Source organism: Alligator mississippiensis, chromosome 2, assembly GCF_030867095.1.
Source record: "Alligator mississippiensis isolate rAllMis1 chromosome 2, rAllMis1, whole genome shotgun sequence".
NCBI lineage: Eukaryota > Metazoa > Chordata > Crocodylia > Alligatoridae > Alligator > Alligator mississippiensis.
Genome location: NC_081825.1, coordinates 249,200,512 through 249,272,600, shown reverse-complemented (window position 1 = coordinate 249,272,600; position 72,089 = coordinate 249,200,512).

The window sequence follows — 72,089 nt, the reverse complement described above, 5'->3', positions numbered from 1 at the left end:
ACACTTGGAAGCAAATGAAATATTTCTTAACTTTTAATACATCACAGGCACTCTACATTATGCCCATTTTCAGACAGATATGTCCAATCCAGCATGAAATACTGTCACCATCATCATCATCATGTGTTAATAAAAAGGCAAGGAATACATTTCTTCAAATATTTGCTGATGTGAGTTGTCTCACTGGAATCAGTAGAACTACTTATGCAAGTAGAGGTTTCTAGGGGTAAGCCTTTCATTGCCTCTAAAAAATACAGACATTAACAGATCATGGCTTCCTCTGAAAGCCAGTTTATAAATCTCTGAATCTATTAGTTGCTTTGCTGAATCATCTTTTTATTTGATTATACTGTATTTGAAGATGATGAAAACCTCAAGTAAAAAGCAGGAAACCTCAATCTGATTATATGTTCATAATAATTGAAAGGTTAGAATATTTTGATTACTCATTTTTTTTAACAATGTTTTCTTCTCTTTTGGATCCTAAAGTGATGAAATAATTAATTGATTACATTTTGTGTCCTTCCAGTAAATAATGCAGTGTAAATACTACTAACATCTTAGTATTATATTCATTTTAATGATTTCAAGGCCTGTTTCAAGAGGTCTAAGCCATGAGGTTTTTGGAAAGTAAGATATATGCTCCTTATGCTGTTTCCTTTCCCTGCTTGGTCCATGGCAAAACAGGCTTTGAATGCTTAGTGTGCTAGTGTTGAGTTGTTGTTCTCATTGTATGATGTATATTATACCTAGAATGACCTCTGCATTGTCAAGGTTTCACAAACCTTGGATTTAAGCTACCTGTCTCTCAAAAGTATCTGAAACAATAACTTTTTTATGTTGCAACAAACATTACATTTAATGAGTACAGTGCACATGTAATGATACACTGAATCAGTATGAAGCCTCAAATAATGATTTCTGTTGGCACTATAAAAGGAATGTAATTTTTCTTGTTGAAATACCATTTTTCAGTTACTGCATGACTGATGTGGTAATTATCCCCTACACCTGGGATTTAAATTCAATCCTACAAGCCCATTTTCTGTTTGCAAGCTGTCAGACTGATGCATAGGCTTTGTTCTTATCTGGCAGTAGGCAAGGAATCAGTAATTCAGAAACAACAAAGCCACTGATGGGTCATCATGTAATCTGCACTGAAAATTGCAATCTGTAATGAGATTGGAAACACAGATGAGGTGACTAAAATTGATTACCTACCATATCTGAAATTTTCAATTTTATTGCACAAATATGATCAAACTAGTCCATAAGTTTGGGGATTAGTTGAGAGAAAATGAAGATTACTTTTAAATTAGGTGAAAGGGAGATAAGTTATTTAAATGTAAATTATTTGTTTTACAGCAATATGATTCATCTCTAAGGTGATTCACATGTTCACATTATTTTATTTTCCATTTCAGCATATGGTACATCTTGTTGCTTAGTTAGAAATGCCATAAGCCCCTTCATTGCCTAAAGACAAAAATAAGATTAGTAATGAAAGGGAGAGAAATACTGAAGTTGCTTACTAAATTTTATACTATGGAATGTAGTAATGGGATTGAGAGGCACAATCCTCTTCTAAGCAAAGGAACTAAAATGAATTTCATTTACTTTGGAAAACAAATATTTACTGGTACTATATGCTGCATTAGCTCCCAGACAGCTGTTCGCAGGTGGCCAGCTTCTGATCTCAAACATACCCTGTTGCTCTCATCTTCAATATTTTATTCCATTGAGGAAAAGGTGCTTCTGTGTAAAGAGAAGACAATAAAAACTTTTATCTACCACATATCAGAGCAAACATTGTCCAAAAATGGCCAAAGATCTAAAATTTTAAGAAATTTCCAACAATTCCTATTTCTGAGTTTGGTGGGCTTCATATCCAGGACCCTGAAATCATACTTAGTGCCATGATCTTAGTACTGTGTATGGATTAGGAGCAAACTGAGGATTCTAGTTCCAGGCTGGATGCAGCATAAAATATCATCAGATAAACTATTCTCCTGGTATTTCTGCTTAGAAATGGGAATGGGAGGTTAAATGTTTTCTTGTGATATATCCCTGCTACTTGTGACAAATTGTTTTGGGATCAATTGATCTCAGGATGACTTTGGAAATCAGTTAAAGGGTGGTGAAAATGAAACCAATATGCACAGATGTTCTTTTATATCGGCTGAACTTTCTATCTCAGTTTAGGACATCAGTAAGATGTTTTTCTTTTGCATCTAGAAGCTGCAAATTAGAATCTTAGATTGAAACAAAAAACAACAAAACCAGGGAAAATACAGTTTAGTTCACAGAATCTCAAGGAAACCTCTGTATTTATAGGGGAGGCAGTATAATTAAAGTACTGAGATGTTTCCTGAAGCAGAAGACTTGGGAAAGTAAATAAAGTAATGGAAGTAAAGGTATTGACCTGTTCTCATTTGTAATTGCTTCCTAAATATTCATATATTTGTATATATATTTATATTTGTATAAAAGTTCATATTTAGTCAACTACTCATAAAAATATATTTATTGTATTGATCCCAGCTCTGAGGTTGTTGGCAGAACTGCTTTCATTGACCCTGAACAAAACCTCATAAATATTTACCATTTGTGCCACAAATATAGTTTATTTCAAGTTCAAGATTATTGACAAGGATCAGGACTTTTTATGTGACTAATTTTGTTTTCACCTGAGCATTTTAGACTCCCTAGATGGTCAGTGAAGCAACATGCATCATTGTTTGCACTCCATCATAATCTGTGATGAGCATATTCAACACAAGAGGTCAACACCATTCAATAACTAAAGGGTATCGTTGAAGGATATGACACAAAAAAGTTAATGAGAAAAAAATGATGCTAATCTAGCTAATTTAGGGATAAGATAGATCTTCATTACCTAATGATCCTCCATAATGATTGTATGATCCCTGTTAACTGAAAAGTTCTTTTATCCTGATCCATCTATTATAAATCAAATAGCAGCAGTTGGTATAAGACCTTTGTCATTTTGTAGAGACAGGCTAATGATGCCTGTTCAAGCTAGTATTTATGTGGCTTCACTGATATACTGAGGACTGAACTAGAAAACTTCCACAACTAAAAGAACGAACTGCTACATCTTGAAATAAAAATCTAAGGGTCAAAAGCTAAAGGCAGTAAAAACTTGTATAGTCTATAGATTCACATAATTGTTACCATAACTACTCACCAGTGAATTGTGTATTCAGGAAGCACAGATACTTTCAAAGTGATATCAGAACATAGTTTCTTTAACAAAGGATCAGGATCAGGAAGGATGACTGTTCAAGGATGGTAGTTTAAGGATGACATTTCACCAAAAAGTGACCATGGCATAACATGTAATGACACTACTTTAAGACCTCCTTCATACCCCAATCTGATAATGGTTCCAATAGCATCCTACTTATTTTCTCAGACTGGCAATATCTGGAAATTAATAAGCAGAATTGACCTCTTTTTTTTTTTTGCAAAGTAAATTACTCAAAACATTCCTGCCATAAGGATTTCCTTAGATCAGTGGTCTCAACCTTTTTAAACTGTAGGCCTGCCTTGTTAAATTCAAGGCACCCCTGAAAAAATTCCATCTCTTAGCTTCCACTTGTTTTTCTGTTGTCAAAAAATAATTGATTGACTATGGGTTCCTATTTGAAATCTCTGAGTTTATCTTGTGAATCTTAGGTTTGCACACTGAACATTCCTAATGTTATACTGCTGTGATGACACTCCATGACAACCTTAAAAGGATTTCATGGCACACTCCTCTAAGCTACTAGCTATTGAAGTTTATTAGGAGTAACTGAACCTTGATAGGTAGAGGTGCACTGATATATTGGTTGTGTATCGGATTGGAACTGATAAAAGGAAAATTAACATTATCAGCTATCGGCTTTTTTTGGCCTATCATGTTCTCCAATAATTTAATTATGCTGGGGCCCACAGATACCTGGGCTCCCTCCTGTGAGCCAGGGTGACCCTGGATATGCTCCCATTCCCTCACCAGCAGGCTGGGCTGGGATGAAGTGGAGCAGCTTCTGCGATGTCCTAGGTACTGGTGCAGCACAGCTCAGACTGCGGGCTAAGGCCGGGGCAGATGCTGTAAACGGTGCTGAATGCCAGAGGTGTGACTAGGGTATGGAGGGGTGGGTGGAACTGAGCTGCCTAGCCCAGGCCAGCCTGGCCCAGGATGACTCAACCCGTGGTACCAGCAGGGTCCTTCCCCTGGTGGGAGTGGGAGTGGGAGTGGGAGGGGGGAAGAGGGGGAGAGAAGGGGAGTGACGCTTTAATTAGAGAAGCTCCAAGAGCCACTATAATTAAAGTACCACTGTGTCTCCTGTATCAGTGCCCCCATGCTTAGAAATGGTGGTAGGGATGCTTGAACCAAAGCTCATTCAAGGAGCTTTATTACTAAACATCAGTCATTGGATGAATATCGACCAATATAGCTGGTTAATAATCAGCTATTGGTATCAACTAAGAAAATCTTTATTGGTACATCCCTATTGATAGCACCTTTTGACAGAGCATTTATCAAAAAAGTATTTCCAAAGCTATTTTCTACAAAATCTTACCCCAAACTGTACACAGAATTAAAGAAAAACAACTGACTTTGGCCTATTGGTGAAGTGCAATCAAACTCATGTATTAATACAGGTATGGAGATAAGAAAACAAGCTGAGGATGGCATGACAATTACAAATACTACACATGGAGCTCAGGCAAAAGTGAAGCTCCCCGCTATAACTCAGAATGCTTTGCAGGAAGTGTTCTAAGTTACAACAATCCCCCAGACAAAACAAAAGTTCACTGTTGATTCTAGAGGGGAGGGGAATCTAGCTGCTGGCTTCAAGCCTCCATCCTGTTTCCCCTAGCAATGGCCCCTTCCTCCATCCCAGCCCTCACTGTTTTTAGAATGAGAGGGGGAATGGGAGCAGAAGGAATTTGTTCTAGGGGTTCCCCAGCTGGCACTGAAGGGTGGCGCTGAAAAAAACCCCAGACCAACCTCTCTCAGCTCCATTTCTCCCCTCCTATTCTGAAAACAGTGACTGGCTGGGAGGTATCATTCACATCCAGGGCCTCCTTCATTTTTGTTACTAAACTACACATATATCTGAAAGAAACTGCTTCAATGCAACTATTAAACCCACTTCTGGCCTCTGTGTTTTGATCTATGCCATCCATGTCCATGAAGATCCTTTTGAATTTAGTCTTTTTCTCTCTCTCTGGAATTATTTCTCAGTTTTAATCCTATACTCTTTGTCAACACTGAAAATAGGTTAAAAAAGTAGGATACTTACTTCCCTCTTCCCTGATGATGGGATTTAAGGAGAAAAAATATTGTGTAGCAAATGTTTGTTTTTAAACATAATCGTTAGCCCCAGAAGATACTGTAGGCTCTTAAGTAGTATTCAAAATAAGTACGGGGGCATATCCATCCATTCTAGAAAAGAAATATATGCCAAAAGTGGATAGAGAGATTGACAAACTAGAGAAAAACAGTTTTGCAGTCAGTCAAAGCAGGGGCACAGAGGAACAAAACAGCTGTTCAGTATCCATATTTACTATTGTGTAGAACATTCTCTGGTCCACACCAGCTGCTTAGCTCATCCTTTTTACAGAGAAACACTTAATGATAGTGAAACAGTTTTATATTTCAGGTTCCTTTGACAACTTTCATTTCATTGTCTAATTTGTAATTCCTTTCTGTTCTGAGTTAGTGGACGCCCAGAATTAGAAACGTTATGTTTACCAATATTGAAGCTGGGTCTCCCCATTTCAGATACCTCTTGTATTATATGCAGGGAATTTATCTTGTGATAAAAGACTGACTTGGCTTAAGAACCCAACTCCAGGAGAATATTTGTGTCTGTAAATTCTGAGCACACAAAGTACATCTTTGCATACACCTATCTTCAACCTAGAGTGACATGCCTAGAGTTAGAAAGTGTGTTTACATAAGTGATGATCACGGGGAACCACAGTTTTATCCTTTGAGAATTACCTATGTAGTTACTCATTATGGGGAAATACCTGACAGTAATAACTGTTCGATATTCAGTTGTAACATTGTGCAATCTCTCAGAGAAGCATAAGATCCATAAGTCAACTTGAAGGAGCAATATGAGGTTAAGATGTGTATACTCCCCCTGTAAAATTCAGCAGTATATGTAACAAAGACCATGCCAGAGGAACTACTTTTATCTTAGTGTATTACCACAGGTAGCTGAACATGTGACAGATTCTAACAGTCATATGTAAGCAATTGGCGCTGTTTGATGGAAAACCTTTGTATTTAGATGGATACATTTTTATCTTAACCCAATATAACACAAAATGTTAGGTGGTCCAGTCAGAAATGGGAACAGTTGGTTTCACAGCTCCAGACTTTTAAGCCCCTGAAATATCCATTAGATTTCTCTATCTCCATTTCAAAATAATAAAATATTCTTTTACTATTCAGTTTTGAGTTACAAACTAAATCCAATAAAAACAAGGAGTAATAGTAAACACAAAAATACAGTTAAAATACAGTATGGAATTCCACTTAGATGTGAAACAAAGAAACTGAGAGGAGTCCCATTAACATATTAGTTGTTATGCTATTTCAGAATTTTAATGTTTTTGATTAATTCATTACCATTCATGCTATAGGAGTTATAAAAAGGAGAATCTAAATGAATGTATTAATTAACATGTGTTTATCCTTATCTTGTAGTTCTGTATGCTTAGAATCATTCCATTCAATATTTTTGCATACCTTCAGCTAAAGAGTTCATAAATAAAGAAGAAAAGTCAATGTCAAAAAGGAGGAGAAATTAGATCCACTAATACTTAATGTAACAAATTAAAGAGTTGATCTATGAAGACAAAATATTTTATATATACTGGAAATCAATTGACAGAACAATGTAAATGGGAAGTCAGAATGAATAAAATATGCTTATGTAGTAAAACTAGGGGCTAGTACATGCCATGAATGGATAACTTAAATATATAAACACATACAGCAGCAACACAGAAAATTTATGTTGTAAAATTCAATGTGTATGTTATTCTCAGATTCACAGTGGATTACTCAAATGATGTCAGAATTTATTTGGGGTGTTGTAAATTTTGGATGTCTGGCCTTGGGACTTTGGGCTTGATTTTTAGAGGTGCTGCATACTTTAAGTTCCTATTCAACTTCATTTCCTTTTTCTGTATTTCTGTTGCTTAAAAACTAAAAGTGATAATATGGGTTGCACTGGCTAGACTAAATAGATATTAATGACATTTATATTTGCATCTTTTTGGGTCTATAAATAGAATCCATGTGCAATATTCCTACATTCCTGCTTCCTTTAAGAGTTCCTGGATTCTATGTAATTATTTTCAGGACTGCTTTTTCTTTCACCACAGAAACACAGCCAGCCAATTAGGTTGTTTTATCTCATGGCATTCAGTACCATTTGTCCCTTGCCCATTGCTTTCATTACCCATTCACAAATTCACTTTGCTTGCCAAAATTCTTAGCACATCTTCTGGTACGGTCAAACAATTCAAACTCTTCTACCCATCTGCTGTTTGCAGCTCTTATAATTGCCACTTAAACCTAAAGACTGAATGCAAGCAGATTTGAATGCATTGATTAAGAAAGTGATTCCACAATTCAATGTACAGTTATATAGCAACAGGAAATGTGAGTCACAAAATATTCATTATAATCTTGGACATTTTTTATCAAAATAGTTTCCTTGTTGTTGCAAAATCTAAATACCTCTAAGTAGTCTTAGAGTGTAAACTTACTCGTAAGCTTATATGCTAAAGCAGTGGTTTACAAACTATTGTCTATGGAACCCTGGGGTTCTACAACAGGTCATCAGCAGGGATGCTAGTTTTCTCTGATAAAAAAAATGCCCAATTTTTTAATTAAAAATAACTCAAAATCTACATATTTCCATGATTAAAATTGGGGATTTTCTAATCAGAGAAATCCCGGATCCCTGGTCATCTGGAGTTCTAGAAAGAGATTGGGGATAATGACATAATGAGCTAGGAGGCAGTGTGCTGCTATTGCTGGGCCAGGTTGCCTGATTTTGCATCAGCTCAGTGAGTCTTGGCATCAGGGGCAGGGATTCTGTGACAAAAGAAGTGATATGAAAGGGTTTTATAGATTTAATAGATTTCATAGACATTAGGGCTGGAAGGGACCTCGTAAGATCATCAGGTCCAGGCCCCTGCCCAAAGGGCAGGAAGTCAACTAGGGTCAAAGGATCCCAGCAAAATAAAAATCCAAATGTTTCTTAAAGGTGTCCAGAGAAGGTGCTTGCACCACCTCTGGGGGGAGTCTATTCCAGGCCTTGGGGGCTCAGACAGTAAAGACGTTTTTCCTTATGTCCGACCTAAAATGGTCTTGCAGAGTTTATGACCATTGGACCTTGTCATCCCTTGGGGTTCTCTGGTGAACAGACATTTCCCCCAGATCCTGATGTACATCCCTTATGTACTTATAGACTGCCAACAAGTCACCCCTGAGCCTGCACTTCCCCAGGCTGAAGAGTCCCATAGCTCACAGCCTGTCTTCATAAGGCCTGTTCTCTTGCCCTCTGATCAGGTGTGTGGCTCTCCTCTGGATTCTTGCAAACTTCTCAACATCCTTCCTGAATTGTGGAGCCCAGAATTTGATGCAGTACTGCAACTATGGCCTCACCAAGGCCGAGTACAGTGGGAGGATGACATCCTGGGCCTTGCTTGACATGCATCAGTAGATGCAAGCCAGAGTTATGTTCATTTTGCCAGCTGCGGTATTGCATTGGTGGCTTATGATTATCTTGTGGTCAATCATGACCCCCAAGTCTCTTTCGGTCATGGTGCTAGCAAGGGTAGCATTGCCAGCCTATAAGTGTGATTTGGGTTTTTTTTCCTGAGGTGGAGCACCTTGCATGTGTCCATTTTGAATGCCATCAGGTTTTCAACCGCTATCCTTGCAAGCCTATCAAGGTTGGCCTGGATCACCAGCCTATCCTCAAGTGTGGATACTCTTCCCCAAAGTTTGGTATTGTCAGCAAACGTGGCCAGTCTGCTCCTGACACCAGAGTCCAGATCATTTATAAAGACATTAAAGACATTAAAGAATACAGGTCCAAGAACGGAGCCCTGGGGTATACCGCTGGTCACTGAGTGCCATGTTGATTCGGTCCTATCAACTACCACTGTTTGGGTCAGGCTCAGAGCCAGTTCCCCAGCCATTGAACTGTAGTCAAGGCTGCAGTTGCCCAATTTTTCCATGAGAACATCATGGAATACCAGGTCAAAGCCTTTTTTAAAGTCCAAATATATTATGTCAACCTCTTCCCTTTTGTCCAGGTGATACACCTGATAATAGAAGGAAATGAGATTGATCAGGCAAGACCTACCCACAACAAACCCATGCTGGCTATCCTTCAGAATGTTGCCTTCTGTTAGCTTGTCAAGAAAAGTTTGATCATTTTTCCAAGATCTTCCAAGGGATTCACAAGATCTGCACCAATGGTGGGCATATATTTATCCTCAATCTTATCATCCAGGGTTCTGTGACTTTAGGAAGTTTGAAAACCAGTGTCCTAAATTCCCATATCTACTTGAATATAAAATCAGGTTTTCCCCCTAATCTGCCTGGGAAAAACAGCTGCTCACCTTATATTTACATACAATTAGAGTGGGAAGCATGCAGCTGCTTCAGTTCTGATTCTGTCCCCAACCTCAGATTGGGCCCAGAGTCAGACCCAAGGCAGTGTCCTACGGTTCCTCACCCTGAACTTTCCTTCTGCAGTTTCCCATGCTCTTCCACCTTCCCTCTCCTTTACTGTCAGGTGCAGCTGAGATGCAGCTTGGATTGGGGTCTCAGGCACAGAACACATGGAAACTCCTTCCCTTGCTTGGGTAATCATCAGGGCTGACACTTCTGCATTGCTTGCCTGGCCAATCTGCAGCACTAACACTGCTTCATGGTCATGTAAGGGCTGAGTTTCCACATGCTGTACTCCAGGACAGAGCAGCCCAAGAAGCATCTGACAGTAGGTGGGGGGAGGGGAAGAGGCAGACACAGGAGAGAGCAGTGGGGTGGAGAGGCAGAGATTGGAGGGAAGTTTGTGGGGAAGAGGCAGAGAATGAGGAGAATGTGGGGGAGGGGCGGAGGCTGTAGGGAGCTGGGGTAGAGGTGCAGGTGGCAGGGGGCAGGAAGGCAGTAAGTGGAAGAATGGGCAGGGAAGAGGGCAAGGGGATGACTTGACACCCCTCCAACCACTGCTTTCCCTGCTGTAGCTATGTTTATGTATATGGGGTAAGGGGGGTGTGTTCATGACAATCATCCAATGTTTAGATTTTATACTTAGGAAATCACAACAAATTTATATTTTTTCCATATATAGAATCTAATTATTGGATGTCATAATCAGAACCACCTTATAGTCAAGTAAATATGGTAATACGCAATTACCTGATAGTAGAGGGGAAGGGTAATAATAACAAAGGCAGATAAAACATGTCCACGCTATGACCTAAAGAGCCTAGCAAAGGTGGGTAGCATCCTGTGAAATGAAGTGAGCTGAGTTGAGGTTAAATACCAGAAATTATAAAGTTATATTCCTAGCAAAAAAAATACAAACACAGATGCAAAATGTGGGAATGTATGCAACAACAGCAAAAACTTATAGATGACAATGAAAAGAAGACAATAGGAGCAATCCCACTGCAAAATAAACAAGTCCTCTTCCAGGATATTATGTGTGAAATATATAAAATGTATAGAGTTAAGAATGTTTCGGCTCAATGCCCTAGTATAATTATACTTCGAACAGCAGTGCAGAGTTCTAGCATTCTGGCTAGTATACTATATGGTATATTAAGCCAAAAATACCAAAAAATAATTCAAGGTTTGAAAGATGAGTCTTATATCACTGAACAGAAAGGAGCTAAACTTTATATACTATATAGAGAGTATGCCTCCACTTTCTAGAATACTTTATGACTTTCAAAGGGGATAAGCTTAGACTAGAGGTGGTAGCAGAAAGCTTCATAGCAGTACGAGAAAAATGGGCAATGGAATATGTTACCAATTGAAGTGATGGAGGCACCATTACAATTATATGTATTTAACATTAAATAAGGTAGTTAATATAAGGTTGTAGGCACTGCAGTGCTACTGCAGCTGCAGTTGTAGCTCAGCTATAAAATGAGTGACGTTAGTTACCATGTTGCTCATCAAAAATTCTCAATACTTTCCATATCTGTGCACATGGAGAAAAATCAGAAGCATGAGTTTCATTTATCCTCACTACCTTGATGTTTCTTTCCTTGAATTCAGCAGACTTCATAACCAGTTTATTAAACCAAACTTGATTTTTGGGACCATTTATATTTTGTTTGTATTCATTTGGTCCTAAGTAAAATATCTATGTCAAATGATCTATTCTATCACATCAGTTAGGTATGAACTGATGTGATAGATGTTGTTAGGGTGACAATATTTGGATGTTGGCAAGCACTGGACTTGCAGCTGAATACAAGGCTTTAACCTGTGACCTAGTAAAGCTGCTGACCACAAGGCAGAATGATATCTAAGCCAGCCATTTGCTTATGCTAAGTAACCATTTTAACTGTGTTAATCATTTTTCTGAAAAAGCAGCAAGTGAGTCTGTGTGAGTCTGCATGCTGTGAATGAGGTGAAGCTTTAGGAATGTGGAAGATGGTATAGCCTGGGACAGAAAAACAGACTGGAATGTGAAAGATAACACATAATTGGTAACAGAATCCAAGATGAAAATAAGCAAAATGGTGCATGGTGATTGGTGAAGAAGCCTCCAGAAGCTTCCAGGTTTTGGTCAAAGTCCACCAATTGACCAAAGTAAAGTCAAGGTCTTAGACATGCACTTTTAGCAGAAAGGCATGTAAATAAATGAAATGCATAGGCAATTCCATGCTAATGAAACAAACAGTGAACAGAGGAGGAGCTTGAGATAGGAGGAGATATGGGTGGAACCAAAGGAGGAGTGAGGGTGGAGTGAAAGTTAATGAGTATAAACCAAAGTGTATAAATGTGGAAAAAAACTATTGTTCACTGCAGGTCGCCTGGTTCATGGGCTGTGTGTCTGTGAGGGACCCATGTCTGAATCTGTCTCCATTCTGAATAAAGCTGTTGTGAGCAATGTGTGCTGGTGTTTTCTCCTTGCTTGCTTTAGCTAATGAGTAATAGGATCCACGGGCAATTGGATTGTTGTCTCCCTAGGCACTGGGCACCGCATGGAGTCAGGGTCTAACAGATGTTATTATTTTCCACAAGCCTAGGAGACATGATTGGTTGGAAGTTTGAAATGTATTGATAACCAATGATTTTGTTTTTCAGAATTAGCACATTAGCCATGCATCCTCCATTCAGTAATTGCCCTTGGTAAGACTGCTTATGATATTGTGCTAGTCTTGAGAGCAACAACTTAAAGTATTAGGAAGGGCCACTTAGCACCTTTGGGACTAACTCATTCAGAGCTACATAATTTTTCATAGGCGACAGCCTACTTTGTCAGATGTTATGAATGGACTTGAAGAAGGAAGAGGTTATAAATAGAATAGAATTTTATTTTATGTTTTCATTTTTGAGATTGCAATGATATCTTGTCTTAGTTGTTTCATGACTGAGTTTTCTGGCACCTTCAAATTTCTTGAATATCCCTTCCTTTTGATATTCCTTTTGGAATTTAGATGAATGATTTAGTGCCCACCCCACCAGCCCAACCTCTTATTCTACAAGTTTTGTTTCATACCTTCTCCTTCATAACGTTCACATTTTTTTCTTTAGGGAGTGAATGGAAATGACAAGTTTGACTTTTATCCCTGTCATTTCATAGACTATTTGGGCACCAGCAGATATTAATTTTCAGGTCTCACTGATGTCATAGTTTATATTTGGAGTAAATCTTGAATAGTGTTTGTTATGGTCTGTTTTAACTTAACATAATCTGCCATTACTAACTAGAAATATGATGTCCTCTTATCAACTTTTAGCTTTTCTTTGGTCTTTTAAAAAAATCTCTTGCAGTCTTGAGGAACTCTACTCCTTTTCAAAGACAACACTGCAAGCATTTCTTTTGAGATTTGAGCCTGCTGACATTTGCACTGGGCTTTGTGCTCTACTGAGACATAATTTAAGATCCACTTTTTTTGTTACCATAGTCAGTCTTCAACACAGAAATTATGTTTTGGCATATCTATACTTCATTTCTAATTTCCTCAGTTTATTTTTTGAGTAAAACTTAAGTTCCATCCAGTTCAAGACCCTGCTATGCACACCACCAGTTATTAAATATTTTTACAGCCTTTGCTCTAGAGGCCTTGCATGTAAAATCATTGGTTGTCCCTTCATCTCCTTATATATTTTCATGACGGGTACTTAAGTCATAAGCAGAATATGCACAGTCTTCAGATACATTGCTATCTCAAAAATTGTGTGCTTATGCACTAATGACACATATATCCATTCAGGCATTTCTCAATGAAGAAATAACATTTTGTCTAGAATTTTTTAATTGAAAGGGTCTAATAACTTTTAGGAAAAATGAAATATAGAGACCATTAGGAGGAAGGACAGCATTGTCACCTCCCAGATAGTAATTAGCTATATAGAGACTAGTTTAAATAATAAAATGTATCAGAATGAATACAACAAGATAATCTACAGGGTACTGATGTACTTTGGAGAGCTCAGCCACTAGTCAGTGGGCTGTATCTGGCCAACAGTCCCATGTCATCCAGTCTCTGGGGCTCCCCACAGGTCTGGAAATTTGGTTTCAGAAGAGTGGTGGCACCAATCTCCTACTGCCAAATTTCCAGATCAATGGGGAGCCCCTGGCCTTGCACACTGGATTGGACAGGAGCAGGGGCAGGGGCGTCACCTGGTCCTAGGGCCCAATCCTAGTGTGGGGAGCTAAGAGAGGGCAGCACAAGGCCCTTGGGGAACCAGTCTTGGCTGAAGAGGGTTGGCTGAAGCGGGCAGTGTCTGCTCAACTCATCTGGCCTTCAGGGCCAAGAGGGTGAGCACCAATGATGTACAGTAATCAAGCACTTTTCTGTATCACAAACTTAAACAGTAGGCTCAAATCTTTTTATGTTGCATGCTGAAGAAATGTTTTCTATAAAGGGGCTGTGTTCCAGTTCTGACCCTAGAGATGAAAGAATCTGAACTGTAATAGATATGTCACTGACATGTTGTTCAAAAGTGTAGTCCTATGGTTTTGACACAAGTAAAGCAATTATTTCTCTTTTTTCCTCCCCTTTCAGTCCATGGAAATTCTCTCATATGACCTTGTACCAAGCTTACAACACCAAGTATTCTATAATCATTTTTGGCTGTACCTAAATCCAGTCTAGAGTCATGCCTCTCTAATAGAAATGCAGAAACCCAAGTAAGTCTCAGACCTTATATTAATATACAACATTTTAAAAAAACTGAAGACATTCTATGAAGCCTTTAAAAATGAATTCATAAAAAGAATAATTTGACATGACATGGAAAAAAGTAAATTAGTTTGAACATCTTGAGTCATGACCATAATAATTGCTAATAAATAGAGATAAAACACAAATCTCAGACTTCCAGATGTCTTATCTGTAGTACTTTTAATTCTTTTGCATTTGCTTCTTAAGAAGACTTTGCATAGGGTCCCTTCCAACCCTAACATCTATGAATCTATGCATGCATATTCTTACCCATCACTGCTTGTGGGTTGGTAAGGGCAGGATGAATGAATTTGACACACACTCCCCATTCCTTAACTGGATACCTAGACAAAGTCTCTCTCCTCATTTTCTGCCCCTTGAAGTTATTTCTTCATCAACCAGTTGTTTTTTTTTTGTCCCTAGTCCAAGCCTCAACCAGTTTATCAGAAATGTAGTGAAAAGAACCATAGAAATGAACAATGATCTGCTAGTGAATTGTTGCCCCCAAAGCACTAATGTACTGTATATTATGTATTGTATATTATCTCCTCTGGTTTTCTCCAGTATCCTCTGCTGCTATGCTTCAGCTTTGGCACTATCATAATTTTACCTAAAATATTTTGGCTGTCTCCAGGAAGAATTTCTATAATTCATTTCTATTCTGGATTCCTGCCCTACCTTTTTCATGGAGTGGAAACCTTTGAAGGCAGTGAAACCATTATTGTTCTTGTACCTAGCAAAAAAAAAAAAAAATAGTGAGAGGAATCTGAATTCTGCTAAGTCATAGAGCAACACTATGAGGGTTCTTTGCCCCCACAAGGGAGGGAATGTGCACTTGAATAACTTTAAGCAATTACAGTCAAGGAGTTGATTATAGCTGGAAAAATAAGAACGTTTTTTATGTGGTGTTGAAAGCAAAAACAAGAAAGACAGAATCAAAATTTGGTGGGGATTAAACCAAAAATGAGAGGCAGAGGCCATTTTAGGTCATTTTGATTGCATCTACAAGTTGCTGTACCTCAATGATGCTACAGCGCCATGCTTTAGCACTTCCTTCTGGAAGTACTAAAGCATGGCGCAGCATGGGCAGTTACTGTGCTGTGTGAGTGGTGCACAGTTAGATTTCACCATTACATTGCCATAGTGATGCACTATACCAGGGGAGCACGCTGCTATGGTGATGTAGCTGGTAGAGTGACATGTAGATGCACCCTTCAATGACCAAAGGGGATGCCTTGTTTCACACACACACACACACACACACACACACATACATACATACATACATACATATAATACATATGTATATATAAGTATGTATATGTGTATATTTGGTTTTGGGCTATTCAATGCATTTTTTAAAGTTTTTCTTGTTTTTAAGTAAGGAAAATTTCATAGATTCATAGATGTTAGGATCAGAAGGGACCTCAATAGATCATCGAGTCCGACCCCCTGCATAAGCAGGAAAGAGTGCTGGGTCTAGATGACCCCAGCTAGATGCTCATCTAACCTCCTCTTGAAGACCCCCAGGGTAGGGGAGAGCACCACCTCCCTTGGGAGCCCGTTCCAGACCTTGGCCACTCGAACTGTGAAGAAGTTCTTCCTAATGTCCAATCTAAATCTGCTCTCTGCTAGCTTGTGGCCAATATTTCTTGTAACCCCCGGGGGCGCCTTGGTGAATAAATACTCACCAATTCCCTTCTGTGCTCCCGTGATGAACTTATAGGTGGCCACAAGGTCGCCTCTCAACCTTCTCTTGCTGAGGCTGAAAAGGTCCAGTTTCTCTAGTCTCTCCTCGTAGGGCTTGGACTGCAGGCCCTTAACCATACGAGTGACCCTTCTCTGGACCCTCTCCAGGTTATCTGCATCCCTCTTGAATTGCGGCGCCCAGAATTGCACTCAGTACTCCAACTGCGGTCTGACCAGCGCCCGATAGAGGGGAAGTATCACCTCCTTGGACCTATTTGTCATGCATCTGCTGATGCACGATAAAGTGCCATTGGCTTTTTTGATGGCTTTGTCACACTGCCGACTCATGTTCATCTTGGAGTCCATTAGGACTCCAAGATCCCTTTCCACTTCTGTGCCACCCAGCAGGTCATTCCCTAGGCTGTAGGTGTGCTGGACATTTTTCCTCCCTAGGTGCAGCACTTTGCATTTCTCCTTGTTGAACTGCATCCTGTTGTTTTCTGCCCACTTGTCCAACCTGTCCAGATCTGCTTGCAGCTGTTCCCTGCCCTCCGGTGTGTCTACATCTCCCCATAGCTTTGTGTCATCTGCAAACTTGGACAGAGTACATTTGACTCCCTCGTCCAAGTCACTGATGAAGACATTAAAGAATATCGGTCCAAGGACCAAACCCTGCGGGACCCCACTGCCCACACCGTTCCAGGTCGAAACCGACCCATCCACCACGACTCTCTGGGTGCGACCCTCCAGCCAATTCGCCACCCACCGAACTGTGTAGCCATCCACGTCACAGCCTCTTAACTTGTTCACCAGTATGGGGTGGGATACCGTATCGAAGGCCTTCCTGAAGTCTAAGTATACGACATCCACCCCTCCTCCTGTGTCCAGGCGTTTCGTAACCTGGTCATAAAAAGAAACTAGATTGGTCAGGCATGATCTGCCTGCCACGAACCCGTGCTGATTTCCCCTCAGCATAATTTGTCCTGCCGGGCTCTCACAAATGTGAGCCTTGATAATTTTTTCAAAGACTTTGCCAAGGATGGAGGTGAGACTGACTGGCCTATAGTTGCCTGGGTCCTCCTTCCTCCCCTTTTTGAAAATGGGGACCACGTTGGCCCTTTTCCAGTCCTCCGGGACTTGGTCTGTGCGCCACGAGCGTTCAAATATTCCTGCCGTGGCTCTGCAATGATGTCGGCCAGTGCCTTCAGCACCCTCGGATGGAGCTCATCCGGGCCTGCCGACTTAAAGGCATCCAGTTCTTCCAAGTGACTCTGCACCGTCTCAGGGTCTACGCATGGAAGTCTGGCACCTTGCTGCTGCCTTTCTACAATGCCAATGAGAGACTTGTCGTACCCCTCACTTAGAAACACTGAGGCAAAGAACTCGTTGAGGAGTTCAGCCTTGTCCCCCCTGTCTGTCACCAATTGTTTCTGCCCATTTAGCAGGGGTCCTATTCCTCCCTGGGCCTTTCTTTTACTCCCTATATATCTAAAAAACAATTTCTTGTTGTCTTTTACTTGGGTTGCCATCCTCAGCTCCATGGTAGCTTTGGCCTGTCTAACTGCCTCCCTGCAGGCACGAGCAGAGGAGGTATATTCATCTTTGGTGATCTCTCCCTGTTTCCACTTTTTATGTGCTCCCCTTTTGTCCCTTAGGCTGCCCTGGATTTCTCTGGTAAAATTTAAAAATTTTAATTTTTTAAAGAAAATATTGAGATGAAATATTTCAGCATTTCCAGAATGAAGCATTTAAATTAAAAATCATTTGAAAGAAATTATCTGATATTTAACTTTTTCCCCCATTTTTGACATCACATTTGATCCAAACTTCTGAAGAATTTAGGTCCCCTTGAAATTTTACTTTTCAGCAGATTTACTACTCGTCAAGAAATCTTTGTTCTGCCCAATGGATCAAATGACTGGGGTTATGCTGACACGCACCAAAGATTCTAGATTCTATGCATAAATAAGAGTCAACACAGATGACTTAATCTGGTGGCTGTGATGTCAAGCGTGTATTTGTTCTATAGCTGTTGAATGGAAGGAGAGGGTTCTATACTCCCTGATCCACACCCTTCTCTGCGTAAACCCCATATTAAAGTTTTATAAGTAGTGCAGAATTTGTCTTTTAATACTGTAAGTCCACCATGTACATTAATTCACTTGCATTTAAATATGAATCTAATACAATGGCTTTTGAAATATAACGCACTTCTGATTTATATTAGGCAAACCAACATTTTTTTTGAAATTTCCATAATTTCAAACATAATCATATGCGTTTTGACATAAAGTAGTATAACAATGGGCCAGAATTTGTCACCATCGCTCAAGCTGAGCACTCCCTTTTTTCAGAATTCCCATTGATTTCAACTTGGTTTCAAGTAAAGAATGTCAAGCAGCTTGTCTCTTCCAAAACATGTGACAGTTCTTCATTTTTGTTTATAATTTTATTCAAGTATTTGCTTTTGTTACAAAGCAATAAGTCTTAATTCTAAACAGCTCTATTTTGAGGTCTAGTTGGATATGATTTGTCAGGGTATGACTGTGGTTTGAAGGATAGGAGACAGCACTTGTCAATATTACTTTCTGAAGCACTGCAGAGGAAGGAAAAAAGGTGGAGTTCATGAAGTACCTTTTAGCTATTTAGTTTATAGACATAAAGCAGCACTTTGCAATCTAATAACACATAATAGAATTAGGTAAAGGGGTTGATTTTTTTGTCATTCACTAAATGCCATGGTATAATTTTACCTTTCATTATTACAACAGAAAGCAGTATTTTGGAGTTCATTAGTGATTAATCAAGCCCTCCATTTCACAGAAAAGATCTTTGGTGTATAACAAAGGAGCTAAGAAGAAATTGGCAGTTTTCCTACCCTTAAAATACCTTTAAAACTTGTGGTGAAATTTATTTAAAAATGTGTACTTCATGTAATTTGTCACAAAGTGTTAGCTGTGAAGACAATAAGACATACCCCTTTTCCCAGCAAGCTTCATTTCACTATCAAAGAATAACAATGCCTGCAAGGTATGAACAGAACATTCTTACCATTTTTCAAGTCTGTCACACTCTTTTATGTTTTGTTCATAATGGCAACTGTCTTGCTTGATGTATCGTACTGATGTTCTCACCTGCTTGTTGTCATTCAGGTGCTAAATGAGAGGAATGAATATGTATAATTCCTTCAAAAGTACATTATAATGACCCAGTCTGGCATATTTTATTATACATCCCACTAGACCCTGATTATTTTGTGAAGTTGGCATTCAAGTTACACTAGTTAGTTTTTGATAGCTCTTGCCAACTTCCTCAATGTGTATGATTAATATGTATAATAATGGAGAAAACTCCAAAGCATAGCCTTGATGCATGGACACAGATTTTTAAAGTTTTATTCCTTTATCAGTCATTAGGAGACACTTTTATTAGCTTGCTTCACACAAGTATCTTTCTGAACTTTTTTAGTAGCTAATTAAATGATGAAATTATTGCATTTTACTCTTGCGGGAAACAGAGCACTTCAGCTTTTATTTCTATATGGAGTTTTCTTCTGTTTTTCAGTAATTAATTGTCTAGCTTGGTACCAAGCAAATGTATTGTATTAGCAACTTGTTTTTTGATGGTTAGTTGTTTAATGGTCCCCACTGAAGCAATTATCCTTTTCATTTGCTTTTTTTAACTTCAGTTTGAGTCATCCTAACAGCAGGGTGGGGTATTTTCTAAGGTATTTAAAGCAACAAATCCAGTATAAAAACAAACACTTCCTTGTTTTGTACTTAAAAATACTATAGGTTCAATAAAATTAAGTATTCTAAATGATCCCAAGGTGCTAACCTAAAGCAAATAGGAATGCTCTGGTGTGAAGCTTTTGTTCAGATCACTGGCAAAATAGAGGGATTTTGGTAAATATTGATTTGGCTTTGTGTTATCAACTCTTCTACCACGTTTGGTGGCATTCAACTCTAAGGAACTGGTTTGGGAGAATAAATAGATTATTCTGGTATATCTGCATTAGCAGCTAGGCAGGATAGTTCAATAGCAAAAGCAGTGTTCATTGTGATGGCACACTAACCTTGTCCCATTCTATACATCCCACCCTCATACAGAAATGATTCATAAAGAGAGAATTTTGCAATGCCCTAGTCAAGGAGTTCATATGCCACATTTGGCAGAAAATGCTAGCCTCCCGTTAGATGGATGCATGTTTTGCCTGTTGTGATGAGTTACAGCTTCTGAACTAAAAGTTTAAAGGGTTTGCTTTGAAACAATTTGGATAATTTTGTTTCACTTTAGGCACTGAAGTTAAAAAAAGCAAACGGCACTTGCACACACACAGTATGATCCTATTTCACATGCAAAATGGGTGCATAAGTAGCCACTTGGCTAATGAACATACTCCACATTGGTGATCCTCCCCAGCCTAATGCAGGGATGCTGTTCCCCCTGCTTCAGATGCAGGATCTGCACCTGCAGCAACACTCCTGGGAGCTGCAGGACTCACACCCTGCCTGGCATGCTCCCCCACTGGCTCTCTCTCCCTCCTCTCCCCCTGCTGGCTTCCAGCAGTTTTAAAATTTTCCCACAGCAGTGCCTCCTGCCGCTGCCATTGGCCTGGTGCTCCCCCACCCCGGGAGCAGTTGTTTGAATAGCCGGTATAAAGTTTTCCAGGGTGTGGGGGGACTGTTTGTCCCATGCAGGGGCTCTCAGGGTTTCCCCCAGCCCCCTCAGAGCCTGTGGGGGCTTCTCGCTGCCACAGACCTCCCCCCTTAAGCTACCGTGTGGTGTCTGGACACCTTGTATGGCCTCCCGAATAGCCTGATGTTCCTTTTCATGTGCTTGACGCGCCTCCTCAGCTGGCTCCTCCAAGCTGAAACATCTAGAGAGAAAATCCACCACAAGATTATCATTGCTGGGGCATGAACTTGAAAGGTTGAAGAGCCAGTGTCCAGAAGGTAATGCAGGTATTTTTGCTTTGTTTTTTGGTTAACCAGTGCAGTGGGGCATGGTCCATCACCACCAGGAACTCTCAGCCCATCAAATAGTATTTAAAATATTCTATCGCTCAGCGTATTGCTAGGCACTCTCTCTATCATGGCATACCTGGTTTTGGCTTGGCTGAGTTTATGGCTTGTGAAGGCGATCAGACGCTCATCTCCCCCCCATCTTTGCAGTAGCACAGCCCCTAGGGTACTGCCAGATGCGTCAGTCTGCAAAATAAAAGGGGAAGAGAAGTCAGGAGTATGTACCATACGTTGCAGCACATAGCCTCCTTCAGATCCTCGAAGCTTCTTTTCATCTTGGACGTCCACTTTAGTGTCCATAACGACCTCCCTTTAAGCACATCTGTGAGGTGTGCGGTGGGTTCCGCAAAGCGCGGTATGAATCTCCGACAGTTGCATGGTTCTTGAAATCGTCATATTGCCTCCACCTTGTCTGTCAGGGGTCGAATGGTTCCCTGTCCTACACAACCCCCCAAGTACTTAGTTTCTGTACCTGCCAGTTTACATTTTTTTGGATTGGCAGTCAACCTAGCTGTTTGAAGCTCTCCCAAAACCACTCTCAGGGCCTCAAGATGCTGGGGCCAATCTGAGGTGAAGATGAAGATGTCATCGATATAAGCTACCATGTATGCCACGTGTGGTGCCAACAGGGTGTCCATAAGCCTCTGAAAGGTGGCCGCCACTCCATTCAGCCCGAAGGGCATCTGCATGAATTCAAACAGGCCCAAAGGGGTTCCAAAAGCGGTTTTGGCACAATCTGTGGCTTGCATTGGGATTTGCCAGTACCCTTTGGCTAGGTCAGTGGTGGATATGTATCTGGCTTCCCTGATTCTCTTGACAAAGTGGGCAATATGAGGCATGGGGAATGCATCGAAGGTTGCTAATGCATTTAACTTTTGAAAGTCAATGCACAAGTGGAGTGATCCATAAGGTTTAGCCACTGGTATGACTGGACTGTGCCATGGGCTTCAGGATGGCCAGATAATTTCCTGCTTCCACATCTTTTCAATCTCTTGTCATAATTCCTGTTGCCATCATTGGGGTATAGGCCTCCATCTCTCCCTGACTAGTGTGCCGGGTGGTGTCCTGATCTCATGCTCGATTCCCCACGCTTGCCCTGGGGTTTCTTGGAACATGTCCTGGAAGGTTTCTATCACCTCTTCCAGTTTCCATCATTGGTCGGTATCCAAATCCCTAGTTGCATTTGCCCCTTCAGTGTGGATCCCTCTAACTCTAGGCAGGTGGGTCCCAGCTCCTCTATTGTCTCCTCTTTCTGTGCCAGCCAGCCTTGTGGGGCCTTCCATTCTTTGAGGAGGTTTACATGGTAAATTTGATACTTGTGATGGTGTCTGGTCTTGAGCACTTCATAATCTACTGGGCCTACCTGGCAGATCACCTTAAATGGGCCTAGCCACATCGCGAGGTGTTTACATGTTGATGCTGGAACTGAGACTAAGACCATGGCCCCTGGTTGGGATGTTCTGGGTTTTGTTCTTCTATTACACTGGGTTTCCTGTTGTTCTTGCATGACTCGCAGATTCTGGCAAGTGATCTGCTGGGCCTTGTTGATCCAGTCTTGTAGGTCCTGTCGGTACCTTTCAGCTACTATTCCAGGCCCCACCAGCCTCTCCCATTCCTCCTGGATGATCTGTAACAGACCCCTGGGAGAGGGCCCATATACTAGCTGGAAAGGTGAGAAGTGTGTTGACTCTTGGGATGCATCCCTTAGGTCAAACAGTAGTGGGGTCAATATGGTATCCCATCTATGGGGGTCTTCCTGTGCGCACTGCCTGAGCATCCTTTTGATGGTCCCATTTAGCCTTTCAACTAAGCCGTTTGTCTGGGGGTGATAAACCAACATTTTCAGCTGGGTGATGCTGAGGGTGCTACAGAGATCTTTCATAATGCCAACATAAAATTTGTCCCCTGGTCAGTGAGTATTTTGTGTGAGATTCCTACTCTAGTGATCCATTTTAGGAGCTCTTCTACAACGCGAGTAGCTGTAATAGACCTGAGTGAAACTGCATCTGGGAACCTTGTGGTGTAATCCCCTAGGACTGATACATATTGGTATCCTTCGTGAGACTTTGGTAGGGAACCCACAATGTCGAGTGCTACGCAGGAGAACGGTGTCTCAATTATGGGCATGGGTCGCAAGGGTGCCCTCTGCGGTCTCCATTCCTGAGCTCTCTGGCACTCTGGGCAGGCCACTACCCATCTCTCTATGTCTTCTTGTAGATGTGGCCAAAAGAAGTCCCGGACTAGTCTTGCCCGAGTTTTGATATGCCCTAAATGACTGCCTAGTGGGGCGTTGTGTGCCAATTTCCAAATTTTTGTCAGTGAAGTGAGGACGGAGCCACTAGCTGCCACCTTTATGCTATCCCCTCCTGACCCCTCTGGACCCAGTATAGTAGCCCCCCTATTACCTCAAAGTTGGAGTGGCTGCTGGACGTCCCCTCTCCTGGGTCCTTTGTCCCTAACTGTTGGAGCTCTGGGTTTTCCCATTGAGCCTGGTGGAGCTGTGCAGTGCTGGCCACCTGCTCCATATCAATGCAGTCCCGGACAGCTTCACTCTTGGCGGCGGGGGGGGGGGGGGAGAGGGATGGTTTCCCCAGCCCAGCCTTCCCCTCTTCTTAGTCACTTTCTCTCCTCCTTGGTCACTCACACATGCTCAAATACCATGTAAAACGGCCTCCATTCTCAGCCCAAGATCATCTCGCAGGCCAGCACTGGAGCCAAGCCAGCCCATAGTTTGTCTCTAAACTCCATTACCTTCAAGAGGAGGTTGCAGCTCTGAAAGAACACCCAAGATTTCATAGATTTCATCAAAATTAGGGCTGGGAGGGACCTCGGAAGATCATCGAATCCAGCCCCCTGCCCCAGGGGCAGGAAGTCAGCTGGGGTCATAGGATCCCAGCAAGAAAAACATCCAGGTTTCTCTTGAAGGCATTCAAAGTAGGTGCTTGAACCACCTCTGGTGGCAGGCCATTCCACACCTTGCGGGCTTGGACAGTAAAGAAGTTCTTTCTTATGTCCAGCCTGAAACGGTCTTGCAGGAATTTATAACCATTCAACCTTGTAATCCCTTGGTGCACTCTGGTGAACAGACATTCCCCCAGGTCCTGGTGAAAACCCTTTATAAACTTATAGGTGGCCAGCAGATCACCCCTGAGCCTGCACTTTTCCAGGCTGAAAAGTCCCATGGCTCTCAGCCTTTCATCATAAGGTCTGTTTTCCTGACCTCTCATCATGAGCATGGCACTCCTCTGGACTCTTCCAAGCTTCTCCACATCCTTTTTGAATTGTGGAGCCCAAAACTGGACGCAGTACTTCAGCTGCGGTCTCACCAAGGCTGAGTACAATGGGAGAATGACATCCTGGGATTTGCTTGAGAAACATCTATGGATGCAAGACAGCATTTTGCTCGCTTTACTGGCATCACATTGAAGGCTTATGTTCATCTTGTGGTCAGTCCTGACCCCCAAGTCGCTCTCATCCATAGTGCTAGTCAGTGTAGCACTGCTGAGACTATAGACATGATGCAGGTTTTTCCTCCCAAGGTGAACAACCTTGCATTTTTCGGTGTTAAACACCATCAGGTTCTCATCTGCTCATTTACTGAGCTGGTCAAGGTCAGCCTGGATTACCTCCCTGTCCTCAGGTGTGGATGCTTTGCCCCAAAGTTTGGTATCATTGGCGAACTTGGTCAGTCTGCTTCTGACTCCAATATCCACATCATTAATGAAGAGGTTGAACAAAATAGGTCCAAGGACAGAGCCTTGAGGGACTCCACTGGTCACAGGGCACCATGACAATTGACTTCCATCAATCACCATGCTCTGGGTCCAACCCTGGAGCCAATTCCTCAGCCAGTGGATCGTGGTGGACCCGAGGCCACAGTTGGCCAGTTTTGCCAAAAGGTGATCATAGGATACCAGATCAAAAGTTTTTTTAAGGTCAAGATATATGACACCAATCTCTTCTCCCTTGTCCAGGTGATAGGTCACCTGGTCGTAAAAGGAAATGAGATTGGTCGAGCAAGACTTACCCACAACAAACCCATGCTGACTGTCCCTCAGGGTGTTGCCATTGGCCAGGTCATTAAGGATGGCCTCTGATTTTTTCTAAGACCTTCCCTGATATAGAGGTCAGGCTGATGGGCCTGTAGCTTGCTGGATCCACTTTCCTCCCTTTCTTGAAGATAGGTACCACATTGGCCTTCTTCAATCTTCAGGCACTTCACCAGAGCACCAGGAGCTCTTGAAGATCCATGTCAGGGGCTGAGCTATGATGCTAGCTCCTTGAGTACTCTGGGGTGTAAATTGTCAGGGTCGGCTGACTTGAAGGTGTCCAGCCTCTCAATCTGTTCCTTCACAAGGTCAGCATTGATGGAGGGCAAGGAACCACCCTCACTTAGGCGTCCCTGTCCCATAATGGGGAGAGACATCCCATGGGACTTGTGAAAGACTGACGCAAAGTACCCATTTAGCAAGTTGCCTTTTTCTTGGGTGTCGGTTGTCAGTTCTCCCTTTTGGTTTAGCAGGTGTCCAATGTTGCTCTTGCTTTTCCTCCAGCTCCCCACGTATCTAAAAAAGGACTTTTTATTGTCCTTGATACTTGTAGTTAGCTGGAGTTCCGTCACAGCCTTGGCTTTCCTGGTGTGCTCTCTGCAGGTCCAGACCAGAGCAGAGTATTCTTCCTTGGTTCCAGTGCTCCGTCCTTTGTAGATCTTCCTTTTAAGACACAGGAGGTCCACCAGTTCCCTGGAGAGCCAAGGGGGCTGCTGTGCCCTTTTGCTGCCTTTCCTTTGAGACAGGATGGACTTCGCTTGCACATCTAGGATTGCTCCCTTGAGGAGCAACCACTTGATACTTGTGGCCAGCTGGAGTTCCATGGCAGCCTAGGTTTTCCTGGTTTGCTCCCTGCAGGTCTGGACCAGTACAGAGTATTCCTCCTTGGAGGTGAATCCCATCCTTCATCCTTCATAGGTCTGTCTTTTTAGATGCCAGTTCCCTGGAGATCCAAGGGGGATGCTGTGCCCTCTTGCTGCCTTTCTTCTGAGATGGGATACACTTTGCTTGTGCATTCAGGATCAATCCTTTAAGGAGCAACCACTCATCCTGAACTCCCCTCCCCTTTGGGTTGTGGCCTTTTAGGGCCTCCCTGACAAGCCTCCTGAGCTTGTCTAAGTCAGCTTTCCTGAAGTCAAGGACTTCTGTATTGCTGACTGACTTACCAGCTTTACGGCAAATAGTGAAGGTTATCAGCTTATGGTTGCTATCACCCAGTTTCCCTTCAATCGTTAGGTCATTAGGTCATCCCCGGTTGCCAGTACCAGGTCAAGCAGCGCTTTGCCTCTTGTTGGCCCATAGACTTCTTGAGTCAGATAGAGCTCATTCTTGCACATGTGGAAGCTTTGTAACCATTTGAATTTGGCTGAACGCTCTTCCCATGAGATGTCCGGGTAGTTGAAGTCCCCCATAACAACCATGGACCAGGAGCATGCAGCATCAGCCAATTCCCTGGTGAACTCCTGGTCTATCTCTTGATTCTGGGAGGGAGGTCTGTAGTAGACTCCCACCATTGTATCTCCTGTGCTGTGTTCCCCACAGATTTTAACCCAGAGGGTCTCTAGTTGTCCACCCTGGGTGATGATTTCAGCTTGTAGGGATGAGTAGATCTCCTTGACATAGGGAGCTACACTTCTGCCTCTTTTGTCCACTCGATCTCTCCTGTACAGGGTATAGCCATCTATATCCATGTTCCAGTCATGGGTGGAGTCCCACCAGATCTCCAGTATCCTCATGACATTCTGATTATTTGTGTTGAGCAAGAGGACAAGTTCCTCCTGTTTATTCCCCAAGCTCCTGGCATTGGTGTACAGGCATGCAAGTGTCCCCTTGGGGGCCCTTGCCTTGTCCTCAGCTTGTTCTAGGTCATTACCAATGGTCCAGCTTCTTTTACTCTGGTTCATGGGGCCAGGTCTGTGTGAAGGAGGGACTGTGACCATCCCGTGTCCAGGGTCACCCTTACCACCTGATCCCAGCTGTCATAACAGGGAGGTCTCAGCCTCCCTCATGTGTAGTAGAACCAAAGCTGCCATCCATGGGCTCACACCAATCCCCCTCCTTTGCCCTTTCTTGGGGCAGGGTGGATGTAGCCAAACCATGACTCAGTTTGCTAAAGCCCAGTCCACATTCCCTCGCACTATGCCCGGCTCGACCACGGTGGTAGCAGACAACACCCCTCGATGTCCCCTTCTGTGGACCTAATTGCCTCTCTTCTTCTGTAGCTGTGCTCCTTATCAGGGAATGGAGGCCTTGCCCCCAACCACACTCGTTCTCTGAGCTGGCGAAAGCCTCTGCAAGGTGGAGGGCCTCCTCACTGGACTAGGGTTGGTGCCTCCTTACCCACACATGGGTGTCCTCCAAGTCCCAGAGGAATTGCTCCAACAGGACCTGGTCTATGACCCCCTCCCAGTCAAACCAGCCTGCAGGAAGCCATTTATTGAGAGCATCTTGCAGGTACTGTAGAAGACTGCAAGGCCTCTTAACTTCTCTGGATTTGGGGGCTCAAAATGACTGCCTGTGGCTCTTTGGAGAAATCTCAAGCCGGTACAGGATCACAGCCTTCACTGTGTCATAGTTTCGGGCATCCTTCCTCGACAAGGCCCAATAGGCTGCTTGGGCTTGGTCTACCACCAGAGTACCCCACTGGTAGGCCCACTGGGTGAGATCCAGCCCAGTCTGAAGGGCTGTTCTCTCAAATACCTCTATGTAGGCCTCAGGATCATCGTCTCATATCATTTGCAGCATCTTAAACAGGGCAGCATTATGTTGCATCCACTCCTGCTAGTGGGCCCCCTGTAGCTGCTGTATCTCCAGCACCTGCCCTATTGCCTGAATGGCTTGCATCAGAAACTCCACATGAGCTACAACCGGTGCCTGCATGTCTGCTTCACCCTGGGTCAGGATCCCTGATCTGCTAATGCAGAAGTTGCCGTTCCCAGCTAATGCACCACTCTGATGTCTTTAGTGGGTGTGGTGAATACTGTACCAACTTCTTTATTGGGGCACCCCCTCAACTTGCCAGCTATGACTTACTGTTATTGGGTGAAAGGAGGGGTTCAGTGGTGTTCCACTTCTTGGGGGACCCGGTGATGGAGGTACTTACATTCATGCTGCAATGTTCCTCGGGGCTCTGCCTCCCCTTCACTTGATCCACTTGCCAACCACTTGGGTGTTGGCTGTGTAGTTCCGCCATGCCCTGTGAGCCCCTTTGCTCAGGGGTCAGGCATTGACTTTGGCTCTGGAAGGTTTGCCTGGATGTTAAGGCAGTTGTAGCCCCAGACCCTGGTGCCAGAGGCCTGGGCTTCCGTTGTCTGGTGTCCCTCCCTCTCCCCAGAGACACTTTTTATCAACTTTGAAATGTAGATAGCTGTGGGGGAATGGATCCTCTCCAGCCTAATGCAGGAACATTGTTCCCCCTGCTCCAGATGCAGGCTCCACACCTGCAGCAATGCTCCTGCCAGCCGCAGAAGTTGCACGCTGCCTGGCATGCTCCCCCACTGGCTCTCTTTCCCTCCTCTGCCCCTGCTGGCTTCTGGTGGGGTTTTCAAGTCTTCCTATGGCAGTGTCTCCCACTGCCACCATTGGCCTGGAGCTCCCCCACCCTGGGAGCAGCTGTTTCTAGAGCCAACATAATGCCGGCTTGCGTGGCCATGGCTCTGGTTCCAGCTCCAGCTCTGGCTGCACTCCTAAAGGTAAGTTTTCCAGGGTGTGGGGGGCCTGTTTGTCCTATGCAGGGGCTATCAGGGTTTCCCCCAGCCCCCTTGGAGCCTGAGGGGGCTTCTCGCCACAACAGCCCCACTTATCACTGCCATGCCCCCATCCCCAGCCACCAGGGGCATGTACCATTCATGATACTCAACAATCTTTTCAACTTTCATCAAGTTCTCTAGTTTTAAGTCCACAGGTTAGGCATTATCTAGTGTTCTGCCCAGCTGTCCTTTTGAAACTTGTCTCTTGGGCAGCCATGAGAAGGAGATATGGGGGGTCAGTTAATGCGTGTTTAGGCCACTTTCCTGGCAAGAAAGAAAATATTGTGATTAAAACCATTGAATTACACAGTGTTCAGACTATTAATCTTTTTTGGCCTTGATTCTGATCTCAGGTGCACCGTACTAAGTCGTGTAGCCTGATGCATCTTGTTAATGAGGAGCTCTCATTTGCCATTTTTCAGGAAACTGAAAAAAGTACCACTAATGAGAGAACTTCATTCATACCATACCTTCATTCAGAGACCATAAATCCTGCCAGGTTTCAAAGAGATAGGTGCAGGGGTTTCTGGGAAACTGCACTTCAAGCTGCTGACAAGCAAAACTCATGACATGTGTGACTTGGTGTGTGTGTGAAGGCGCACCCTCACTGGTGCTGGGGCCTCTATATGACAAGGCAGTGTGCCTCAATGAGGTCTCCTCCTCCCCTACAGCCTCAGTCCAGTCTACCACTTTAAATAACAGGTAAGTAAGCAGCACAGTAGCACTAGCATCTGGGGCAGCCAAACTGTCACAGAGCCTTCCTGTCCTTTCCTGCTGGAGTTTCTACTCCAGCAGCTGCCAGAGAACTCTCCCCATTAGCCCCATCCCTGGGGCTTAGATGTGCCCAGGGCCCTGCTTCCTTCTGGTCAGCTGACCGGGACAGGTACTAGGGGTGTTGGTCTAAGGACGTGGCACTGGCAGACAAGATTCTTTGGGTCAATCTGGTATCTTTTAGTAGACCAAATAAATAGAGAAATGTATCTTAGCAAGTTTTCAGGTTGAAAACCCCTTCGTCGGGCTGAGGAAGCACCTGCAGTTGGTGTGCGTGCTGTTCCTCGATGGAAGGAATAGTAAAGAAGCCAGAGGCTAGCATGCAATGCAGGCAATAAAGCCAGTCAGTGAAAATGGAAATGGAGGTGTCAGGGGGTGAGGGACAATCTGGTGTTGTGGGGGGGGAGGGGAGGAGGATGTAGCAGTGCAGGTAAAAGTGGAGTACCTGGGGAGTCAGATGTCCAGCAGGCTGTAGTGTGTCAGAATTCCACTGTCTATATTGAGTCCATGAGTTTCTGTACCTAGGAGTTTGATGTAGGAACAGTTTCTGTACTTAGAAGGTTGATGTAGGAACAGTTCATAGGCTCATCTATGAAAAGTAGTTTGTAAATTCAAACAAGCACTGAACCTCACTAACCTCATCACCAAAAGCCAACTTCCTATAGCCCAAAACACACTGAATGGATCCAGGCCATGCCATAACAAGACATGCAAAACCTGCCAACAATATTTCTAGTATGGAGATTTCTTCACAATACAATACATTTATTGTGTATACATATATACAATACAATACATAATACAATATAAAATATGTAGGGGACACCAAGCAACGACTGCGCACCAGAATGAGCACACACCAAAAATCTATCAAAGACAAAAACAGAACACCACCTGTCTCCAATCTCTCAGGCCTGATCCTGAAAGGGAATTTGCAAATTATTTTTCACAGATGAACCTATGAACTGCACTTCATCAACCTTCTAGGTACAGAAACTCATGGACTCAATATATACATTGGAATTGTGATACACTGCAACCTGCTGGATGGTTATTACGCCTCCTACCAACCTTGGTTTTTAAAAAAAGAAAAAAGGAAATAGGTGTGGACAGAATGAGGAGGGTGGCATTCACTCCATCTTCACCTGGAGTTTGGGGAACCCCAGCAGCAGGAGGTTCATTTTCAGGCATACCAGCTTCTCCACCAAACCAGGATCCAAGAAGTGCAGTGGGGTATCACTACATTGCTAGCAATGCTGAACAGCTTCTTGCTTGGAACACTGGTTGGTGGACAGGACAGGTATTCCCGGCAACTGTGGCCAGATCCAGGCACATCTGACTGTGGCTTGCCGAGTAGGCCAAGGGGTCGCACAGCAGTGGCTCCACATCTTTGGTGAGATAGGCAGCACCAAGGCCTGAGTGCTACCTGCCAGATGGTGGGGTCTGGTGCCCATGGACCCCACCATGGAAGCCATGCCCTTGGCTCACATTGGCAGCACCTGTGGTGGAGGAGGAGACTGGCTGGTGGATGGCATGCTGGCATGGAACAGTGGATCCCCCTATTACACATGACCCCACCTCCGCCATTCTGCCCCTCTGACTGTCTTCACCAGCACCTCCATCCACTGATTCAGGCTTCAGCTGCTGCATATGCTCCTCTTTACCCTCAGGTCACACATGGTGGCCAACATGTGGACCATACTGGACTGCAAGGGATCAAGCCATTTCCTGATGCCTTCCTTCAGCCACTTCACCAGTGCCTGCATGTCTGGTGACAGTAGTTTGCCCCAGCCAGGAACATTGATACCCTGGAACTTCTCCATTTGGTTCTCAAGTTCCCTCACTACAGGGATCACCTGGCTAAGGAGGGCATCACCAGCACTGAGGGTCTCAGTGGTCTCGAGGAAGGGCTTGAGGACTCCAAGATCTGGGAGATGATATCCCACTCAGCTCTGTTAAGGGGGCCACTTATCCCAATCTCCCTGAGCAAGGCCATCTCATGGATGACCTTCTGTTGTTCCATCAGCCTCTTGAGCATCAGGTATGTGGACTTCCTCTGAGTCTCCACATGCTACATGATTTTGTGCTGTGGGATGTTCAGTTGTGCCTGTTTGTCCCACAGCATCTTGCCCCCTTGATTCTCCAGTGGAAGTAGCCTGCCACCTTCCTGCATTTGGCAATGAGCTTGCTGGTGGTGCTGGCACCATCACCAGCAGCCCTGTCCCCCTCCAAGGCATCTCTGATAACGAGGTGGAAATTGTGTGCCACACAGTGGATGCCAACAAGGTTGGCATCATGGACCACCTTAAACCATATTGACCACATTGTTGGTGACCATAAACCCATGGGTGAGCTCACCCTGCCCAACGAACCACCCCTGCACCAAGTGATTAATTTCCTCCATGATCTTGGTTGCTGTGTTGGACTCATCCATCTCCTTGGCTTGAAGGAGAGCCCACCGATAGCCTGATTGGTCACACCAGTGTCCTGTGAGGGAGAGGTATGCATGATCTCCTTCCTGGCTACTCCAGATGTCCAAGGTAAAGTGTAAGGCCACCTGTGGACCTGCCTTGCTCAACTTCTCCCTCAAGTACTCCCTGTATGCTTCATACAGGGAGGGCACCACTATCCTGCTGAAGGTGGTGCATGTGGGCACTTGGTAGGTCATGAGCACCATGAACCACCTGAACCCTGGCCACTCAACTAAGGAGAAGGGCTGGCCATCCACAGCAAGCATCTCCCCAGTGCTTTGGGTGATCTTGCTTGCCTTTACAACATGCCCCCATTTCTGTTCACCTTTTCCCCACTGTTCCAGAGTGGCCTTCCTCTGCTTTGAGGGGATGGGGGCTTTGGAATGAGAGGGGGAATCCCCTTTGGTCATGCTCCCACTGGTGCCAGGCTAAGGAGGAGCAAGGGAAAGGGTGTGGTGCTTGCAGAGATGCATCAGCATCCTTGTGGTGCTCATGTGTTTCATTCCCTTGCCCTGGCTGGTTTTGGCTCAGCAGTGCAGGCAGATAGTATATGTGGGATCATCTGTCAGCTCAGAATGACCCCAGACCACAGTACTCGCTCAATTCTGGGTTGCAAGTACATGTGTGGATGCTGCCTTTTCCCCCTCCTCAGTAGGCAGAGGCACAGCAACAGGAGTAGTTTATTCAGCTGGGTCACTTGCCTCTGCCACCTCTACCTCAACCTCCTCCAAAGTGCCTTTTGGGGAAGGAGATCTGGCTCTAGGGGAAACTTGAGGGGTGTGGAACACAAACTCAAATGATTCCCCCCTAATTCCCCAGATTTTCCCTTGCTATGGCACTCAGATCCAGCTCTTCCTCTGGCAGTGGAAGGCTCAGCATGGGAAGTGAAATGTGGGTGTAGGAGACTGTCATGCTGGTGCTAGTCATGGTGGTAGTGGGGCGGGGGGGGCGTTATAGCTGGTGCTCTTGGAGGGGATGCAGACCCAGGCACAGGCAGTGGCACTGTTCCCCTCTCCTTGCTGCCTGTAGACCTAGTGGAAGCCTCATGCAAGCTTGTTGTAACAAAGAGGCTGCATCTCAGTTTAGGGACAGAGGAGACTTACAGCTCTCCGTCTACCCACTGTTGCACCCCCTGAAAGCTTGCTAGCTGCCTTTCCAACATGCTTCATGGTGTGTTTTATAGTGTCTTTGCCTTGGTGTGTTGGAAAATCTTTGTTCTTCTGTAATGTTATCTGATTTATGCAAGATATGTAGATAATTGTATTTCATAGACATTTGGGCTGGAAGGGACCCCGGAGGATTGAGTCCAGCCCCCTGCCTCAGGAGCAGGAAGTCAGCAGGGATCATAGGATCCCAGCAAGATAAGCATCCAAATGTGTCTTGAAGGTGTTCAAAGTGGGTGCTTGAACCGCAGTCTATTCCAAACTTTGGGGACTCGGACAGTAATGAAATTCTTTCTTATGTCCAGCCTGAATCAGTCACAGTGGAGTTTGTGACTCTTTGACCTTGTCATGACTTGGGGTGCTCTGGTGAACAGACATTCCCCCAGATCCTGATGAGCACCCCGATAAACTTATAGGTGGCCACCAGATCACCCCTGAGCCTGCACTTTTCCAGGCTGAAGAGTCCCATGGCTCTCAGCCTCTCATCGTAAGGCCTATTTTCCTGACCTCTCATCACGTGAGTGGCTCTCCTCTGCACATTCTCAAGCTTCTCCACATCCTTTTTGAATTGTGGAGCCAAAACTGGACACAGTACTCCAGCTGCGGCCACACGAAGGCTGAGTACAAGGAGAGAATGATGTCCCGGGATTTGCTTGAGAAGCATCTATGGATGTAAGCCAGCATTTTGCTTGCTTTACTAGCCACAGCATCACACTGAGGGCTTATGTTCAGCTTGTGGTCAATGATGACCCTCAAGTCCCTTTTATCTGTAGTGCTAACCAGCATAGCACTACCGAGCCTATAAGCATACTGCAGGTTTTTCCTCCCAAGGTGGAGAACCCTGCATTTTTTGGCATTGAACACCACCAGGTTCTTGTCCACCCATTTCATGAGCCTGTCAAGATCTGCCTGGATCACCCTCCTGTCCTCAGGCGTGGATGCTTTATCCCAGAGTTTGGTGTCATTGGCAAACTTGGCCAGTCAGCTTCTGACACCAATGTCCAATCATTGATGAAGATGTTAAATAGTCTAGGCCCTTGGACAGAGCCTTGACGGACCCCACTGGTCACAGCGCACCAAGACAATTGGCTCCCATTGACCACCACCTTTTGGGTCCTGCCGCAGAGTCAATTCCCCAGCCAGTGGATTGTGATGAGGTCGAGGCTGCAGTTAGCCAGTTTAGCCAAGAGGTGATCATGGGATACCAGATAGAAGGCTTTTTTAAAGTCAAGATCTACAATGTTGATCTCTTCCCCTTGTCCAGGTGATAAGTCGCCTGGTCATAAAAGGAAATGAGATTGGTCAAGCAAGACCTACCCACAACAAACCCATGCTGGGTATCCCTCAGGATATTGCCTTCAGCTAGTCTGTTAAGGATTGCCTCTTTGATAATCTTTTCCAAGACCTTCCCCAGGATAGAAGTCAGGCTGATGGTCCTATAGTTTGCCGGATCTACTTTTCTCCCTTTCTTGAAGAATAGTTTGCCGGATCTACTTTCCTCCCTTTCTTGAAGATAGTTCAAGATAGTTCAAGTATTTGTATGTATATTTATGTAATGTATGTATGTATTTATGTAATAAATAAAATAAAAAAAAAGTACATGTATGTGTTCCTGTATAAATTCTATATTACAATATGCAATATATGCTCTGCTTCTCTGCACAGTGAATGGAATTCACACTGTGAGAGAAAGCACAGATTTGAAAAGAATCAAAATAGACTAAAAACAACAAAAGAGGATTTTGGGGAAGAAATGAATTGAAAGGAATCAATGAATATAATAATAAAATAAAATGGTATAGAAGCAGAAGGTATTGATGAATCCCACTTGCTAGGCTAGCAAGTAAGAAATGAATGATAGCCTTTGTTGTCTGATGCTGCTGAGCTGATGCTGCTGAGCTGCTGGAAGACACAGCTCAGTAACTGATCACAAGGCAGGAAGAAGCTCAGTTCAAGCAATGCTGCTTTTTATGCTGTTTTTCCATCCCTCCCCAAAGCACTAGGATTGGAAGGGACCTCAGCGAAGGATCACAGTCACTGGCCAGCTACACAGTCAGTATCACAGCACTTCCTCCCCCCTCTTCCTGCTCCCTCTCCTTACTTTCTGTTTCCCTGCAAGCAAGCCCAGCTTCAGCTTTGAAACTCGAAACTTTCAAAATGTTTAAATGACCCTACTTTCATTTTGAGGCTGTTTTGAAGCCCTTCATTTAATTTTGATTTCACTGTTTCAAGTTCAAAATGAGTCAAAACAATACTGAAGCAAATGCATATAGCAATCATGTATATAGCAGTATTGTTGCTGGGTTTTCCTAAGTTAGTACAGCATTTATTTTTCTCTAATACTTCTAGAGATACAGATTCAGTGCTTACAGGTGAGAAAAGTGATATCCTTTAAAGGCAACCAAGGAAGTTATTTAGTGATCCCAGAAATTCTGGGCAAGGGCTCCAGTTAGTGAGGTTAGTTTTAAGGTGGATCTATTTGAACCTAACCTTTTTTAGCTGTTGACAATGCATGGTAGAAGGCTTACAGTTGTATAAATCCACTAAGTCAACAGGATTCCATCAAAGCAAAACCTTATGTCAGGGTACAGACATTATACCTATCCTGCTTTAAGTGCACAAAAAGTGCTCTGAAGCCGTAACTGAACAGACATCCACATCTCTTAGAGCACTTTAAAAAGGGAAAATTGTGCTCTAAGTTAAACCTTGATGGATGAAGTATTAGACTAAAGCTCTTTCTGTTAAAGCACTTAATCGAATGTCTGTGCCAGATCCCACTGAGGGTTACCTTGGAGTGTAATCACTGCCATTCCAGGTGGCATTGTGCAGGGATGCACTCTAGCCTAAGGCAGAGCTTGTTTGTTCAGCCTAAGCACTGGGCTAGCCCTGTCCCCTTGGCTGTCACTGATCCAAGTCTATGCCAGTCTCTGATCCCAGCCCTGCCTCCTACCTCTGGCTAGCTGTTGGGGAGGGGAAGGGAGAGTCTCTTTCTCCACAACTGCCCCAGCTATTTAGCATGCTGTAGACTTGCTGGAGGGGCCAAGGGAGAAAAGGTCCAGGGTCTCCCTCCCTGTGCCTGGCCAGGGTGGGGTGGGGTTGGGAAATAGAGCCCAGGTGCCCTTACCCCACAGCCCCACCCCAGGTGGGCTTCAGCAAGTTCCAGGGGTTGTTGTGGGAAAAAACAGCCCAGACCCCTTTCCCATGCAGCCCCCCTTGAGCTGGGGTGGGGGGCTGCCTGGCCAGGGGGGATGTGGGGAAAAGGGGTCTGGGCTCCATGTCCCCACAGCAGCTGCAGCCCCTCGGTGCACTGCCGTCTGGCTGGGGGAGCTGTGGGGGAACGTGTCTGGAGTCTCTCTCTCTCCCCCCCCCGCTCCCCTGCTGACAGTCACCAGCTGGAGAGGGGGGTGGGGAGCAGCAATGGGGAGAGCGGCCACTCTAGCAGCCTCCTGGGAGGCAGGGGCAGGCCCTGAGCCCTCCCACTGAACAGTGAATGTCCATTTGGTTTGTTCATGCTCTAACTTATAGCACTTTAAGTAAAGTGTGATAGAGCACTTATGCCAGGGACTTTATGAACATCTGTACTTAGCCTAGGAAACAAAGAAGAAAAACAGAACTTGGAGCTGCTTTAGTCAGATAAGTAGCTATATTTTCAAAGTGTGTCATAGCAACCACAAGCTATAGAATGGGCTGTTTTGTTTGCAGGGGAAAACGTACCAATTATGACTACTCAGAATTGTCAGTGCATTTCAGTTCATTTTAGAAATCCATATACCAAGGCTGCAGAGAAGACAAAGGAATCATTGCAACAAGGAGAGAGAAAAGCTAATTTTGGTATTGAATGGAAATATAAAGATTTTGTTCTACTTTTTCTATATACTGGAATCACTTCATATGAAGTATAGTACAGAATTGCAGATGCTTTCTAATAGCAGCTGAATTAACACTTACATGCTGTTTTATCTGTAGTGCTGTAATGTGTCTTCATTATGTCAGCTATTGCTCTGCTATTGCTTTGTTATATCAGCTATTGGCTTCCACATGTTTCCGTAGGAAAGTTGTTTAATTTTTTTTAAAGAAGAAAGAAGATGGGTTTTACAATCACTTTGCAAGAGCAATGACAAATCTTTATTTTTGTGCATAGTAGAAAACTTAACTAATGTCAGTCACACATTAACCTCCCTTCAAAGACTTTATCTCCAGTTAATGCTTCTGCATCATCATCTCAATAGATCTCTCTTATGACCTGGTTTCCAATATCTACCTTTGCTGTTGCTTCTTTTTTCTGGATAGGAAACACATATTGCATAGAATAATAATAATTATTAAATAACAAATAATGCTTTGGACTTGTATAGTACTTATGGTACCTATTATCTGGAGATAAAACCAGACTGTATAATTTAAGCTTTTCAACACCACTTTGAGATTAATTTTATCACTATTTTTCAGAGAAGTAAACTAGGGTAAGTGTCTGGCCTAGTCCATTGAAGTCGCTGACAAAATTCTCATTTGGATGGAGCAGGAATTTGCTGTTAAAATCTTGCTCAAAAATCATAGTGAGAGTTGGTAGCATCATTGGTAAAAAACCTAGTTTGTTTCACAAACCTAAGCACTAGATGATCTAAACAGGCATATATTTTATGTTTTAACTGAAAATTTTCTACAAATAATAATTTTGAGTTTGATTTCATTTCCTTCTTCAATTTTACATGGTTTGCTGGGTACTGCTTCTGAGAAAGCACTATATGAAATAGTAGACATTACTTCTGAGTCTTTATCTTTGACCTTCTAGGAAAAGAGGGGTTCTAGTAACATGACCAGAAGAGTAATCAAAAGGCTTCCTTTATTTCATAGTACAAGTCTTGGTAAAGGTTATATTGTGACGGCTGGCATAATTTTCCATAAATTGTACTAACCACTAAAATAGCCCCTGTGGCACTGTGATTCAGAGAAAAGTAGTTAGCTGTAGTCTGAGTCTATAGTCTTAGTTAGCTAGTCTGAAGTCAGGCAGAAGGTAGGGTAGTGATTGTGTTTCAGACACATTTCTGAGTTACAATCCTTCCCTGCTGCCTTCCTTAATCCGGGAGAAAGATGAATAGGGACTGTATTTAGTTACTGGCCTGTACCTGGAAGCAAATTGCACTCCCCCTGTTTTCACAGATCTTCCTATGACCAGAGAATAGAAGAGGAAAAACCCAAAGCCTAGTCAACCCACTGATCACATCAAATTCTCTCTTAGACACATTATACATACTCAGATCTTTTATGTTATCTGTACATAGCTTAGTCCTGTACAACTTTATTCCATGGGGATTTTGCAGCTGAATTGTACATGAACAGAATCCGACTATAAAGAGGTACTTTTGCCCCCTGCTGTATGGAGCAATGCTACTATACAAGCACATGACTAAATTGATTTTTGATGGCATATTTTATTGCAAAATTATGCTTATTTTACCGTTTCCTAACATCTCTATAATCAGTTTTATACTTCTTTTACCTCTTCCAAGATTTATCCCTTCCATTATGTGTGTATGCATATTTACCCTACAGGAATTAATTTGCATTTTATCAAATTAATCTTAATATCTCATGTTACTATTTTCTGAAGCTATTTCTAGGTTACTTTGTTATTCCGTCTCCTTCTTGATAACTTGAGTTCTCAAATACTCAAGCATCAAGTTGAAAAGTAATTAATGTGTCACAGTCTTTCTCTTTCAAATCATTACTGCAGATGTCAAATAAAACTAGACATAGTTTAATTATGGGAGTCTACCCCCACCCTTAGATAACTCCCCATAATCTAATATTGTTTTTTGTGCAGTCATAATTTTTCAGTGACTATAATAGTGTATTCACTCATGCCAATTTGATTTGTTTGCAAATAAAATGCAGTTAGAGAGTATCCAATACCTTACTAATCTAAGACTTGCTTTTGTTCTTCTACTAATTTTGTAATTTCTTTTAAAACACCAAGTTGATCTAACAAGGTTTGTAAGCCTACGTTGCTTGTTTCTTGTGATTATATTACCCTGTGAAAGTTTAGTGGTTAGAGGCCAGACCTAAGCCCAATGAAGTCAGTGAAAAAAATCCCACTGCCTTTAAAACAAGCCTTTTGCCTTTTATTATTTGTTACATTATTGTACTAGAGACAGAAAGTAGAGTAAGGAGATCATAATTGCTAAGATCACCCTCATTTACTTCCTGGACAACTAGCTGTATATTTGTGATTCTCCAATATTTTTGGTGCCTACAAGGTTCCTTCAAGTAATCTCAAAGGAATCACCAATATAATTAATGTTTGTTAATGAATACCCCTAATTCTTCAGGTTGCATACCACCCAGTATGGCTTGCTGAACTGTGTGCTTACATGAAAAATTTCAGAATGGAAAAATTAATTAAACCTTACAAGTAAAAAACAGTATAGAAAAGAGCTTAAATTTTAAAGCTAGGAGAGCATCTTAGTGAAAATTGAAAGAACATGTAATAAAACAAATTCAAGCAGGATATTAATCTTGTATATAAAAAGATAAAAGCATGTTAAAGCTTGATTGTAAAATATTAATGTGCTAAACCATCATAAAATGTAACATATGCTCTTTGTGATATCGTTGTTAATAATGATTATTACTTATTTGTAAATGCCTGTTTTATGAAGTCTGAAAATTACAAATCTGAAAAGAGGAAACCAAAACAGACTTATTCCATATGTACATTATAGTGGTCCCAAATTTAAGGAATGTATTCTGGCTACTCTTTATTTATTGTATATATGTAAATTGTGTCTATTCCACTTTATGCCCATCCTTTCAGCCTTGTTGACATAATCACCTACAAATTCATACACAGCTGCTCTCTTTCAATCTATTGTCAAACCAGCAGTGTGTGTGACATGTTGAAATGCCACAGGACAACAAATTCTGCCTTTGCCTTCCCTAGGCCATTCCCCTCTTCCTCCTACGGAATACCAACTTCAGTGCCGTCACATCTTGTAGCCTGTGCTCCTTTACTGTCTGACAAGAAGACTAAGTAACAGCTGACCTACTGATCAGCAAATCCATATAAAGCCTTAATGGAACAACTTGCCCACCCTGATGTTTATCAGCTAAAACTGTGTATACAGCCCGATAGTGTAACTCCTGGTCACTAAATAAGGTCTTAACTAGGCTGCAAATGACTATGATTTCTTTTTTAAATATTAGTTATGCAAGATACTTATGAGAAGGGAAGAAAAAGTGATACTCACTTTAAAGAAGGTTGTTGGGCTTTGCAGTTACACTGCTAGATTTTTTTCCTGATTCATTCTCACGTTGGGATGATAGCTTCATCTTCTTATGCCTAATTGTCAAAGATACATGATAATAGACATATGCTTGTTAGGGTTCTTCTCAGTAAATTCAAGGAAGTTTTCTGTCCTGAAGAAATACCAAATAATTGGTCCTGTAGGCAGACACAATTGTTCCCAGGGTAATCTGCTGCATCCGTATACAAATCAAGGATTTTGAAAAGGGGTTTGCTGGAGAAGTGATTGGCACTGCAGGAGTGACTGCACATCTCCCCCCAGATCCTTCCTTCACACAGTGGAGTAGGTAGATCACACCATGGGAACAGCAGCCAGGGACTTAAAAAGTCTTTGGACCAAGTAAGAATCTGTCCCACATACCACTCTTGGCACTCCCTCCCTTCACCTTAGTGCTGCAGTAGGGAGGGGAGGGAAGATGCTGCTGAGCACAAAAGTAAAGGGAGGGGATGCCAAGAGTGCTGAAAAAGTGTGCGTGGAAGGGGGTGGGAAGTGGTGGGGATTCTTACCTGCTTTGGGGGACCAAAAAAAGGTCCTTGGTTACTGTCATGTGGCATGGTCCAGACTCCACAGGGGACCCAAGTATCTCAGGCCAATGGGAACTGGAGCCACTGAGCTACACTGTAGAAATGGGGTGTGCTCATGTCACTGCACCCCTTCTGGATTTACCCCTGATTGTATCCATTAGAATGGATACCACTGCCACTGTTTTGGCAGAGTGTGCACCAAGGTGATACCTTCCTACTGGCAAGTGGGAGAGGGAGCCCCAGCTGTCCCCAGAAAAGTTGTTCAGGGATAGCTACAACAAAAGTGGCCACTGTGTAGCTGAACAAGAAAGTCCAGGCTTATTGATGCTTATACCTGCAAAAAAAAAAAAATAATGCCACAATCAGATCCTTAATGTTCTCATATTGATGTCATCATATTGGTGTAAAAAGCTGGGACTTCATAATAATATGGCTTTTGTTTTCGTTGTGCCTCATTCTCAGGGATTCAGAACAGTTCTTGGTTTCATTGGCTTTAGTCACTTCTCCTCAGTTTCAGTGTAATTCCAGGGGCTCCATGAAAAAGTATATCTCCTTTAAGTACCACCATCAAAATGTACATATGACATGTTATAAATCTCTTTTCCCAAAGCATAAGTTGTCTCTAACAAGCAGAAAATTGTCTTGTTACTTAAATTGCATCATTTTTTCCCACTCCTATATCTCTCTGCAGGATCAGAGGCTACAGTGACATAATCATGGGTACAGTGATATTTTTCAACTCCATTTCCATCATAAATCCTGTCATACATGAAATAATTCAGAGTAAATGTTATAATGTTATAGAGCTTTCCAAGACTGAATATATCTTTGCCTTTTTCATATCCAGAGAAGACCAGAGGTTTACCAGAAATTGAAATACCAGTGATTGTCATCTGTTTGCCAATCTGCAAACCAAACAGAAGCTTAACCTATTTGCTATTATGCCAATTTGATTACATTTTGTAGCAATGCATACCAGGATATGAACTAACTATATCTTCACCCATTGAACATAGATCAAGTCTAATAACACTTTCAGATTGTGACAAGGAAACTTTTTGTCTCTTCCTTTACTTGGTTTCACAGTGGGGAGGAGAACATGGAACTGATATGCTTAGCTTACAACTAGTTACAAAAATAAAATTGTGCAATAAGTATAACATTATGTTGGCAGTCAAGATAAAAGATTCAACATATTCCTCTACCAGGTATATGTCCAATGAATACCTTGTACAGCCTAGAAGTACAATCACCCCTGAAATGGAATAGTCTTATATCTTCATAGTGCCAATTATCATTTTCAGAAAAAAAAATCTTGTAGCAATAGTTTCTTGAGATACTCTTGTAGTACTGAAATAATATATAGCTGTTCTAAAAAGTTGAAAGCATGAAAAGGTTGCCTCCACATGCTTCTAAACAATACTGGGTTTGGATATAGTTCATTTTCCAAACTAGTTCAGCTGTTAGAAGTGGAAATGTATATTATTCTGTCTTTGATTTGATACTGTTTGCAGATAGCTATGTGTGTGCAACAGCTTGTAAAAAGGTTCACATATCTGCCAATTTTTAAAATATGTTCTTTTGGCACTCCTGACCATCCAATTTATTTTCTGAGTAGCAAAGAACAAATGTAAAATTTTGTTCTGGTTTACTTTTTGCATGGACAGAAAAGGATATTCCAATGCTGACAATGCTGCAGCCAGCAGAACCTCTTGTCAGTAAGTTTGAACACAGGCTATGTACAAATATTTATTCCCAGTGGTAGAAAATTTCCACTTCTAGAAATGATTCTGGGAGAGGCAGCAGTATGAATGTTCAGTCTACAACTGCCCCCTCCTCTGCCCCTTGAACCTTCTCAGATAGGGACAGGCATCACACTTAAACCGGTTTAAGTGATCAGAAACTGGTTTAAACCTGTAATAGAACAGCCATTTGGTGCACATAAACCAGTTTGAAAATGGTTGAAACCAGTTTGAGATAAACCTGGTTGAATGTGTAGTATCGGACTTAACTGATTTTGCTCAAACTGGTTTATGCAATGTCTGTCCCAACCCCTTGCTATTTTAAAATAAATCAGAGTCCCCTAGGATCCTGGTATGCTTTCTGGCTGTGTGGGGCTCTCTGCTGCACAGCAGGGCTGGCCCCTCCCTTCTGCTGCCTTGCTGGTGCTTGGCAGTCTCTGCAGGCATCTGCTTGGCTTCTGCTCCTCCCCAATCCCCTCCCCACTCTATGCTAAGCAGGTGTCCCTCACAGACACCTCAGCATTAGCTAGCAGACCACATGCTGGCTACACTCCATGCTGTGGGAGATGACAGGGGCAGACAGGCTTTTTGGAGCTATTCAACAGATAGCTTAATGTCCTTCCTTGGAAAAGCTGTTTAAGAGCTGTTTTCTCTCCTGCACTCCCAGCTAAGCAGGAATCCCCCCCTGCCCTTCTGCCTTGAGCAGAAGGTATCTGTGTATTACCTAGCAGACCATATGCTAGGTCTGTGCTGAATCAAAAGGCAGAATCAGGAAGTAGCTGGTAATGTCTCTTTGTTTTCCTAATGGGGCAATAAATACTAAGATACTAAGACACTTTTATCAGTCCCCCTCTACACCCCCCAGCTTGCCTGTCAGTTTGCTGCACAGTATATAGAATCAGGATGGGAGATTGAAAAGGTACATATCAGCAATAGATGCATGCACTACAAACACCCACTTTGCCTCAGTGCTAGCTGGGAGAGGGGGGCTGGCAGCACTCCCACCCCTTAAGCAGTGAGCCGGGAAAAACTTGGGACTGCAGGAAGGCTGGGGGTTTACACCCCTCCCTAATCAGAGCCTCCTGCTGGGACCTGGCCACATCCCCCCTCAGCTCAGCTCAGGTGTCATGGGCTGGGCAGCAGCACAGCAGAGCAGTTGGCCTGCAGGGAGAGAGGGAGGAGAGGGGGGGTCTGGAGCTGTGGCAGCAGGAATGGCCAGAAGCCTGTCCTGTCCTGCCTGGGTGATGGGGTGCCGGAGGCAGGCTGCCTGTGGCCAGCACTCAGCAGGCTGCCTGTTCCAGAGGAGTGCACAGGGACTGGGGGTGGGGGTGGGGGAGGGCTTGGCCAGTGGCCACCTGATCCCAGGCCTGCCCAGCCAACTTATTATGGTCCTTGGACACTTGTGTACAGCCTATCCCCAATCTGAGGCTGAGCAACACACAGTCTCTGGTGCAGAGCATCTTACCTCTGAAATGTTGAAAATTCTCACAAAAAGTTTCTGTTTCATGGGTCTGCAGGCCCAGCATCTGGAAGTTGGGGAGAGGCCACAGGTAACTGCCTCTCACTGCCAGGGTCCTCTGGATGCGCTGGCTGCACAAGAGGTGCACCATAAATTGGATCCTTCTCCTCCACCAGCTAGTGGCAGTGGCCAAGGAGTGGGAGGAGACCACCCAGGACTGGAGGGAGGAGGACTTGGTCCTGGAGGAGGCATTCTTGGCTGAGCTCTTGACCTTGGAGCAGGGGCAGATCCAGGTACTGTAGGACCAGAATACCATTGTCTGTGGCCTGCCCGGCTGTGCAGGCCACAGACAATGACTGTCAGTTCCTGAACACTGTCCTGGGCCTGGCAGTTTTATTTATGTCCACCACTGCCCACCTCCCATCCCTAGGCCCACAGGCCTCCTGGTAGCCACCCCCCCCCCCCACTCTGCAGCAGGCCTGGGTGGAGGTCCTCCATAGCCTCCAGCTGGCAGGAGCCCCTGGCCTAGCCCCCACTCTGGGTCTGCCAGCATCCAGTCCCCTGACCTGGGGCCAGGCCTGCTGCTTGCCCCAACTCCATGCAGTCATGGAGCCAAAGCAGCCAGCAGTGGGGACAAGACCCCATGCCTGCCCTGCTTGCCATGGACAACCCTTGGCAGAGGGGAAGCCACCTGTGCCAGGGGACCAGTGGCCACCCTTGCCCCAGAGTCAGCCCTCTGCCTGCCATGCACACCACAGTGTGTGTGCCTGTGGGACAACAGCTGAGGCTGGGGTGCTGGCCTCAAGCCCCCAGGCTCTGCTCCCTAGGCACCCCCACCCCATGGTCCTCTACTCGGGGACACCATGAAAAAAAACACTTTGTATATAATTTTCACTGGGAAGAGCATTTTTTCATTGTTGGTGGGTGGGATGGGTGTTGGAAGGGCTCTGTTTGTTGGGGAGGAAATGGGAAGAAGGCTCTGTGTGTTGAGTGGGAAGGGCATTCTGTGTGTTGTGGGGGAGAGTGGAGGGGTGTGTGATATGAGGTGAATAAAAATGTCATCTTTAGACATGTGTCTACCATGAGACTAGTGCTGGGAGTTGGGGGTCTGTGGACGGTGGGGCAGGTGGGCTAGAGTGGGAGTGCTGGAGGAGGTGGTGGTCAGCCAGAGCCTCCCACACCCAGTGCTTTGGTACATGGCTCTCCTGGTACCTCAGCTGGGAGGACGCACCACTGCTACCAGAATTGGTGCTTCTGTTGCCAGGCAGGAGCATGTAGGCAGGGGCCCCAATGAACAGGGGTGGGAGAAAATCCCTGGCATAAAGGACCCACTCTCCACCAGTCCCACCAGGCCAGATTTGCAAAGCATGTGGGCCTTGTGGGTGCTGCCTGCCCAGATGGCACTCACATTGGTGAATGTGCCTCAGTGATGCATGATGGCCTGCAGCACCTTGGAGTGAAATCCCCTCTGATTGTAATAGGGGCTGTATCCATGGGGTGGACAGGTGTCCAAGATGTGGGTCCCATCTAGGGCCCCAATACACTGGAGGAATCCCAGTGCATGGAACCCTGCCACCACTGCCAGGGAGTCATGGACACAGAGCATGGTGTGCCCCAGTACATCCTGGAGGTGTCTGTATACCTTCAGGATGGCCTCCCTGGTGTTGGCCTTGCCCATACCAAACAGGTGCCTGAAAAACCAGAGGCTGGCAGGCATGGCCAACTTGAGCAGCACGAGAGCCAGGCAGTTGTTGGCGGGGAAGGGTAGGTGCATGCTGGTGTCCTGTTTCTCCAGGTAGAGCTGGAGCTAATGGAGCAGGTCCCAGAAGGTGCATGGGTCAGCTGGAACATGTCCAGCCACTACTCATCATACCAGATCTGCTGGATGATGTGCAGCCACCAGTGCTGGCTGACATGGTGGGCCCAGAGGTGGTAGAGCTGGAGGCCCAGGAGGGTGATGGCAGCTCTGGTGGTGGCATCTAGAAGTCCCTCATCAGTGGCCCTGGGGGGGGCAGCTGGGCAGCGGCAGCCCTGGGCTGTGGGCTGGCAGCCAGTCGCTGGTTGTGGGGAAGTGGAGTGGGACGAGAGAGCCATAACCCAGGTAACTGTCAGTATGGTAAGACAGCAGGGCAATGGCAGTGACCAGCAGGATCCCAGGGCACTAGTCATCACTGCCAAGACCAGGAGCTGTGGTAGCCATAGTTCAGGGAGGCAGAGTAGCCATGGGGAAAGCTGTTGTGTGCTGTGTCTGCGTTTGCCATGCTGCTCCTGAGCAAGGAAGAGACTGGTCAGAGAGCAGAGAGCAGGGCTGGCTTTTGAAGAAAGCTGGGTACTGGAAGCTGCAGCTGCAGCCTGGAGCTCCCCTAGTGACCACAGGGGTGCATTGCAGGGCTGCAGGGACCTGGGAGCAAATCTTCTACCTAATCCTCACATGTGTAGACACCTACCCAAAACCCCTTAATGTGCTGTATGTTACTGCACAGAAAATCTAGGCTGAAGTAAATGCATGTGTAGATGTGCCCAATATGAACAAAATGGAAAGCTGGAGTAAAAAATATCCTGGAACTACATTCTTGCAATTTGATAAAGTGAGTTTGTGAATGGTGCCATATTGACAGTATTATAAAATCCTTTATTCATAAGCTAACTTTCAGACAGCAACACAACACAAACTTTTTTCATTCACAGGTCACTAGTATGCTTCAACTAGTAAATCTCAAGCCTTGCTGAAGTAATATTTTTTTAAAACATTTTTACTATTACTGATTTTGATTCACCTTTACCTTTGCCAGCAATGTTAAGTAAGAGTTTTACTCTGGGTATTCTCACAGGTCTTACTTGTTTTCAGAATATTTACTCTGAAGAGGCTTAATCACCAATGCTGAAAACAGGTGCTAAAACTGGAGCTCTGACTATAATTGAGCTTTTAGCTTAACTAAGAATGGTGCAGTTGAATGGCTGTTAGCAGTGAGGGGAAAACTCCCTTGCATATACAAAGCTTGAAAGGGCAGTTCCTTATTTAAACCCATTCAATCCTTGGTTCTTAAAACAACAACAAAACACACAGTAAACAAGGATGCAAATTCTGTTGGCCTTTTGCCTGTAGGCACTATTTACTGGGAATGGAATGAGGCACAGATGGATAAATATATAGTTGCATAGTCATGTAGCAACCAAAGCAGATAATAACCATTTTCAGGTATCTAAACAATTGTAGGGACAATTCTGCCATCCTATTTATTTTCTAGAGCAGATGAAAAATGCTTCCATGTTAAATAAAGCAAAAAATCCTCTTTGACTTTTAAAATGTCATCCAGATAGTCTCAGGGATGACATGAAAATAGGGATGTCGCTTATTTAAAATTTATTTAAAATGGATTTATGCCTTGTGAATAAAGCCCAGTATGCTGTATTTTATTTTCTTTTGCATTCAAGCACATATGAATGTATATTGGGTAACTCTTTTAAAAGTACCTAAGTAATTTAGACCCACAAGGGTTATTGGCAATCAAGCCTCAGTCCCACTTCCAAAAGGGCCCAAGTGGCTTAAGACTACTAGGTATTTAATTTACAGTACTTTTGCAATCTTACCCATTCTTATTATTTTACCCATTTTAGCAAAGTGAGTAAAGGAAATGTTAAAAGTAAGAAATTTCAGAACAGCTTAAATTGCTTAGCTTCAGGAACATATGGGAAGATGAACAAAATCCAATAATTTCAGTGAAACTGGGAATTTATCACTGTTTGAAACAGAAAGTGATTCATTTATACTAATTGTCCATAAATATCATACCAAACTCAATTAAACATTATGATGTATACCTACACTAGAATAAAGTATGTTTTCAAATGTTTCTAGTCAAAATTTCTTTTATAAGGAAGAAAATTAGACAGGTGCAGCACACCAAATGAGATGAACTTTGTCCTCAAAGAAAATTGGTTTTTCCTTTTCAATTTCATTTCAAAGAGATCTGACAAGTGTCGCTTTGAACAAACTTTAACAGCACAATATCCTTTGTGCAAGTTTTCCCCTGTCAGCTTTTCCATTCCAGCAGGAACTTAGAACAAAGTGTAAGCTGCCCTTTGAGTTGAGAACTTCATCAGTTGAATGAACACTAGTATAGTGCAGTGAAATTGAGGGCATACTCTCTCTGTGAATCTGAACAGTGCAGTCTCTCAACAAATATAATTTCTCTATCTTGTACAAATGATAGGTACCAACTATATATCCAGTGTCACATTCTCTCTTTCCCTCCTTTTCTTTTAAAATGAAAAGGTGTTTGAAAATCCATGTATTTCAGATCCTGCCAGGTCCAATATATAACCTAGTGCCACATTCCTCCATGTTTTAACATGTACACATTTGCCTATATAAGATGTAACTGAATTGATCAGTATGTATGCTGTATCAACCTTCCTAAAATGTGCTACCTGAACAGAGTGTTTTTTATTTTTATGATTCAAAATTTAAATCCAAAAATAATTTCACAAAGGAATAGTCTTGGTTAGACGAACTTCAGTGAAATGATGGCAGCGTCACTAGATTGAGAGGCTGGCCATTGACTCTTTATGCCCCAGTGATACATACCCAGTGATAACTATGCATTTCTATGCAGCTTTGAGCCTCATCAGTGTATTGTTTTCATCTACCATTAGATGACTGATGCACAGGCTTTTAAAATTAAACACTGAAAGATACTCTTGCCCTTTATGTACATGTTCAGCTGATATTTAGTTTATTCTACTTGTTGTGGATCTCTGTTTTAGTGATCAATCTAAGTAAGGATAATATATAGCATCAGAACTAAAAAATGGACTACATTATGCTTTCTTGCAGAAACACAAGAGGTATACAAAAATAAGGATGCAACAACAGGGAATCAATTATATACAACATTAAAAAAGAAGAGTATAACCAAAGCACAGCAAATTTACAGTAGTTGTGGATCACACACTGAAAAGTAAGATTTGCCAGGATTTCAGAGGAAATGGACAAAGTGCCACAAATCAAACTGTTTTGTGTGAGCAAACAGACATGCAAGCAGAAAACTTGCCATGCATGCAAGTAGAAAACTGTGTGTCATGAAGTGCAGGTAGCTAGAGAATGCCAACAGAGGAAGGAAGTGACACTTATTTTGGGTTACAATGCATAAAAAGAAAAAGGGTAGTGATGCTGAAACTAAATATCTTAAAATCATCAAACTTAATAATAACAATGGAAGGAAAAATTACAGAAGAGGAGCATAAGTTTTACTGAAGTAATGTATTGAACTTATATATTGAAGTCTTGGGATATCATCCTGAATGCTGCAAAATCAAACTGTCTACTAATGCAATGCTACTAGGGCTTGCACTGCAGTGACTGCCATTAATCCTGCCCAGAGTCAGAAAAAGCTACAACATTAAGCCACAATTGTACACAATTTGAAAGATGCTGGGATCATCAGAATGGGTTGTCTTTGTGTTTGCAAAATATACTTGTTAGCAAAACAGCTCTTGTGAGAGCTGGATATACACAGTCCTAGCAAATCTAAAAAAAGCAATAATATGGAAACATTACAATATAGCTCCCCCCCCCCCCCCCCCACACACACACTATGCATCAATTACAACCTCTCTGCATTGTGATTATTCAGTGTACAAGATGGTATTAGCTAACTGGACTTTCAACAATTTACAAGATGGTATTTCCTGAGGATTGGTACACCAAAATATCAAATACTAACAGGACACGCAGGAATCTAAGTCATTGTGGATAACATTCAACATATAGCAACACCACAGAGGAATACAACAGGAACCTAATAGCATTGCTCCAAAGATGCAAGAAGTGCAAACTAAATCTCAGTCACAGAATATAAAAATCACTGCAAAGCTTGTGATATTTTGTTTAGATCTTAGAAAAGGAAGGCATCAGACCTAATGAAAATAAGGGGGAAACCCACATACCTTGATGCATAAATGGAAGCTATGTTAAAAACATTTGAGCTAAGTGTCTAAGACAGTACTTCAAGAATTCATGAGTCACCCAGCAGTTTGGGAGCAATTGACAATGGATATATTTCAATACAGAAATAATCAACAAAGAGCAGGTAGTCATTATGACAGTACACATATATTTAAATAAGTCAACTAAGAAACTTGTTAGCCATCATTATAATGAACCATACAGTGACAACATTCTCTAGACATGGTCTTTGGGAAGAACTCATTTTGTATAATGGACCAAAATATACTTTTGAAGAAATTGGGAGATTTGCAAGATCTTGGGGATTTACAAAGAGGAGTTGACATCCAAATTACCATAACTAAAATATGTACAAGTATTCAAACAAATGCTGAGGAAAATCAAGATAGTCAATCCCCTCACTTCGCTTGGCAAACTAACAAAACACCCCTATTGTATTGAGCTTCACTCACACAGATATTAATAAGGTTAATCACATCAATACCAGTGACCTAACATGTTCTTTTAAATATTAAGATTTTCAAATAATGACAAAATAAAACAGAACTGAATGGAAGAAGACAGTTTTTCTATTATGGAAAAAAATAAGGAAACACTAAAACCTTTTATGGGAAACTCCACTACAAGTGTGTGAAGCTTATAGTCAGCAGTAACCTAGTCATAGTAGGGTGTCTTTGACGAGGAAAAACACCCATAACACTGAGAAAGGGCAATTGTTAAATCAAGTCACAAACACCTGACAGCTGCTTCTAGTTGTACAATCACACTAGATAACAATATAGTATCACAAGGTCATAGGAAAGTAGGGCTGGAAGAGACCTCATGACTGCATGGAGTTCAGACCCTTGCTCAGGGTAGGATCATCCCTGACTAAACCAAACCAGCCAAGTGTCTGTTCAACATGTTCTTGAAAACTTCTAAGGATGGAGATGCCACAGTTTTCCTAGATAGCCTGTTCCAATGCTTGTCTTGTGCTGCTAAAATGGAAAATAAGGAGACATTGTTCAGGGTTTCCAACCCAATTTTTTATTGCCAATCTGCAACCTTTTTACTGACAACCAAACATTTTTTTGCTGATGTTTGTTTTATATAAGATAAATGTAAACCTTTTCCCAGGCCTTCATCCAGGGCTAGGTTCAAATTTAGGGGTTTGACACCAAACATAGTAAAAAGATTTCTGGTCAGTAAAAAGGTTGCAGATTATGAGTATTTATTTTTTCTTGGGTTGGCAATCCTGCTTGATATGCAGTAATAGTTTTACAATGTGCTGCCTGCATCTGAGAGCAGGGGCGATGCATCCCTTGCAAAATGGTGCTGCTGACACTGTCGGTGGCACCTACGGGGTGGTCACCACTTGCCACCCTGCCGCCAACACTGCCAGCGCCATCTGTGGGCAGTCAGCAATCCCCGCTGGCCACCGCCGCCAGTGTTGGCGGCGCCTGTGGGTGGTCGCCAACCCCTGGTCGGTTCTTGCCACCCCCTCGCGCTGCTGTCAACGGTGCCAGAAGTATCTGCAGGAGCTCCCCACTAACAGCCGCTGTGCTCCAGCTGCCGTGCTCCTGCCACTGCCAACACATCTGTGCCCCCCATCCCCCCGTTCCAGCACAGAACCCCAAAGAAAGACTGCTGTTGGCATACTGGTGACGCAGCAGTACTAAAGCAGGTGATGGGATCCAACAGCAGTAGCAGCAGTGCATGGTTTGAGGATGGGGGTGCTACAAAGCCTCAGAGAATGCTCCCTGCAGAGTGTTGCACTTCTGCTCAGACACTAAGTGGTGCTGCTCTGCTCTCTATCAAAATCCCTGTTGCTTAGTATTTTAATGGATGGCTCCATTTTTTTAAAGTTGTTATGGACAGGGATTTTTTAGCCTTGTTTTTTATGTCCTGTACAGTTGGCAACCCTGAATGTGATGCAGCAAAACTTTATAACAACCCTTCCTAAAAGAGAAGAGATAACACCATTGTAAACAGCAAATGTTTAGTCTAGGGTTACCATACATCTGGGTTTTCCTGGACATGTCCTCTTTTTTGGCCCCTGTCCTCCTGTCCTTGTGGGTTTTTAAAATGCAAGCAAATATCCAGGTTTTTGATCTGCCACTGGATTTCCTGGGCACTTCCAGATTGGCTGCTTGGGGCTAGGGGCAGTGGGGCAAGGTGATTGGCTGTTGGGAATCACATGCTCTGCATGTGGACCCTGGCAGGTAAGACACACACACAGACACACACACACACACAGAGTGTGTGTGCATGTGAGCTGAGTGGGCATCGGGGTTGGGGTGTCAGGAGGGAGAGGCAGCAGCTAGGCTAGGGGGGCTGTGGCTTAGAAGTGAGGGGCAGAGACAGGGCATGGACATATCACTGCCCACACTCCACAATCATATACCCCTTTCCCCTCTCCTTCCCTTTCCCCCTGCTCCCCCGCTCCTCATTTCCCTCCTCCCCCTACGGGTGTCCTCTTTTTTGATACTGGGAATATGGTGACCATAAACTCTGTCTGTACCTACAAGTACACATGCACAGCGGCTGTGTATGGCACATGAGTGCTGAGTTCAGGGTTACAAACAAAAAGAGGTGGAATAGGGTCTAGGGTTACAGGGGCACGTTGTAACTCACTGGGTGTGCTGGATGAGCTGTTTTGGTTGAGGGCTAGAGAAGGCCATCCTGCATCAGGAATCCCATTCACCTGCTTAGCAGTGAGAAGTCATTCTGGCTGGAGTTGAGGAGGTGGAGGGGGTGGGGATGAGAAGAGCCCTTGTACTTGGCTGTAGGAAGAGGAGGGGAGAACAGCCCTGCACAACCCAGTGCAGAATACAGAAACAGCAGTACTTGGGTACCAGCCCCTGGGAGCACCTCATCTCACTGCCCTATGGGAATCATCTGGATCCTAAGGGTGCCACCTACCTGGGCCCTGAGGGTGAAACTAGGGGCAATCCCATTTAGAGAGGTCCCAATGAAGGGGCTAGCTAGTGAGTAGGGAACAGACTACTTCAGGGGAACCTAGTGACACCTTTCACGTAGCTTCTAGCATACAGTTGCCCAAGGGTACAAGTCACCCTGATTAGTGTCTTAAAGGTGCCAGAGTTCTGGGCATGGAGGCGCTAGTTGGTACAGAGCATACGACACTCAAGGCAGCACCCAGCTAGAAAGGCAATGCCCCACTTGTTCTGTTCTGCTCTCTCTTATGGAAAGCATGAGCCCTGAAGCTGTCTCTGGGTGAATCTACACAAGACATGTACTGAGGAGCTGCCTAATTAGCTCTGCAGTAAATGTCTCAGAATCAACATGCATGGCCCTATTAGGTTGCAGTAAACTAATAAATTCCCTAACAGGTTAGTACTAACCTGCAACATAGTTTTTAAGTGCGCAGCAACACATGTAGAGGCTGATAGGCCTGGTTGGAGCCCAAGGGTGTTTCAGCATGGGGCTGTCTGTGGATTAGCCTCACACTGGAGCACCCTCATGCCCTAGCCTGCCCCTTTGCAGCACATTGAGCCAGGTCAAAGCATCCCCAGGCTGGTAGGCTGACCCCCGGGTACCTTTTGCAAGCTGGGGCTGCTCCAGTCCCACTCAAGGTGCTGTAGTTCCTAGGTGCACATTCAAACAGTGCCTGGGAGCAATGAACGCCAATGTGATATGTATTGGAGTTTATTGTTTCAAATTAATTGCACATGTAGATGTGCCCACTGGGCACATAGCGAACCCATCACTGAAAGTATCTTAAGATGTAGCCTCACAAGGTGCCCCAACTGAGGCTGCCACAGGATAAAGATGCCTATTACAGTTGTGACCAGAAGATTACAAAGCTAAACTTAGCTAATAAGGGATGAGGAACTCCCAACTTCCTCCCCATCACAGAGACTCCCTTGCTAAAGACCCCTGTTCATGACTGGTACACAGCAGTGTTTTTCAGACCTTTTTATAATGTTTACAAGACATTATTTTATTTTGTTAGTATTTTTAATTCTCAGTCCAAGAGATACAAAGGAATCAAACAGGTGATCAACCTGCAGCACAGGAGCCATGGGCACTATGGTGTGTGGCATATGAGCTCCAGGTACTCATTGGAATGGAGGCTCAAGCATCTGGCTACTTGGAGTGGAGAAGTGACAGGAAGCTTCTGCAAGAGGAGGTGCCACTGCCAACAGACAGATTAAAACTTCACTGCAGGTGCTGTCAAATTAAGGATCCTCATTTGCTATGTAAAACTGCAGTGGTGGAACGGCCAGAGAAGAGTTAACCTGGCTCTTGGTGGTGCTACTTCCTCTCTCAGCAGCGTCTAGCTATTGGTCTTCTCTGTATGTCTGGAGACTCAGATTCCCAACCCACCATTCCACCACCCGAGTGTGCAAACTCTATCAGATACACTTGTGGGGGGTGGGGATCAGCATGGCATTTGGGAAGAGGTGAGGCTGAATTTGTGGCATGCCTACCAAAATGGTTGGTCACCACTGATATAGATATTGAAGAGAATTTAAACCTTAAAGAGTGGAAGGTCTAGGATATATCCTAATGCTTTATTAAGCAAAAACATTGAGAATGTTATCTCCAAATGTTCTTGTTTACAGGAAGGATGTATTGCACGAACGCTTTCAGAGAAGCACTAGAAGTGACCCTAGGGCACTGACTCTTGTTCTTTGTGTGTGCGCTAAGATGAGTTTCTGCGGGGCAGGTGTGTTTCTGAAAAATATTCTTCACTAAAAACAAACAAAAAAAGTTGGTTTATCCTAGACTTCTCTGGACAGGTTCCATTCCCATGAAGAAGCTAAACTAAGAACTTAGAAGTGAACACCAAAATTCGAAGTGACTTCTGTTATGCAGGATCCTGCCCTTAATGACAGATTTTATGTTCTTTGTGTATATATAACTGCCATTGAAGTTAATGCATGCAAGGCCTATCAGGTCAGGAATCATAACTTATTTTTCTTTACACCATTTGGTATTCTTCTCTAAAATACATGTTAAAGTAACATTTGCTACTTCTCCATTTCCAGCTTCTCTCTCTCTCTCTCCCCCCCCTCCCTTTCTTTTTACTGTGCATTAATATTTAAATGCCAGTGTCAAACATGCATGTACAGACAGCTTGCATGCTGAATGGATAAAGTTACTGAAGAAGTCCATGCCCAATTTAATTACAGCTGTTTGATTAACATATATGGTAAGTAAATGAGAATTCAGTTCAAATATTGCACAAGCTAACCAGGACAGGATGTGTAATTTTTGCTCAAAAACTCTAGGAAGATTTCTCTGATTAACCAATTTAGACATCCTACCTGATTAAGAATCTAAATATCTTAAGATCACAGAACTTCATGTTTATTGATAAGATAAAATATTTATAACACAGAAAGCCAAATTAGCAGAAAGAAGCATTCTATCCAGACTCTAATTAGAACAAAGATGAATGCAGGCTGAAAACTGAAGACCTAATCATTGCAATTGAATGAATCTTTGACATTGCAGAAATTATAATGACTGCATGCCCAGGTGTGTTTTGTCTTATTGTAACACTCAACTTGAAAAGTGGGATTCAGTGCAATATGGTGCCACATTCCTGAATGGCTGCTTATTTTTAAATATTTTAATCACTACTTTTGTACTGAAAAAGTATATTTAGGCCTATAAACATTCCAATGCTTGAGTGTTATTCCTGTTTGAATATGAGTAGGGCAAGTTCCAATCCTAGCCCCATGGGTACAAAGCAACATAGTGGGAAGAGATTCTGCAGCTCTAGGGATTATTTCAGAAGAGTCTGTCAAAACATTTTAATCTTATTTTCAGCACCACGCTATTCTCCATTCTCTCTTATTCCTGGTCCTCACACTTCTCCTAGCAAATTCTTCCAGGACTTTCTCCACCTTGCACAAAACTTGCTATCCTTTCCACATGAACCCACTTTCATCTAGATCTATTAAATCATCTACTGGTTCTCTATTTCAGATTTTAATAAGTACTATTTTCATAACTTACTGCCACCCCTCATGGAAATGTTATTTAGTCCTTTCTTTTTAACTGAATGATGTTGCAACTTTTCCTCAAAGACTTGTTACTCCTTCCTTAGAGAAGACTCTAGCAAACTTTCAAGGTACTTCTCTGTTGAAGTCCCTGCTCAACTCATCAGCAGAGAAATTCAACTCTGTGAATTTTTCTTCCCTCTGCTTCTCCAATTCCTCTCTTCCTACTCTTTGAGTGAGGACAAAGGGGATGGTATATGGGAGTACTGTTGTTCCAGTGAGCATTTCTGAAACACTGGTTTTGGCTGAGCTACAGACTCAGGCCTTATTAGGATGATTAAAAAAAAGGTTAACTGCTAAAACGCCCCAAGAGCTGAACTGAGTAAACAGAATGAAAGGCTTTGTGCTTAGCACAGAACAAGACAGTATTGGAATCTGCTTATTTTGAAATGCAAGAACATGCATGCTATGGTACAAAACAAGGTACTATATGAACATGCTCACTAGAAATGAAAGTACATATATAATTAGGATTTGATTGGGCACGTATGGCTTTATGTAATCGATTTATGTTGTGAATACAAAGAGAAATTGCAGAATACCTACTTTGTATACCTGAAGAATATACCTGGAGAGAATACCTGCAGAAACTTTAAAAGTGTATATATCCCAGTGTTAATCCACACTTCAAGCTTTTCACTGATGATGGCTGTTAGAGTGACAATATTTGGATCTTAGAGAGCACTGGATTTGCGCCCGAAAGCTGCTGACCACAAGGCAGGATGATATATTAAAAATAACATTGCAAATGCTTAGGCAAGCAGTTTTCTAACAAGGTCATAGTGTTAGAGCCCAGTGTGTAAGAAGAACAAGATGCAGCCCACCAGCTATTGTCAGGAGATAAAATAGAAGTAAGACCTTGGAGCTGAAGAAGGAATCAACAAGAAACCAGAAAGAACCAGCAAGTTACCAGGAAAAGCCGAGTTCACGGCCTCACACATGGACTCTTAACAGAGAGGCATGTAAATGAATGAAATGCATAGGCAATTCCATGCTAATGAAGTAAACAGTAAACAGAGGCAGAGTATGAGATGGGAGGAGAAATGGGTGGAACAAAAGGAGGGACAGAGGTGGAGTGAATGTTAATGAACATGAACCAAAGTGTATAAATGTGGAAAGAACTATTGTTTGGGACAGGTCCCTGGTTTCTTGCTTTTTTCGGGACCTGGCCCGAAGCTGTCTCCATTCTAAATAAGGCTGTTCCGAGCAATGTGTGCTGGTGTTTGCTCCCTGCTTGCTCTGGCTAATGAGTAACAGGCTCCATGAGCAATTGGATTGTTGTCTCCCTAATTGGTGGGTGCAGAATGGAGTCGGGGTCTAACAATGGCATCACCTTAAAATGGCTGAAACAATATGCTGAAACCACATTCATTAAATAAATAATCTACTCTACTAGAAGTCTGATCAGAAGTTTGATAGTGATTAAAGACTATTGAAGTCACAAATTTACAACTCATACTTGTATGTTCATATATGCAGGTAAGAGATTATGCTGGTCACAATACCTGCTTCTTATTTCCTGTGCAGAGTTCTTCTCTGGAACTTAAATACATGCAGGGTGCATCTACACAAGACACTTTACTGTGCATTAGTGTAGCTCACGGGGCAGTAAGCATGTGAACCTACATGTGCACATGCTTATTGCACAGTAAACCTTGATAATCATTAGCAAATTTACTATCTGCAAATGCAAGTGGCAAATTTACTTGTAATTACTACCTGTGCAGTAGTGCTTGTGTAGCCACCTGACTGGGAGCAAATCTGCTCCTGGTCAGCTGGCTCCCAGGAGGCAAAAGATTGCTCCCTGCCCCTGGGAGCTGCCTGCTGCTGGGGTGGACTCTGCCACTGGAGCCCAAGCGAGGACTATGTCTCCCTGCCCTGGCAGCAGAGAGCTACAAGTCCCACACTCCAAGCTCACAATCAGAGATCTTTATCTCTCAGTCCGCACTTCACCATTCAATTGGGGAGTGGGTGGCCTACGAGATTCCTCTCCCCCAGTTCTAGCTCTGCAGTTGCAGAGCCAGTGTTGGGAGATCATGGGGCCAGGGCTGGAGAGCCTGTTGCCTGCTCAGCTCCACGATCACAGAGCTGAGCAGGGAACAGACTCTCCAGTCCATTCCCAATCCAGGTCTGCAATTGTGGAGCTGGGCAGAGAACAGGATCCCCAGCCCCCACCAGCTGGGAGCAGCGCGGACTACACAGTCGTGGGGCTGGTGCTGGGAGATCCCCAACCTGTTCCCCACCCAGCTCTCTGATCATGGAGCTGAGCAGGGAACAGGCTGTATAGCTCCCAACCTGCAATCATTGAGCAGGAGCTGGGAACTGTCCCAATCAAAGGCAGGTCTCAGCCCCACACATTGATCACGTGACTGAGGTGCAGGGCTTGGAAAGAACTGCAGGTGTGGGGAGGTCCCAGCCCCCTGCCGTGATCTACCAGTGGGGCAGCCAATCGTGAGCCTCCAGCTAGGCATGGGACCCCCCACCCAGCTGGGGGTTTGCTTCTAGCTGCCCCACAAGGGGCTGGGACCTGTCCCTCCTCTGCAGCTCTTTCCAAGTCCCCTCCCCCAGTCAGGGAACAAGGGCTGGGCCTGCTGCCTAGGCAGGGAGCAATGGTCCAGCTCTAACCAGAATGTTCCAGCTCTAGCTTTCTCCTGTCCCAGTGTTCCCTGCCAGTCCCTGGGCTGGCATCTAGGAGGAGCCTATAGCTCGTCCTGGTGGTGGCAGGGGCCCTTTGCAGGGCCCCAGGAAGTGAAAGCAGTTTGCTACCATTAGCAGCAAACTGCTGTTACTTCCTTACATTTGTAGACACCTGCCCAAAAGTAAACTGCTTCTGGATCTAATGCATGTGTAGACACACCCACAGTTGAGGAACTGCAATCACTTGTTCTCTACTCTTCTATGTGCCAAACAGTAATCTCTATCTGTATTAAAGGTTTGAGCTACCTTTTCATTGGAGCTGCAATTTGTTAATAATATCCCTAAACCTTCATACTCCTAAAAATCACAAGTGTTGGCACCCCATTGCCACACAGCATATTGAATTCAAAATCCAAGATACATCTGCATTAATGGAAAAGGGAACATTCCCTACAAGTCACTTTGAAAGCAAAAATGTAGCAATGGGGGAAAATGGATTGGCAAGGGGCAAAATAGAACCAAAAGAATTGGCAAAACAGAACCAAAAGAAATAAAGAAGAGATCAAACTAGATAGTAGGCCAATTCATATTGATAACAGACTACTGGCTTTGTCTTGGTTTGTGATTTTTCAGGCAGAGAATATAGAGAACGGATGGTTATATCAGGATGAGGTCTTGGGGGACAGGTGTTTGTATCTTTCTTTTTGTTGGTTCCCATGTTCTGTTTTGTACAACATTTCTGTAGTGGTCATTTATTAGCATATATATAGCTTACTGTTTCAAGGTATCTTTGGGGTCAGAGTCACCGGATTTAACAAGAGCTGCACTGCAACATGCTTTGAATTCCTCCATTAAATAAATCTGAGGTGTGAGGCAAAAGGCAGCACTGTGATTCACATTGAAATTCACAGGGATTTTATTGTAGTTTGCCTTTCAATTTCAATTCATTATCAGGTAGCAGTAAAGAAAAAAGACCCAATTAAAACCATTCTCTAAAAAGCTGTTACCAGATTACTAAAAATACATGATATGGTTTTAAAGTCCTATAGGTTCATACTTCATATTCAAATTTATGACACATTTTACAGTCTTTAATTCAACAACCTTCTTTCAGTAAGGAACAAGCAAGGATGAAGATTAGACATGTGGTTGCTTGTCTCTCAACCAGAATGAAACAACTTGTGAATGTTCAAGCAAAGCCTATAAAAGATTGATTCTTGTGACTCAAGAAAACTTTTAATTAAGCAGACTGGCTTCCCACAGTGATAAATCCTTCAGGGGCAATTTGTACAACCAAACTAAATGCCTTGGCCTATTGGCAGTGTGTCTATTATGACATTTAACAATCATATTTCAATTTAATCATTCTTGGTTATTCCTCTTGTACTCGAACTTCATTATTTAGTGATAATAAAACAATCTATTATTAATTACATTATATATTACATAGAGGGCACGTCTACACATGCATTTACTCCAGCCTAAATTTACTGTGCAGTAAGCTACTAAACAGTGGGTGTGTCTACATGTGTATTTATGTGCACCTAAACTTAATGCGCCTTTGCTTAAGGCACATTAAGGTGATTTAGGCATGTGACTACATTTGGATGCACTAATGCTTATTGAGGCACATTAAACTGAGGTGTGAATAGCTAAATCACATTGATGGAAAACAGAAACCTCTTGAGCAATTAGTGGCATGGGGCCCTACATTTTTCATTGTCAGGGTAGGGCAATTCACTGTCCTGCCATGCCCCTCCATCACATTAGTGCATATGCAGATGCACAAATGCATATTAACAAAGTGTGTGTTCATTGGCACACACCACATTAATGTGACTTATCACATCTACATGTGCGCTAATGTGACTTAGGTATTTGCACCTATATTTGATACCTTGTTTTATATAGGCATCAAATTTAGACTCACATTCCCTTAAATCACCATTTTAAAGCTGCATTAAGGGCACTCATGTATAGACATGTGCCCTTAATGTACCTTAAAAATGGTGATTTTAGGCTAAGCCTACTCAAAGGAGGCATGTATAGATGCACACAGTTAGGGTTTCTGCGTAGGTGTCTACACATGTAGGGATTAGGGAGAAGATTTGTTCCCAGTTTCCTGGAGCCCTGAAATGCACCCCTGTGGCCACTAAGAGAGGTCCAGGCTCCCCCCTGGGTGCTAGCCCAGAAGCTGGCAGGGAGCACTGGGGCAGGAGACAGTTCTTTCCTGGCCCAGGGGGCTCCCTGCTGCTGGGACAGGGACAATGTCCCCTGCCCTGGCACCAAGGAACTCCTGGTCCTGGCTCCCTGAGCAGGGGCACAGGGCTTGGAAAGAACTTCAGGAGAGGGGCAGATCCCAACCCCGACCCTGATCCACCAGTGGGGGAGCAAGTTGGGACCTGTCCCACCCCTGAAGCTCTTTCTAAGCTCTGTTCCTTGATCACCCAATTGGTGCATGGGGCTGGGATGTGTCTCTTGACCATGACAGTTCCTGGCCAGCTCCAGGCTGCATGGGAAAGTCTGCATGTACAACCCAAAGCTGGCTGGGGACTGCCTGAAACAGGACATTCCCCAGTCACCTCCAAGTATCATGTGCTTTCCCACACAGCCTGGTGCTGGCTGGGAACTATCCCAGTCAGGGGCAGGTCCCAGCCAGCTCCAGACTGAGTGGGGAACTATCCTCATGCAGGGAACTCCCAGCCCCTAGTCCATGATTGCAATTGTGATTGCAGAGTAGGAGCTGGGGAACTTATTCCCTGCCCAGCTCCATGAGTATGGAGATGGGGGGGGGGGGGGGGGGGAAACAGGCTGGGGAACTTGTTTCCCCCCAACTCCATGCTCACAGGGCTGTGTGGGGGACAAGCTTCCCAGGCTGCCCTCCCCCCCACCAATACTCATAGAGATGGGCAGGGAACAAGATCCTCAGCCCCTGCCAGAACAGAGCTCCCAGTGCTGACTCCGCAACCACAAAGCCACTGCTGGGAGATGCTTATCTCCCAGTATGAGCCCTGCAGTCATGGGGCTCAGGCTGGGAGATAAGGGTCTCTCAGCCCTCTGCTCTTCAATTGTGATGGTGGAGCTGGGGCTGGAAGATAAAGAACTCCCAGCCCCCACTCCACAATTGCAATCTGGGAGCAGGGGGCTTGGAGCTCCCTGCTGCTTGAGCAGGGGGACATAGCTCCCTGCCCCTGGGAGCTGCCTGCTGCCAGGATGGGTTCCACCACAGGAGCCCATGTGGGGACTATCTCCCATCCCTTGGTGTATGGCTGACCAGGAGCAGATTTGGCTCCTAACCAGGCAACTACATGAGTGCCATGGTACCATTACTAATGGCAAGTAAATTTGCTACTTGCACTTGCATGTAGCAAATTTACTCAGGATTAGGGAGATTTATTCTGAGGCAAATATATGCACTTGTAGACCCATATGCTTACTTCACAGTAAACTATACTAATTCACCACTGAATGTCTCGTGTAGATGCACCCAGGTTATACCAGACTTGTCCTACATTGAGCATCCCACCTTTCTCCATGGCTTGTTGAAGGGAGGTGGAGGGAGTACTGTCAGTTTCAATATATTTAACTGGAGCAAGTTATTTCAGTATCTTCATGTTTATTTCTATTCTGGGGTTCAGTGGCTTGGGCACAAAATCCTCCTGTTACAACAAAAGGCATCTGCAACATCAAAACACCTCAGTTGATGCTATACGCTATTTTTTATATTAATTTGAGACTCAGCTGAAATTCTTTTTTGTTAACCCTGCACCAAACAATGCAGTCAGAAAATCTTAATAAAGAAGTAGTGCTAGGGCTATCCACTCAGAACACAGGTTCCCTAGCCATTTACCCCTAGCTCCTCATGGATTGCAGGGAATACTGCTGTCTTCAGGCTGCAGAACATGATAGTTGCTATTCCACAGCTTTGGTAGGAGAGTCCTTCTTTTCTTAGTGCCTGAAACCCCTTTTATCTAACCTCAATTGCTCAGGTCTAGAATAGAATTGAGGCTTTAAGTCTTAAGCATAATGAGGGAATTGATCTATGTTTCTTATAGATGAAGTGACCCCATTTGTGTTTCTGTTAGGTTTTCCGATGGTCAATGCTAAATCCAAATAAACATCTTTGCAACTGTAATTTCCTAAGATAGAGAAGAAGTTTACTTTAAAAGATCATTCAAAAGCATTGGGTAAATTTGTTAGAAAAAAAATCTGCTCAGGTCTAATATATTGATGCCTAGAGATTAGAGTTCAGTACATTAGCACATTAAAATAATGTATGACAATATTGCCAGCATCATTTTTAGACAGACAGATTCAGAGGCAAAAGCTAAATTTAACTGTGGTCCTGCACAGTGATAAATCCACCAGATGATTTTAAGAAGCAGCTTTGCTGAGAAGAGATTTCTACGTACTGTCCTCTTGGGATATGCAAGTTAGATTTCCATAAAGAGTACTTAAGACTTTCAGCTTTGCTGTCCTGATGTGTGTGTGAGAGAGAAACATAATACATACATTAAAGAAAGAAGAAAACCAACCTAATAATATGCCGTGATGCACTACAATGAACTGAATAGAATAAGAACTTGTCTCTGTGTCAAAGGACCTATACCGTTAACAGGTACAAGATTTTTTTTCCCTTATGTTGCTAGGAGATGTGTTTGAGGAAAAGTAGAATTTTGTTTTACCTCAGCAATGATGAGTTTTATGGCAATGGTGTGCAGTATCAAACTAACAAGGAAGGGCCTAAATAGGTACTGATTTATTATGATCTTTAGCAATTATAATATTTATTAAATAATAAGACTAAGGAGAGAGAATCATCATGTGAAACTGTCAGATATATTTGAAATGACTTCAGTCATGTGAAATTCACTAACTGTTTACCAAGGTCAGAACTATCTCCCCAGAATCCCAGAGCCATACATCTGAACAAACAAACAAAAAATAAATCTGCATTTTTCTGGTTTACTGGAGTATATTTCTTTTAGACATCTACAGACAGCAATATAAGATAGAAGAAGTTTAAATCATAATCAGTCACTACATAGCTTTGCCATTACTTAGTATATGTGCTTTATTGGTTGGGTAATTTAAAAATCACTGCATAGCAATGATACAACATTCATTTAAGACAAAGTCTGGGTTTGGTTTCTATAGTTTATGGGCAACATTTTCAAAAATTCTTAGAGCCCAGATCTTACAAGGGCTCTTTTAAGATACCTAACTCCCAATGAAATCTATTTCAGTGGGACTTAGCTGCATAAATAATAGTGATGATCTGGGCATTATAGAGCTTAAGTCTCATAAAAAGTTAATGGGATTTAAGTTCTAAAGTATCACAGGGCCAGATTTTTTAAGTTATTCGTGGACCCAAGTATGTTTGTCAGCTGTCCTGCAAGGTGTTTTGAAAAATTCATTTGGTGCCTATCTTCATCTCAATAGCTTTTAAAAGCTTGCTTTGACTGACTTCAGAAAATGAGACTTAACATTAAGTAATTTAGATTGGGGTAGCCAATGTGCAGCATGGCACCGCAAGAGGCACAGGTATCTTCTGTTTGGCATATGGTAGATTGGGGAAGGGAGAGTAGAACAGAGGCAGATAGAGCAGGAAGCAGAAAGCAAAGCTACAAATTGGATGGAGAACATAAAGGAAGGAAGCAAAAAAGCAGAGCAGCAGATGAAGCAGGAAACATAGTCCTTGCAGCAAAAAGCAGAACACTAGAACAGTTAGGAGAAGGTGATCAGGGCAGCACTCAGGGAGGGTATTGAGCTAATTTGTGGCATGTCTTCCTAAAAGGTTGGCCTCCACTGATTTCGATAATTTGTAAAATGTTATCCTGCACCCATGTACATTGCATATACAGAAAAAAGCATAAAAACCCCAACAACTCCCCCCACCCCCACCCCGCACCCCCTCCCAGGCAGCCTCAGACTGCATTTAGCATCATATTTTTTTTCGCCACTTATTCTCTTCTTATACTACATGATGTAAGTATAACTGCCCTATTTCCAATGTGGGGCAGAAAGTATATACATACATAGTGAGTGGGTGGGTTCATGCCTGCCTCACGTTGAAAATAGGGCATTCATAGCTAAATGTATCATATATTATGTGTTATACTTACCTTGTTAGGTGATCTGCTACTAGGGTAAGTCAGAAGAATTGCCTGGATCTAAAAACACAGGATATCCACCTACGCTTCTACTACAGCAATCACCAACAAAATTGCTGAATTACAAATCTAATTTAATAAAAATATATGCTGCATCCTGGGCAATTTTGATGAAGCTAATAACAAGTCGCTTACCAGCAACGGCAAGTTAGATGTCTGTCACATTTTGAAAGCAGGAAATTTGTAATGATTTTTTCCTTATAATCAGTTTCACTGTTTTTTTTAGACTTGCCCAAAAATTCTCATTTGCCTTAAAAGCTGGGGGGGGGGGGGGGGGGGGGGGGGGGGCTGGTTCCTGGCTAGAAATCATTTTTGTCATAGCCAGAGTTATAGGGCAGTTAAAAATGAGGCTTCAAGAGAAACTAAATCATAACTCAGAACTACAGATTTCCACAACTGGAATAAAAAGGACTGAGGAATTAAGTGTATCATTAAGAAACATCTATAAGTGACTATTACGTATCATGAGAACATGAAATGCTCATTCAAAGAAAGGGAAGAAGGTATTTAGGCAAGCTTTCCTTCTTTTTCAAACAAATATTATGTTCATTATCAGATGCCTTCATGGACCATTGAGCCAATATATATTTTAGATATTTTTTTTTAAATGTTTTATGTATTTATCCACTAAACCAAGGCCAACTTTGAGAAGTCATTCCCATCTGTGTTCATTCATACACTTTTTAAAAATAGTCTATTATTTATCCAGTAGATGGGAAGGATCCCTCCCAAGCTGTTCTGGACAATTGAGTCAATACATATTAAGGACACAACCTCCCTCTGATAAATTTCCTTATTAAAGCACTTAGGGAAAGTTACTGTATCGATATTTTATTTTAAACTTTGTTTTTAATACATACACTTTTCACAGTGTTGCAGGCAAATAGTTCAGATTTAATTCTTATTGTACAGGATACAAAATGGAATGGAAACAAAGGATATGAAACTGAAGAACACGTTTCACACTTGTATTTAGTCCCTTTCATGTAAAGATCTTAAAAACAATTGATAAATACAGGGTCCCTTTCTCATCTAAATCAATGTAGCTCTATTGAAAATAAAGTTGATTTATTTTTTCACTAAGGTTTTCCCACAGAACCTTATACAAACCATGTGAAGGGAATATTATTACTGTATACTTATGGGAAACTGAAGCTACAGCTTTTGCTAAGGCCTGCAACGTAAAGTTGCTAACCTTGAAATGTGGTTCTAGATTCTCCAAACGGAGTGTGTTTCACTGCTTTTTGTGCCAGCAGGAAAAGCAATGCCATTGCATGTTGTGGTACACCTGATGACATTTAAAATTGCTTCATCTCTCACATTCAACCAGGTTCACCCCCCAGAATGGCTTCTAGGACGCACTGTTAAATGTAGTTCATGCTTTCCAAAAATGCATAGTGGTTTACAAGTTGAATACGCATTTATATAAATTGCTTGGGCATGAGTTCACGTGTGTACACACACACACATATACACACACATTGTAAAAGCAATAGATATGCTAACCTGGCAAACATTCTCCCCTATATGGCAGCAATTTTAGTCCAAATAATTTTCTTGAACTGTTACAAGTCCCTTTTATTAACATAAATATAAACCTACCCCCCATCCCCTAAAGCCTGGAAATGATGAGACTCTTTATGATACTGTATACTCATGAATGGCAACATGCTATAATGCAAAAAGTAATAGAATATCTAACAAGCTTCTGCTTAAAATGAAATGCCATTTCAAGGTGAACAGAGTGATCATCTAAATATATGAGAGATTTTTACTTTCTGAAGGTATTGGGGAATAAAAGTGTCTAACCTTTGATTATATAAACGTCCATACCAAAGCACCCACCAACTCAAAAAAAGCAATCTATAAGATCAAAGCAAAGAAGAAAAGCTCTGTGCTAGTCTCTTTACAGTGTTGATGCTTCATTTTCCCTTCTCCACATTCTTCTTTTGTTCCAGACAATTCCAGATCCTACTCTGAGGGCTTGTCTTTTTTTTTTTTTTTTTTTTTTTACCTTCTTCATGTGCAAAACTAAAGCTTTGAGCACTCAGTTTCTATGGAAACAAAAAGGACAGAAACAGTTTATGTATTTCAAAAGCTGTCAGCCTATATGCTGTGGATTTTGATAACTAAACCTAAACATGAACTATCCTTTTTTAAAGCCACTGTGACATTTATTTCTGTGTGTGAGTGTGTGTTGCTAGGGAAAATAAGGCATCTATTTGTTTAACTTTGCTTCCATCAGTTTTATAAATAGTTGGGGTTTTAGAGCTAATTTTTGTTCTTAATAAGTGTTTATCAAATCAGAATAGAAACAAACATATAGTGAGTTGGCAAACATGGCAGCTTTCTCCATAGTTAAAGAAAATTGTAGCTCAAGTAATTCAAAGAAAGAAATCTTGATAAAAATGTCTTTATATATATATTTTATATGTTGATACCTGCAAGTATGTGTTCTGCTGCCTAATGGAATAGCTAATTAGAAACAGATTGTATAGAGAGTTCAGCCATATTTGATTAAGAATTAATTCTTTTGTGCTTCCCTCAACATTGTAAAGGGAGGTAGAGCTACTGGCATGTATAATATGAGTATTTTTTTCATTTGAATATGACTTCCCAATGAATGAACACTGGCAATACCCATTGTTTTAAGTATTGGTTCTTGGCACATCCTGAATTTTCCAAGATGGGAGTTTCTAGAACAAGGTTATTTTATCAGGCTTAGGTGATACTGTTAAGTGAACCAAGAAAGGTACATATGTACCCTTACCTTCAAATCTGAAGCATGGTACAGTGATTAGGACCAGTGAGCTCCTCCATTATAAATCTTCTCTTCTTGGGTATTTATAATAATGTAGTTTAGTTTGAAAATTGTCACAAAAGCATTTAGCTCACAGAAAATTGTTCTGGAACATAAAAAAGACTGTCTTGCCATTTTTTAGTTGAGTGCTATTAAGGTCAGTTTTAGCTCTCTTGTATACTTTCTGATAACTCAAGTAAAGCCTAATTCAAAACAGACAAAAAAAGTCTGTCAAGGTAGTTCATCCTAAACTGTAGCAGTGCATAAGTGTTTTGACTGTGACTTCAGTGGGATCAGTATGAAGACCTATGGGCCCAATTCTGATATACATACTCTTCCTGTTAAGTACCAATGGAACGTGAGAATGATATGAGTAAGGGCAGAAAAACTGCTTCTAATGAGTGTTTGTCTCTTGTAGTTTAAAGATAAAATTTAAAGATTGAGCTATAGAGACTATTAAAATAGTCTTTTTAGTTTGGCATGGATTATTAGAAATTTTTCTTTTATTCTATTTTTATTATTTCCAATATTTATTATTTATAACATTGTGTATACTCAGCTGCTGGATTGGACTCTGTTGTGATGTAGATATTTTTTTCAAATGCTGCCATAAACCAAGAAGTTTTCATCTATGGATTGTTAAAGTGGAATCTCACAATATTGTCATGGTGTGTCTACATGATATACATGTGTACGTGCATAGGATTCAGAAGCTTACACACCAATACCACACCACTGAAACATGGAAGCTCACTCACCATATCCTGCTATTGTGTCATAATATTCAAAGAGCAGTAGCATGAACGACGCATGTCCCGAGAGGGTAGGGGGGCATGGCAACCATGCATAGGCAGCAGCAGCATCGATGGTGGGGGCGGCGAGCAGGGAGCTCCCACAGACAGCTGCAGCAGTATTGATGGCAGGGGTGGGCCAAAGGGGGAGCTCCTGCAGGCAGTAGGTTGGTATCATCAGTTGCATTCATAGTTTCATAGCTTGTAGGGTCAGAAGGGACCTTGACAGATCATCAAGTCCAACCCCCTGCCATGGCAGGAAAGAGCACTGGGAACAAACGACCCCCAGCAAGGTGGTCATCTAGCCTCCTCTTAAAGACCCCCAAGGTAGGAGCCAGCATCACTTCTCTTGGAAGTTGGTTCCAGATCCTAGCCACCCTGACTGTGAAGTAGCACCTCCTAATGTCTAGTCTGAATCTATCCTCTGCCAGCTTGTGACCGTTATTTCTAGTCACTCCTGGTAGTGCTCGGGCGAACAGAGACTCCCCCAATAGCTGCTGGTCCCCTCTGACTAGTTTGTAACAGGCCACTAGATCCCCCCTCAACCTTCTCTTGCGGAGGCTGAACAGGTTCAGGTCCCTTAGCCTCTCCTCGTAAGGCCTGCCCGCCTGCCCTCTGATCATGCGAGTGGCCCTCCTCTGGACCTTCTCCATGTTGTCCACATCCCTCCTGAAGTGCAGCGCCCAGAACTGGATGCAGTACTCCAACTGCGGCCTGACCAGTGCCGTGTAGAGGGGGAGGATCACCTCCTTGGACCTGCTCAAGATGCATCTGTGGATGCCTTACAAGGTACAGTTGGCTTTCCTGACCACGTCCCCACACTGTCAGCCCATGTTCATTTTGGCATTGTCACAGCAGGTCCTATAGGAGGGCCATGGTCTCCTTAAGGCCCTCTCTCCGTGCCAAGTCAGCCCAAGGGCACCCTCAATTCTCACCCGCCATGTCTTGCTGGTAAATATAATAGGGAGGCTGCCTACGACTCCCTGGGCATGGTTAATCGGGACCTCTGTCCCCATGTGTTCCTGGACCCCCTGGGGGTCTCCCGGTACGACGGGTGCTCCCCAGACACCCTAGCCTTATGGGCTATGCGTGGCTCCTACCACCCCTAATACCACGCCCCAAGCCTCGCTGATGGAAAAACGCTGGTATGTCTCTTTATAAATATATATTGCCCGTCTCTCGGGCCTCCTCTGCGTGCTCTTGCCCACTCTCTGGGTCTCCTTGTAATGTTGCCCCTCTCTGGGGCCTTTGCAATAGCGCCCCTGCCTGGGGCCTGCTACGCCCGCACTGAGCTTCTCGGTAATGCCCCCTTCCTGGGGCTCTCCCTGCGCCCACTCTCGGGCCTCTAAAATACCGCCCTGTCTGGGGCTCTCTGCGCCCACCCTGGGGACTTCCCAGCAATGCCCCCTGACTCTCAGGCCCACCACACTGCTCTCCCCTTCTCCCAGGGCACACCACGCTGCTACCCCCTCACCGGGGCAACCGCAGCACTCTACCCTGCTCCAGGGCTAGCCGCAGCACTAGCCGTTCTTCAGAGGCTCACCACGCCTGCACTGGGCCTCCTAATAATATTGCCCCCTCTCTAGGGCTAGCTGTGCCCATCCTGGGCTTTCTAATAAAACCGCCCCCTCTCTGGGGCTCGTCGTGCCCACACTGGGCTTCCTAGTAATATTGCCCCCTCTCTGGGGCTTGTCGTGCCTGCACTGGGGCAACTCAAAGCTGCCCCTCTCTGGGGCTGGGGTCTACGTACCCTGCACACAACCCGGGGTCTATGTTTCCTACCCGCAACCCACTGGTTGTGCTCCTCACTGCAAGCTGTGCCTCCCTCAGGCGCTGGGGCCCCACCCCTCTGGGGTCCCTATGAGGCCTCCTCCAACCCCTATAGCCTCACCCAAACCACCGGTGTAATACAGAACAACACAAACATAAACTAGAGCCTCCTGGCTATAACTCAGCTCAAAGCCACCTGGCTATAAGTTAACATTGCTCAACTCTGACCGAGCGGTACCTGCTGTGAGGCTTCTCTCCTCATCCTAACTCTAGGAGCTCAAGCTCCTGCTCCTGCTGGCAGGGAACTGCCAGCCTGGCCTCAGCCCTGGGCTTTATAAGGGCCAGGCCCTGCCTCCTACAGGCAGCTGATTCACGTCTGCTGCCCTGGCAACCCGCAGCTGTGCTTGTTATGTTCTGCCAGGGCTCTCTCTTCCTGGCAGTTTCTACTCCCTAGGAGCAGGCACCGAGGTGCCCTGCAACAGGCATCAATAATGACTCCAAGATCCTTTTCTGCCTCTGCACTGACAAGAAGGGAGTTCCCCAGCCTGTAGGTATGCTGCTGGTTCTTCCTCCCCAGGTGCAGCACCTTGCACTTGTCAGTGTTGAAACCCATCCTGTTCTCATCTGCCCACCCCTGTAACCTGTCTACATCCAATTGCAGCCTATTCCTCCCTTCTAGTGTGCCCACATCCCCCCACATCTTAGTGTCATCAGCAGATTCGAAGAGGGTGCTTTTTACCCCCTCATCCAAGTCACTGATAAAGATGTTGAACAGCACATGTCTGAGGACCGAGCCCTGGGGAACCCCACTGCCCACATCCCTCCAGGTTGAAAATGACCCATCCACCACAACTCTCTGGGTGCGGCCCTCCAGCCAGTTCGCAACCCATTTGACTGTGTAGGTGTCGACACCACAGTCCCCTAGTTTTTTAATGAGAATGGGGTGAGAGACAGTGTTGAAGGCCTTCCTGAAGTCCAGAAAGACTACATCCACTGCTACCCCTGCATCTAAGGATTTTGTGACCTGGTCATAGAAGGCCACCAGGTTGGTCTGACAGGACCTGTCTCTAATGATCCCATGTTGGTTGCCCCTAAGCATAACCTCTCCTGCTGGCCCCTCATGGACATGCACCAGGATAATTCTCTCAAAAAGCTTACCCAGGATTGAAGTAAGACTAACTGGTCTATAGTTCCCTGGGTCATCCTTCCTCCCTTTTTTGAAAATGGAAACCACATTGGCCTTTTTCCAGTCCTCTGGCACCACACCAGAGCACCACGAGTGCTCGTAAAGCCGTGCCAGGGGTCCCACAATGACCTCTGCTAATTCCCTCAGCACTCTGGGGTGGCGGTCATCAGGACCAGCTGATTTAAATACATCCAGTCTCTCCAGAAGTTCCCTGACTAGATCCTCACTGACCCTAACCTTGGGTGCGCCTCCCCTGGGGCCTGAGGGGGTCCTGGCGGACGGGCTGATCTGCTCCCTGCTCAGGAAAATGGAGGCAAAGAAATCATTAACTAAGTTAGCCTT